Raw genomic sequence first — 60,948 nt, 5'->3', positions numbered from 1 at the left:
AGTGAACCAGCAGATGGAAGGCCTCTCTCTCTCTGTAACTCTGACTTTCAAATACATAAAATAAATCTAGAAAGAAAGAAAGAGAGAGAGAGAGAAAGAGAGAAAGAGAGAGAGAAAGAGAGAGAGAAAGAGAGAGAGAGAGAGAGAGAGAGAGAGAAAGAGAGAAATTATAATACCATCTGGAGTCGACGAAGAGGAGTGAGTGCTTCCACTGGGCCTAGCTTCACCATAAGCTTAAAAAACCGGAAGTGTTTACGTGGTACCCTGTCGCTCCCCGTCTTCGTGGAGGAATGACACAGGACCCTGCGCTGTTCTTTTGTCTGCTCGGCCCTCCCCGGGTTTGCTGCTGGTTCTTCCCCGGTTGGCTACCGACCCTTCCACCTCCGTGGAAGGGCAGTTCCCCCTGCCACCTTCCCCACTTCCGCGGGGGAGCGGCACACCGCCGGCCGGCTCTCTCGGGGGCTGCACAGGTGTTCCTTCAAATAGATGTGCCTGGTGCATGTTGTCTCTCTCCTCCTTTATAGTCCTCTTCCACCAATCCCAACTCTGCTACCCACAGGCCGAGTACGCTGCTCTCCTCCAATCAGGAGCAGGTCCTACAGTTTATTGGTTGAACTGGAGGCAGCTGTGTAGAAGCTGTTTACTCCTCTCCCAGCGCCATATTGTGGGAGAGCAGATGCATAGAATAAGTCTTAATTCCAGTAACTTAGTCTAGTCCGAGTTGCTCCCCACAGTACCCCCCCATGTCCCTGGTAAGAGGAGGTATTTCCTGGAGAGGGGTCCTCTGATTGACAGGTAGATGAACGTGGCAATTCAGAGCGAAGGAGGAGCGGCTTCCAGCTCAGGGACTCAAAATTATCTAAGCTTTCCCACATCACCTTCTACTCAGATTTCTTACATTTGGAAATCTACTGATAAAAATTAAAGCCCAGGTACACAGGGATATGGGTCCATGAGTTTATATCAGCACTGTGCAATGTAGCAGGAAATTGAAAACAAAGTAGGTCATGGTACATCCATACCATAACAGAAGCAGAAAACTGGAGGAATTCTCCTGAGACATCCCCAATTAAAATGAAAAATGTGAAGAAAGAGTATATAATATGATCCTGTTTTTCTTTGAGGATATCTCAAAAAAATTATGCATGGGAACATATAGATATACTTATCTAGGATTTTATGTGGAAGGATTCAAAATATGCAAAGATTATGCTGGTCTGATAAGGTTATAGTGGAGGTGAGGTCTCAGGAAAGGAGATGGGGAGGGAGGAGGCTTACCAAAGGGACAATGAGAAAAAATTAATCTGCATTAAAAAATCCAACACGTGGGGCCGGTGCTGTGGCATAGAAAGTTAAGCCTCCACCTGCGGCAACAGCATCCTATATGGGAACTGGCTTGAGTCTGGCTGCTCCACCTTCAATCCAGCTCTCTGCTGTGGCCTGGAAAAGCAGTGGAAGATGGCCCAAGTGCTTGGGCCCCTGCACTCATGTGGGAGACCAGAAGAAGCTCCTGGTTCCTGGCTTCATCCTGGCCCAGCCCCAGCCTTTATGGCGATTTGGGGAGTGAACTAGCGGGTAGAAGACCTCCATATCTGTCTCTCCCTCTCTCTGTCTGTAACTCTGCCTTTCAAATAAACAAAATAAATCTTAAAATATATATATATATATATATCCAATGGGGCCAGCACTGTGGCACAGTAGGCTAAGCCTCCACCTGGCTAAGTCATGGGCTCAAAAGTCTATGAGTGGGGTTGGTGCTGTGGCATAGCAGGTAAAGCCACTGCCTGCAGTGCCAGCATCCCATATGGGCACCAGTTCATGTCCCAGTTGCTCCTTTTCCAATCCAGCCCTCTGCTGTGGCCTGAGAAAGCAGTGAAAGATGCTTCAAGTGCTTCGGCCCCTGCACCTGCGTGGGAGACCCTGGCTCCTGGTTTTGGATCAGATCAGCGCAGCTCTGGCCATTGCGGCCAGTTGGATAGAGGACCTTTGTCTCTCCTTGTCTCTGTCTATAACTCTACTCTTCAAATAAATAAATAAAATCTTAAAAAGAAAGAAATGTCATTCACAATAACTACAAAAATATTTTTAAATGCAACATGTATGTTATTGTATTTATTCATCAATGCAAAGATTTGTAGATAGAGGCTATGCATAGATGATTCCTAAATATAATAAAAATGCAAATCTGATAATTTAAAACAAAAAACAGAATCTGAATGGGTGCCAGTTGACTTGTGACTTAGGTTTTAGATTAAGGGAGGTCAAACATTTTTCCCACGGAACCCTATGGGGGACTCAGCACTTTCCACTGATGGCAGTTGCTTCCCAAAAACAGAGGACGCCCACGTGGGCAGATGAGGCTTATTCAAGTTCACGGAACACACGCATGTGGCTGTGTGCTTGTTGGCTCTTCTAGGCATGTGGACCTGCAATCAATCAAACCCACTCTACTCCTACTCCTCCGGTTCTTGCAGGAGAAAATAACCTCAAACCCCTTGTTAATGGCATAGCTGAAAGCTATGCCAGCTGGCTCAGTTTGCAAGTGGGAGAACAGCTTCGTTGTAGTTTGTTACCCATTAATTTCAACAACGATGGTTTAACTTGGGTTTTCTTCTAACTGGCAGGCCTGGCAAACTTACCTGGGCAAAAGTTTGTCATAGAAATTATTGTGCAATCTGGGCTGGACCAAAAAACAAAAGCACTTGTTTCACAGCAAAACAGACTTCAGAAAGCTGCTGAGCCTGACTGCACCCTGTGTTTTTTTCCTAATCCATAGTAAGCTTGCTACAGCCACTAAGGTGTTACTTTTCTTTAATCGTGGGCTTTCTTATCCCTGCAAATCATTTCTAACCTCTAGTCAACTGCATTGTAAGCACAAAGCCCCTTATCAAAGAAGACAATTTTCAAAAAATGTAAAGCTTGCTTTCTTAGTGCAAAAATCTGGGTATCTCTCAAGGCTGCTCAACCTTTCAAAGTAATGAAGCCAGGAGAGGGGCTCATAGACTTCTTTTTTTTAAGACGTATTTATTTGAAAGGCAGAGTTACAGAGGGAGTGGCAGAGACTGAGAGAGATCTTGCATCCACTGGTTCACTCCCCAGATGGCTGCAACAGCTGGAGTCTGGGCCAATCTGAAACCAGAAGCCAGAAGCCAGGAGCTTCTTCTGGGTCTCCCACTTGGACCATCCTCTGCTGCTTTCCCAAGCCATAGCAGAGAGCTGAATAGGAAGTGGAGCAGCCGGGACTTGAACCGGCACCCATATGGGATGCTGGCTCTGCAGGCAGTGGCTTTACCTGCTATGCCATAGCACCAAATCCAGTCATAGACTTCTGAGCCCCATGACTTAGCCCTCGCTATTACCCTAAACTTTCACAGCCATACTGGTGAGTTTGAGTAGAAGCAAAAAAGTCTAGTGCCAGCCCCTGCAATGTATGCTATACAACTTGAGGCAAGTTTTTTCACTCTCTGCAGCCCAGCGTCCTCTTGTACTCTCGGGCATACTGTCTCAAAGAACCCTGGTCTGTTGCTTAATAGCATTTACAAAAATTTGTAATTATATGCTACGTGTATGATTATTTATCTAATTGCCTGTCTCTTGCCCTAAAGCATAATCTTTATGTGAATAGAAAAAATACTGTAACTTCAGCCCCCTAAGTACAGTGGTTAGGTGCAAACCCAAATTCAGCAAGAACTTACTGATTTAATGAATCAGTGAATATATAAAAATTATCTCAGCTCTAACAGTATATGAATCTCTAAATGCAAAAGGCTTTGAATTTCAAAATTTCAAAATGAAGCCACAATTCTGACCCTAGATTAAGTGTCTATATGAGTGTGGCTCTGTTCCACATAGTTGTTCTTAAAAGACACCAAAAAATCCAAACACCCGGACCCATTAGTCTGAGTCCCTTGTATCAGAAGCCTCTGCAAGGTGCTGCTTCACCCATAGCCTGACTTCTTAGCAGAACTACAATTCACGCAGCACAGATATTTGCTATGGGTGCTAGAAGATTTCCAATCACCCTTGCCGTTTTTTGAAATGAAATTCTGATAGCAGTCAAAGCATGGAAGGAGGAGAACTTACAATCGTGTAGTCCAATGATTTTCAAATTGTATTTTTGTGGTGAAACCTTGTTTTTCACAAAGAAACTCCTGTAGCGGCTCAGTATTTTTATATTTAAATTTATATCTACATAATTGACACAGACTAAAAGGGAGGGAGGGAGAGAGGGAGGGAGGAAGGGTGGATGCCCCCTGGTCGAAATGAGAAAGGAACAGCAGAGGCTTCGGCCAGGGCTGTGCCTCCATCTCCACACACTGCTGCTGCTCCACCACTCCCTGCCCCTCCACCTGCCTGGCTGCCGACGGCGCCCCTAACCCACCACTAATTTGAATGACTATCTTCTTGTAAAAATAAGGGAACTAGGACTTAGATGACTGAGTCACATCCTTTTAGTGTTCCAAAACCTTCTTACAAAAAGGAAAATGTTCTCATTGTTTCTAGATTACTCTACAAATCATTTTATATAATTCAGACTGTCATTGTCCAATATTCTATTCTTATAATTAAGCCACCATAATTGAATTTTGCTTATGTAATTTTATTTCAAAAATGTATGGAAATAAAATTATAAGTATTGTTTTCCTGTTAGAATAAACAGGTTTATTTTTTGAAAATGAAAATATTAACCTTTATAGTGTCTGAATCTTTTTTTTTTTTTTTTTATTTTATTTTTTTGACAGGCAGAGTGGACAGTGAGAGAGAGAGACAGAGAGAAAGGTCTTCCTTTGCCGTTGGTTCACCCTCCAATGGCCGCCACGGCCGGCGCGCTGCGGCCTGCGCACCGCGCTGATCCGATGGCAGGAGCCAGGAGCCAGGTGCTTTTCCTGGTCTCCCATGGGGTGCAGGGCCCAAGCACCTGGGCCATCCTCCACTGCACTCCCTGGCCACAGCAGAGAGCTGGCCTGGAAGAGGGGCAACCGGGACAGAATCCGGCGCCCCGACCGGGACTAGAACCCGGTGTGCCGGCGCCGCTAGGCGGAGGATTAGCCTAGTGAGCCGCGGCGCCGGCAGAGTGTCTGAATCTTACTTGAGTTTATTATAAAAACACAGAGGTGAATTAAAAGAGGACATTATTAAACATTGTCAAGTGAAACAAAAATCTCCTTATCCAAATGGGGAGGATGTAGAGGTGGTTACTTAATATAAAGCAAATCCTATGTCTGCCAAAGAGCAGACATGCAGTTATTGATCTGAAATTGGCACGATGACAAACTACTCTGCAATTCTTCCTCTTCCCAATTAAGATGTCTCTCTTGAACTGATTGAAAGCTGTTGGGTAAGTATACTTTTTTCAAGAAGGTGTGCTCAGTTGGGGGTCTTTTTATTAAACTGAAATTCCATCATTAGCTTTGACTAGCGCCAGCTGCTGTATAAATTCTGTGCTGATGTAGACCTCCACTGGTATTCCAAATATTGCAGGTGAATCTCTGACTCCCAAATCCTCAATCACGCAGTATGAATAATTAACATCTGATAAATGCCAAATGGAAAGGACTCTCATTCAAAGACGTGGTTCAGGGTCACAAACCTCCCTTAGCTCTTCAGAACACTGAGCCAAACAGGACTCCAGTGGTCAACAACATTTCTAAATCTCTCCACTTCCTAATTTTCCCTGAACTTGATCAGAAGTGGGAAAGTTGAGACACCAAGGAAATGTTTCAGTCCTACAGCATAAAGACAGCAGCCAAGCTCCAGTACATTCTAACCAATGTTTAATCGATTATTAATGTTCCAGGTAATTTTCCAAGTATTTGGAATTTATACCATTATAATTGTTCTCTCCTATAAATACCTCAGAGTCCACCACATTCAACAACAAAAAAGAAACCTCCCTATTCATGTGTCTAATGTTATCTTTATACAATATCTAATAAAAGAGCAAAAATGTTACAGGAAGTTCCTTATAATGTTGAATTTACAAACACATCTACCTTGTGTACAAAGTTTACCAAGTAGGACTTTTTCTAAATGTATTTTTTTGTTTGTTTCAGGAGGCTTATTTTAAACCACAATAAATTTGAATCCATCAAATAAGAAAATACATTAAAATAAAACATGCATGATAGTACAGTGATTGATGACAGAACATTCTGGAATTTAACTCCTGAGCCTCAGTTTCTTTACCTGTAAAATGAGGATGATATTAGCAGCAGGCTTGTGAGCTTATCTCCAGCACTGAGATAATGCATATGTTGTGTTTAGCATAGAGCAGTGTGTTTGTTTTTTATTTCTGCATGATAGATTGCCACATTCTGAGTGGCTTTAAACAACCATTGATTTTGTCAGTTTTCACAGCTCAGGGCTTGACCTAACCTAGGCTTGACTCAGGATCTTGCAAGGCTGCCATGAAGGTGTTGCCTGGGTTGTGTTCTCATGTGGCCGCTCAACTGCCAAAGAATCCCCTTGCAAGCTCACTCAGATCCCTGGCAGGATTCATTCCCTTGTGGCTCGGAGACCAAGGATGCAGGCTTCCTGAAGTTCTACACCATGCGGGTTCTCCCATCATGGTCATTCCTTTCTCAAGCCAGAGAGGGATTTTCCATGGGGAGCCTGCCAGCAAGACCCAGTCTTATATTACATAATACAACCACACAAGGGCAGCCTATCATTTCTGCCACATTCTGTGGGTTATAAGCAAGTCACAGGCCCACCCTGCCTAGGAGGTGAACACAGGGAAGTGGGAATCACTGGAGGCTATGACAGAGTCTCTGTTCCGATTCAGTCAATGAATGAATCAGTGGATGTGTCAGTGAATGAAAAAATGAATGAGTGAACTTGAGCATGAATGGTATAAGCCGCAGACCGTTTGAACAATAAAAAAAAAAAACATGAGAAATGTTTCTAGATACAAGGTAAGCAAGTGCAAAATAAGTCACCCAATGGAAGTCATAACACAGATGTTCCACTTTCGTGAAAATAATATCTGGAAGAGTTCCAGGGCCTGGACTTTGAGGCCCAGAAGACACCAGCGTAAGATCTCCGAGATGGTGGTGAATGGAAACCTAAAGGAAGAATAAGATTATTAGTCCCCCTTTAAAGTGTTGGTCTTCCCACAGAGCGGAAGGAGAAATTAGAGAAGAAATAAAATGATCAAATATACTTGCATATATTTTTCACCACTAAGCCACTGAAATAAAACAAAAAATTCAGTACAAATGGAAAATTATAATCTCCAAGCATATAAAAATGTGTTCCAACGTGCATATAAACCCTACCAAAACCCCCAGTGGATAAATGGGCAGAGGATGTGACGATGGGATTCTTGCCTGGAAAGCAGGAAGAGCAGTATAAATTTTTTAATGGGTAAATCTAATATGAATAGCAAAGAAGCCTTACAAACAAGAAATTGTAAGTACAAGTTCATAATTTTTATTTTACTAGCTGATTACTTTAAGATGAGAGAGTAAACAGAAAAATAAATTGCATTAGTATTATTCACCAAACACCTGGCATAACTTGTAACTCACCCTGGGCGGATGGATATTTGATGGTAATTAACTCTCAGTCAGCAGGAAGAGAGCTGGTATAGATGCCTGAAACCCCCAGATAATCAAAAGAAATTTCTTTTCAGACCATAGGTTCACAATAACATGAAGCTAATGGAGGAAATGCTTTTCAGATTTTTTTTTTTTTTCAAATGTATTTCTCCTATTCTGGTAGCTGGAAAACCAGCATACAGATACAGGTTAGATGCAGGCTGAACAAGGGAACCAGACGAATGGCCTGGATGCACCAGGAGAAGAGAAGCAGCCCAAGAGTGAAGTCTGCTTCCCTGTTTGTTTGTTGTATAAATATTTATTTATTTGAAAGGCAGAGTTACAGAGAGGCAGAGGCAGAGGCGGAGAGAGACATCTTCCATCTGCGGGTTCACTCGCCAAATAGCTGCAACAGCTGGAGATGGACTGATCTGAAGCCAGAAGCCAGGAGCTTCTTTCAGGTCTTCCACATGGGTGCAGGGGCCCAAGCACCTGTGCCATATTCCACTGCTTTCCCAAGCCATAACAGAGAACTGGATCGGAAGAGGAGTAGTTGGGACTCGAACCAGTGCCCATATAGGATGCCGGCACTGCAGATGGCAGCTTTACCTGCCATGCCACAGCACCAGCCCCTGCTTCTCTGTTCTAATGAACATTCTTATGATCACCCCATGGCTTCCGATGCCCTCCTTCTTTGTGAGCGTGTTGTGGGACATGGCGGGGCAAGCACGTGTTCTGGACTTGGCACCAAAGCAGTGACACAAGTGGGTGATGTGCCTTGCCCTTTCCCTTGGATCTGTTCTGATCTAATTAGCGTTGATGCCAGTGATCACATGTCCAATACATTTGTCTACCTGTGTTATCAGATTTCAGGGAGTAGGTGGGGTACAGCAAGTCCATTGCCATGGCCAGGAGGGAAAAACCAACAGTTAAAGGAGTAACAGTGAGCACTCACAAAGCATGTGCTGTTGTTAGCAATGTTACTTTGATCTTTGGTGGGAACGAAGCAAAGATGGGTTTGTCCCCGTGGTCTAGATGGGCTCTCCTCTGGTATCAGGGCGGCCAGACACCTGTGGGAAGCAGCAGCACAGGGTGACAGGAGGACAACGCAGCCAGAGGAGCACAGAACCTGAAGATGGCAATGACAACCAAGCAGCTGACAGCACATCAGAGGTCTGACAGCCACATTCAGGGCCTGCGGTTTCCAGACAACTCCAGGCTGAGTAACAACAGGAGGTCTGGTGAGCTCATCAACCCATTGCCACCCACCACTCCCACTGGGGAAGGGCAGGGTTAGTCTGGGGGACAGGAAAATGACACGGCAAAGGTGAACCAAGAGGGAAGTGGGGGAGGAAGTTACAGAACCAAGCACAGGGTGGTGGGGGGGAGGTACCATACCTTTCTGAGGGCAGCCACGTATTATTAAGCTCTGAAAGAAAGGAGGAAATGGGTTACTACAGAGACTTTCAGACAGAATGAGCAGAACACACATTTGTTCTTTATATCGGGCCCAGGTGAAAGCTGGGTGTCCCCCATTGGTCCCCACTAGTCTCTTTCCCACCACAGTCCACAAAATAAATGGTCTTGATCCTTTCACGGTGTCCAGCCTAACCTCATCCAGAGGTCCATCCATGGCGGAAGTTTCTACAGCTCTTGTCTGCACTTGTTAAATCTTCAGCCTGCACGGCTGCCTCCAAATGTCTTCTTCAGGTGATAAAGTTCTTGCACGCAGTGGTCAGATCTATATCATCCTCTTTGAACACTGTGTGACACTACAAACAATTAGATGATTCATATTTTAAAGATGAAGATGATGCCACTTAAAACATGTAAAATGTGAATGAGACTCATAGGGCCATTCTTTCTTGTCACAATATCAATGAGACTTGAAAAGTTAATACTCTGCTGGTGAGAAAGCAGCATCCCTTGCAGTTCCCAAGGTGAGATGAGTCTTCTCACTCCTGTTAAAACGCTTGTCATTGTAATCCTCCTTCTAATATCATGGTATGGGGGGAAATCAGCAATGTAAGCCAAGATTTCTGTAAACACACAAGCACCTAGGTATCTAATTATAGAAAAACAGCCGAGTGGAACTTGGTGCATCTGTCAGATGCAGTCGCTAGCAGTTATCAACAAGAAAATGCTTGCATTAAAATAGCAAATAAAACAAACCCATGTGATATGGTTTTAGCTATGCTTTTCTAAAGCACAAAAAAAATGGAAAGAAATATACCAAAATGCTAAATAAATAAATAAAATTGGAGGAAGAGTGAGCAGTCCTAACAGATTGCAAAGAAATGGCTTAGAGGCAAACAATGAGAAAATGGCAGAGTCTGATGTGGTGAAGTGAAAGAAAACTCAGTCTTGAATATTGGGTGCAAGCAATGGATCACACATTTACCCCTATTTGTAATTTTTTTTCTTTTTTTTTTCTTTTTTGACAGAGTGGACAGTGAGAGAGAGAGAGAGAGAAAGGTCTTCCTTTGCCGTTGGTTCACCCTCCAATGGCCGCTGCGGCCAGCACATCACGCTGATCCAAAGGCAGGAGCCAGGTACTTATCCTGGTCTCCCATGGGGTGCAGGGCCCAAGCACTTGGGCCATCCTCCACTGCACTCCCTGGCCACAGCAAAGAGTTGGCCTGGAAGAGGGGCAACCGGGACAGAATCCGGCGCCCCGACTGGGACTAGAACCTGGTGTGCCGGCGCCGCAAGGCAGAGGATTAGCCTAGTGAGCCGTGGCGCCAGCCCTGTAATTGTTTTTAATAATGAAAGATAAGGGGCCGGTTTTGTGGCACAGTGGGTAAAGCCACCACCTGCAATACCAGCATCCCATAGGGGTTCTGGTTTGAATCCTGCTGCTCCACTTCCAATCCAGCTCCCTGCTAATGTGTCTGGGAAAGCAATGGAAGTGGCTGAAGTCCTTGGGGCCCTGCACCCATGTGGCAGACCCAAATGAAGCTCGTGGCTCCTGGCTTTGTCCTGGTCCAGCCTTGGTCATTGCAGCCATTTGGGGAGTGAACCAGTGGATGGAAGACCTCTCTCTCTCTCTCTCCCTCTCTGCATCTCTGTTTGTCAAATAAATAAATCTAAAAACAAATAATGAAAGATAACCACAAGGATATGGGGAGAAAGGGGCTGCTTTCCACAATGAACAGAAGCCTCTTCTCTTGGTGTAGTGAAAGAATCTGTCACTTTGAGTGACATCTGAGTGAATGTCGCTCCCTTGCCCGCAAAGGAACGACACTGCTCGCAGCTTATCGGTCTTCAGTAGACTTTTAATAAGAAAATAACAGCGATAGAGAAAGAATGAAGGGAGGAGAGTGGACAGAAAAAGCCCCCTCCTTCCTCAGCACACAGCTTATATACAAAATCCTGCCAATTGCAAGCAGGCTCAAGTCCATGCACGGAACACTCCAATCTGCTGTCTGTTCACGCAGTGTGCACGCGTCCTCGGGCCAATCAGATGAGGTGTCACGCAGCAGGCAGGCTCACCGCGCAGTCCTCGGCACCATCTTTTTGTTTACAACATTCTCAACTCCTCTGGAAAGTCCCGACCATGGGAAAGCATTGCCCTAACCGAAACTAGCAACATCCGCCTTGTGATAAAGACACAGCAACAGCTATCAGACCGACCTTGACGTGGGGGCTCCATGGCTGCGCATCCCATGGAGCCCCACAAGTGAGGACATGTGATGGCTCAGGTTAGGAGTGCATGGCCTCTGCTGAGCTGCAGGATGACCGTGCAGGTGACAGTAAGCATCTGAGAAACAGGACTCAACGCAGGCATCGTGGACATGTCCGGGAGGAGGGAGTAAGCAAGGCATTAGGCCAGTCTCTACTATTTGTAAACCTAGAAGCCTGTCCAGAATTACGGGGGCAACTTTCTAAGACTACAGTTGTTCAGCCAAGGAGGTATAGGGCAAGGTATTCATATCAATGTGTGCAAAAGAGAATAGAAGGAACCAGGAAGCCATACGTATGCTTGGTGCTTTCCGGGAGCTTACTCACCAACCCCTTGCAGGTATGGCTTTCTCCATTTGATCTCCGCCTTGTTCCCTCTCTTGCTTGCATTTGCAAGCTTTACCAGCCCACTGCTGCATCTTAGCAAAACTTCAATTTGTTCTTCATTCCGCACTCTCCTTCCAGCTCCTGCACGCCCTACTCAGTCCTTCCTTTCAAATCCCCAATTCTCTAACTGCCCACTGTCACTTCCTCATGCCCCCACACTTCTCAACCCATTGTGCCCACCGTTTTCTGTGACTGCTTTCACCCATGCTACCCGAGGCCCCTTCGTCCCTAAAACGCTTTCCATTCCTTCCCAAACATGACTTGCTGGCCACTCTAATCTCTTAAGACTCAGCTTTAGGGGTCGACACTGTGGTGTAGCAGGTAAAGCCGCTGCCTGCAGTGCCGGCATCCCATATGGGCACCGGTTCAAGAGCTGGCTGCTCCACTTCCGATCCAGCTCTCTGATATTGCCTGGGAAAGAAGAAGATGGCCCAAATCTTGAGATCCTGTGTCCAGGTGGGAGACCCAGAAGAAGCTCCTGACTTCGGATCAGCGCAGCTCTAGCCATTGCAGCCAACTGGGGAGTGAATCAGTGGATAGAAGACCTCTCTCTGCCTCTCCTTCTTTCTCTGTGTAACTCTGACTTTCAAATAAATAAAAATAAATCTTAAAAAACACTCAGCTTTTGCGTCATGTGTCTAACTCCTTAGTGGACACATCACAGCTGCTTTAAACTCCCCACTTCAGTAATGCACCAAGACATAAACATGAGCTACTAAAAACAGTTGCTCTCGTATTATGTGTGGATGTAAAGCTGTAAATAAAAAAAGTTAAAATCTAAGCAGATTCTAATTTTAGATTTTCAAGTACCTAAGTTCATGCTGCAATTTAAAGAAATTAAAGCTAAAAGTAAAGAAATCTATGTTGTGGATATGATTTCTGCCAGAAACATAACCCAGAACTTGTTATTGGACATATGCCTGAAGACAAGTCATTGGCTCCTTATCAAAAGACTGGCAAAGAGGTCAATGTTGTGGCATAGTGGGTTAAGCTGCCGCCTATGGTGCCGGGATCCCATACAGGTGCTGGTTCAAGTCTCGGCTGCTCCACTTCCGATCCAGCTCTCTGTTTTGGCCTGGGAAAGCAGCGGAGAATGGTCCAAGTCCTTGGGCCCCTGCACCCACGTGGGAGACCTGGAAGAAGCTCCTGATGTCAGACCATCCAATCGGGGAGTGAACCAGCGTATGGAAGACCCCCCTCTCTCTCTCTCTCTCTCTCTCTCTCTCTGCCTCTCCTTCTCTGTATAGCTCTTTCAAATAAATAAATGTTTTTAAAAAGATTGGCAAAGTAATGACATTTGTGTGTTTTTATTGAGGTGAAATGCACATAAGTTGCAACTAACCATTTAATTATTTTTAACATTTTATTTCAGGATAGTGTCAAATTTACAAAACAAAAACTGTGAGTTAGTAATAAAAAGTCCTCATATACCCTCACCCTATTTCTACTATTAACATATTAGTATCTTTGTCACAGTAATAAACCTATTTTCCATCCTATTTTTTTATCCAAAAAGTTTGTATCTTTCTCATCCCTTCCAAACTCTAGTAATCAACATTTTGTGTTTGCATTGAGGTTTTTAAATTTTTGCACCTAACTCTGGCCTCAGAATCAGCCCTTAAGGCATTCGGATCTGGCTGAAGAGCCCATGAGAGTATTTTAGGCATGGAAAGCCAAGACACTCTGGGGGGAAAAAAAAAAAACTAAATGAAAGATCTCTGCGAGTGAGATCCCAGTGGAAAGAACGGGGCCATCAAAGAAGGAGGTACCTTTCTCTGAAGGGAGGAGAGAACTTCCACTTTGACTATGACCCTGTTGGAATAAGATCGAAGTCGGCGAACCCAAAAGGCTTCCATAGCCTTGACAACTCATGATTAGAGCCTAGGGAGATTACTGACGCCATAAACAAGAGTGTCAAATTGTTAAGTCAACAACAGGAGTCACTGTGTACTTACTTCTCATGTGGGATCTGTCCTTAATGTGTTGTCCAATGTGAAGTAATGCTATAACTAGTACTGAAACAGTATTTTACACTTTGTGTTTCTGTGTGGGTGCAAACTGATGAAATCTTTACTTAGTATATACTAAATCGATCTTCTGTATATAAAGATAATTGAAAATGAATCTTGATGTGAATGGAATGGGAGATGGAGCGGGAGATGGGAGGGGTGCGAGTGGGAGGGAAATTATGGGGGGGGGGAGCCATTGTAATCAAACTGTACTTTGAAAATTTATATTTACTGAATAAAAGTTTAAAAAAAATTTCGCACCTAAATATAAGGAAGAACAGATTATATTTGTCTTTCTGTATCTAGCTTATTTCACTCCAAATGAGGTCTTCCAGCTGCACCCATTTTGCTGCAAATGACAGGATTTCATTCTTTTTAATAGCTGAGTAATATTCCATTTTGTATATCACCACATTTTCTCAGTCCATTCATCTGAGGATGGGCACCTTTGTTTATTCCATATTTTGGCTACTGTAAACAGTGCTGCAATCAGTCATTTTTAAGTGTAGAGTTCAATGGCATTTAATGATTCATAGTATTGTTTTTTTTAACTTTTATTTAATGAATATAAATTTCCAAAGTACGGCTTATGGATTACAATGGCTTCCCCCCAATACTGTCCCTCCCACCCACAACCCTCCCCTTTCCCACTCCCTCTCCCCTTCCATTCACATCAAGATTCATTTTCGATTCTCTTTATATACAGAAGATCAGTTTAGCATACATTAAGTAGAGATTTCAACAGTTTGCTCCCACACAGAAACATAAAGTGAAAAATAATAGATGATTTTTTAAATGATGATGAAATCAGATCAGACCTATTGTCATGTTTAATCCCAGTGAGAGTCAAGTTGGGAATTGATACTTTTTTTTTTACAGATCAGTTTAGTATACATTAAGTAAAGATTTCAACAGTTTGCACCCCCATAGAAACACAAAGTGAAATATACTGTTTGAGTACTCATTATAGCATTAAATCTCAATGTACAGCACATTAAGGACAGAGATCCTACATGAGGAGTAAGTGCACAGTGACTCCTGTTGTTGACTTTACAAATTGACACTCCTGTTTATGGCATCAGTAATCTCCCTATGCTCCAGTCATGAGTTTCCAAGGCTATGGAAGCCCCTTGAGTTCTCCGACTCTTATCTTGTTTAGACAAGGTCATAGTCAAAGTGGAGGTTCTCTCCTCCCTTCAGAGAAAGGTACCTCCTTCTTTGAAGACCTGTTCTTTCCACTGGCATCTCACTCGCAGAGATCTTTCATTCAGGTTTTTTTTTTTTTTTTTTTTTGGCCAGAGTGTCTTGGCTTTCCATGCTTGAAATACTCTCATGGGCTTTTCAGCCAGATTGGAATGCCTTTAGGGCTGATTCTGAGGCCAGAGTGCTGTTTAGGACATCTGCCATTCTGAGTCTGCTGAGTATCTCGCTTCCCATGTTGGATCACTCTCCCCTTTATTTATTCTATCGGTTAGTATTAGCAGGTACTAGACTTGTTTATGTGCTCCCTTTGACTCTTAGTCCTTTCATTATGATTCATAGTATTGTACAACAAATATCTCTGATTTCAAAATGTTTTCATCTCAAGAAGAGTATCCTGTGCTCTTGAAATAACCACACTTCAGTCTCCCTCCCCTGTCTCCTGGAAACCTTAGACTCGTTTAAATTGAAAGACAGCATTTCAGGTAGACAGTATTTTTTACAACCCCCATATTACTGATCTTTTGGAGTAGTCTGTGAACTATCAGTGCAGCTCAGATTGGAGAAGTGAGCATCCAGTGCCCTCACAGCTATGGGGTATAGCTGCTCGCTTAGTTGCCTGTCCCCTACCCCCCAGATGCTGGGGCTGCCCTTGCTCTGTTGACCCATGGGCCTGCAGCACCTGGCATGTGGCCTGGCAACATAGTATGCTCCACATATGTGGGACTAAATCAGTTTCCCAAGAAGTTACTAATTTGTCCAAGGACATACAGGTAATGAACGATGAGTCACAACAAAAGCTTCTGTCTCACTCTCAGCACTCTAAGCCGAAAATGAGGCCTGTGTGGGAGGTGAATTTAGGCAGCAGTCACATTAAAGTTAAAACTGAGGAGAGCTTACTATGTTCCCAGCACTGTTCTAAGTTCTTTTTTAAAAAAGATTTATTTTATTTACTTGAAAGGCAGAATTACACAGAGAAGGAGAGACAGAGAAAATCTTCCACCTGCTGGTTCACTTCCCAGATGGCCACAATGACTAGGGCTGGGCTAGGCTGAGCTCCGCCCAGGTCTCCCACACGGATGGCAAGGTTGCAAGCACTTGATCCATCTTTGGCTGGTTTCCCAGGTGCATTAGCAGGGATCTAGATTGGAAACAGAGCAGCCCGGACTTGAGCCCGTGCTCATGTGATGCCAGCATAGCAGGCAGCAGCTTTACCCACTGAGCCACAGGCCATTCCCTCTGAGTTCCTAATAAATGTCACCTTGCTTAATTCTCCTAACAACCCTACAAAAATAAGTATTTTTTTCATTTGACAGAGTTAGACAGTGAGAGAGAGAGACAGAAAGGTCTTCCTTCCGCTAATTCACCCCCTAAATGGCTGCTACAGCCAGCGCGATGCGCTGATCCGAAGCCATGAGCCTGGCTCTTCTTCCTGGTCTCCCATGCAGGTGCAGGGCCCAAGCACTTGGGCCATCCTCCACTGCACTCCCTGGGCCACAGCACAAAGCTGGACTGGAAGAGGAGCAGCCAGGACCAGAACCCGGTGCCCACATGGGATGCCAGTGCTATATAGGCAGAGGATTAACCAAATGAGCCACAGTGCCGGCCCCCTACAAAATAAATATTACTAACCCAGAAATTCTGGAATGAGGGACAGAGATACCTGAATACAATCTAAGAATTGCAGGAAAAGAAAAGAAGAAACTGAATCTAGAAATCACTTAATCAAATAGCTGAAAAGGACCATCATTTTACTCTTTAGTAACTTTTAGGATTTGTTTCAGGAAAGAGGGAATAAGATTCTGCAATGGACCTCTCATTAGAGTTTGCCCTCTTACACACACACACACACACATACACACAATCTTGGGTTGTATCTCACAAATGCTTGGTTATAACTTGTGAAAGATGCCACTTACCTGCTTCTTTGCTCTGGTGAGTATCATTGTGTCCTGCAGGTGCAGTCATTCCTATTGTAGCCTGGAATACTGTGCGGTCCCTGTGCCTTTAGAGCTCCACCAGGCCTTGGCCTCTATGGGAACTGCTGCCTCCTGCACAGACACCAGGCCACCAAAATCCGGGAGCCCAGGGCTCCCAACACTGCTTGCTGGTTTGTGACACAGCAGAGAAGATGCCCCTTTCCACTTTAGCTCTGTGTCAGATGTTGCCAAAGCAAGACTGGCAGGCCCCTCGAAGTCCCCAGAGGCTGGAGTGAAGCTGGGTCTTCAGGTTTTATGCATAGTCTTCTCTCTCCCAGGACTCCAAAAGGAAATCAAGGGCCAGGCAAGCTAACAGGCTTGCCCTGGCTCTCACAGCTGCTTCAGCCAAAAGCCAGGAATTGGTCTCAAATTAACCAATTCTACATTAAAAAAAAAAAAGATTTATTTATTCATTTGAAAGGTAGAGTGACAGAGAGAAAGAGATCTTCCAGCCACTGGTTCACTCCCCAAAATGGTCACAACAGCCAAGGCTGGGCCAGATTGAAGGCAGGAGCTAGGAACTCCATCCTGCTCTCCCATGTGGATGGTAGGAAGCCAAGCACTTGAGTCATCATCAGCTGCATCCCAGGTGCATTAACAGGGAACTGAATGAGAACTGGAGCAGCTGAGACTCCAACAGGCACTCACATATGGGATTCAGGTGCCCCAAGCGGCAGCTGCACTACATCACCCATCCAAACTCAACTTTTTTTATGTTACCATATTGCTGCTCCATTTCTTTAGTAGCTAGATTTTAGTGGTGGCAGCATTTTACTTGACTTAGAAATTCTTAAACATTTGAGTAGCTACCTTTATCACAGCTCCAAGACCAACCCAGGGGTACAAATTTCCTGTGAAAAGGACCCCCCTATCTCAGTTCAAATCTGTCCACAATTCAGAATCCAGGCACCAAACCTTAAGGTCAGGATTTTGAAAAATCAAAATTGTCATTCAAGTTCATGTAGAGAGAGGCAGAGAGTGGGGCAGGGAAGGGGAGAGAGGAGAGAGAACAATGTAGGTCTTAGAAGTTTCTTCGCTGTCACAATTAGTGGCAAGGCAGCTAGTGTCTCTCTGCAACTACTAACATTTGAAAAACTCTTTGAAAATATGAAGAAAACATTCTGTTAGGAGGAAGCAAGCCTAAGTAATAGACAGTGAGGCAGTAACCACTCAGAGGCATAGGGGTTGATGTGTGATGCCACCAGTTAAGCTACTTCTTGTGCCACAGGTATCCCATATCAGAGTGTTCTGCTTCCAATCCAGCTTCCAATCCTGCTAATGCACCTGAGAAAGCAGCGAGGAAGACAGCCCAAGAATTTCAGCACCTGCACTCATGAGGGAGACCCAGATGGAGTTCTTGGCTCCAGACGTTAGCCTGGCCCAGCCCTAAGAGCTGTTGCAGCCATTTAGGGGACTGACCAGCAGATAGAAAACTCCTCTCTCCCTCTTCCTCCTTCTCTCTGTCTCTGTCAGTCTGCCTTTCAACAAGTATATCAGGGAGAGAGCACTAGACTACAGAGCTAGAGTGAAATTCCAGATTTGGGGTTACAAACTAGCAAGGCATCTTATCTTTAAAGATTTATTTATTTATCTGAAGGAGTTGCACAGGAGAGAAGGAGAGGCAGAGAGAGAGAGAGATAGGTCTTCCATCCACTGGTTCACTCCCTAGTTGGCCACAATGGCCAAAGCTGCACCGATCAGAAGCCAGGAGCCAAGAGCTTCTTCTGGTTCTCCCACGAAGGTGCAGGAGCCCCAGGACTTGGGCCATCTTCTACTGCTCTCCCAGGCCATAGCAGAGAGCTGGATCAAAAGTGGAGCAGCTGGGACTTGAACCGGTGCCCATATGGGCTGCTGGCACTGCAGGCAGCGGCTTTACCTGTTATACCACAGCGCCAGCCCCAATGAGGTATCTTTTCGCAGAGAGTAAAGGGCACGTGTGTGCGTGACTGAGCGAGCTGAAGCTGGGCTAACAAGCACAGGGTAAGGAGGCCTGAGTGTGTTCTTCAGTGCACCTGAGTCAGGTTGTCAGCTCGAGAAAAAAATTAAAATACAAGACAACCATTTGAATTTCTAATAAGCAACTAATTTTTTTAAAAGTTTTTTTATTTATTTGACAGGTAAAGTTACAGAGAGGGAGAGACAGAGAGAAAGGTCTTCCTTCCATTGGTTCACTCCCCAAATGGCCGCTATGGCCGGTGCTGTGCCAATCCGAAGCCAGGAGCCAGGTGTTTCCTCCTGGTCTCCCATGCAGGTGCAGGGCCCAAGCACTTGGGCCATCCTCCACTGCCCTCCCAGGCCACAGCAGAGAGCTGGACTGGAAGAGAACAACAAACAACTAATTTTTAGTATATGCTGCATGCACTATTTGGGGCATGTTTATACTACAGTGTTTGTTGTTTGTCTGAAATGAAGCGGAAGTGTGCATTCTGTACTTTATCCAGCCACCTTACCTGGGAACACCCCTGAGCCTGGCTCAGAGAACGGTTATGTGTGCAGACATCACCGGGAGCCCAGAGCTGGGACAGAGTGAACAGCAGCAGTGTGAATGAAGTCCGTGCTTGTACATACACATCTGTTCACATGTTTCCTCATGCGCTTGGGCCTTTTGTCTTTGCCCAAAAGTCTCTGTAAACTGTGGCTGAATAGGACGGCATGAGTCACAAGCCTCCTGAAGTATTCTCATGTGGTGTGTAATAAATGCCCATACACTTGGGATTTAAAGTACAAACTACTCACCGCAATATGTATCAGGATTACAAAGGGAGTGCAAACTAAGCCATCATTTTGTTGAGGTGTATATTAGAAGCCTTCTTTTATTTCCCCAAGTTCTTATATGTATGTTTGTATAACAGCTGTGTCGAGATTGTCATTGATAAAAGTATTTCAGTCACCTGCTGCAAGCAATAGACATGGGGAGTTAACACCTGACGCCCATGTGGGCTAAATACCTATAATCAGGGCTGCTTCTCCCCCAGGGCCCTCCTGCAGGGGTTATGCTGCAAGTGGTCATCATTGTGGGCAATAGCGTTCTCACCACGTTCACATTCGTACGATAATCACATAAAAGAAAATGATGACTCATTAAGACTGGGTGCAGGCTGGATAAGGTCGAAGGTCACTGTACCACATCTGGAAGTCTTGGTGCTGAATCACTAGAAGTTCTCAGACCCTTGTCCACAGGGCTGACTGGAGCCCTGCTTAGCGATGACGTGGCATTGGTGAGGGGCGCAGGGGTCGGGTGGGTCTGGTGCATGGAGGGTGGGGGCTCAGCATCTTCATGCCCACCCACATCCACACTGCCAAACACTTGGTGCCAGCAGCCCAGACAGCCCAGGCTTCTCGCCTGGGTACAGTCACGTGTGCAAAAATGACCAAGACACGTTGACAAGAGAGAGCAGCCACAGCAACAGTGAGGGGACTCCGTGCGGAGACTTACAGCGAAGCAAAGCTCTCCCCCCACCAATCACCAGCGGCCTTTTGTCCTTGTGTGACTTGTGTGATTGTAATATCCCTCCTCAGTAATCTCACACTGGCATTATTATTATGAAATCATCAACTTTTTTTCCCCTCACAAGTCAGTTATTCTCTACCACCTTCTTTCTAAGCCTCCCAATTTCAGTTCATGGAAGGGACCAGAGAATTCTCAAGATCTAATTCTCTGCTACTGCCTTTTCCCAAATCACCCTAATGTGATGTTCTGGGAAAGGCACAGAGCGCATCTTTGTTACGGAATAGTAGCATTTCACAGAACGCATCTTTGTTACAGAATAGTAGCATTTCTGCCACCAGGCGCCTGACTGCTCTTATTTGTAACTCAGCAGAAGGCATTTATTTAAAGCCTAAGTAAGTGAATGTTCACATTGCTCAGCTTTATGACTTCAGAGGATTAACCTAAGGTGTGGGCAAATCATGCCTTTCCTACCAAGTCATCCTGGGAAACCTGAGACGGCCGATCCAAGCAGCCTGATCAATATGAAGTTCAAGGAATGAAACCTACTAACACTGTTCTGCCACCTGCACCTCTGGCATCCCGTACCTGAATGCTGCTTCGAGTCCTGGCTGCTCTGCTTCAGTCCTGCTCTCTGTTAATGCACCTGGGAAGGCAGCAGATGATGGCCCAAAGTGCTTGAGCCCTGTTACCCAAATGAAAGACCAGGAGGGAGCTCCTGACCCCTTGGCTTCTGCCTGGCCCAGACCTTGGCTGTTGCGGCCATTTGGTGAATGAACCAACAGATGGAGATTCTCACTCTCTCTCTCTCTCCTCCCCTCTCTCTCCTCTGTTGCTCTGCCTTTCAAATAAATAAATGTTATTTAAAAAATAAATTGTTCTCATGTTTTCCACATGACCCGTTTATAAGAAATCCCATCTCCAAGGACTCAGCTGAGAACTGTACCCTTTCTCCTAACTCTGCTCAGGATCATCTCCATGATCCAGTGGACTGCAAATGTGGTAACAGGAACCCAGTGTTATGAGATATGTACACTATGGAATACTACACAGCGGAAGAAAAAAAAAAAAGAAATCCGGTCATTTGCAACAAAATGGATGAATCTGGAAAACATACTTAGTGAAATAAGCCAGTCCCAAAGGGACAAGCACCATATGTTCTCCCTGACCTTTGACAACTAATAGAGCACCTAAAAGGAAATCTGTAGAAGTGAAACTGACACTTTGAGAAGCAATGACTTGAATAGTCCTTGTCTTGACTGTTGAGGAACAGGTTTTTTTTTCTTCATACTATCTGTTGAACTCTTAACAAAGTTAATCACATGTGTACAAAGTCAATTGAAAATAGATCTTAATAAAAAATAAGAGTGGGAATAAGAGAGGAAGGAGGAAGTTTGTAACTATAAAGCTGTATAGTTTTGCATATATTCCTATGGACCTACTTCTAAGGGTACAGTTTAAAAACTTGCCATGAGACCCCAAATCCCATTAAGCTGGGTGGTAAAAATGTCATCTTAAGTGTTAAAGTGACCATAGTGTTAAAGCGATCATAGGAAGTGTTAAAGCAAATATATAGATACGATTAAGTGTTAAAGTGATCATATAAAAAGGATGTTCTTTTCTCTGAAGGGAGGAGAGGACTTCCACATTCCTTATGGGCCTGTCTAAATACTGATGGAGTTTGTGGATTCAAAAGGTCCATAGTGGGCCGGCGCCGAGGCTCACTAGGCTAATCCTCCATCTTGCAGCGCCGGCACACCGGGTTCTAGTCCCGGTCGGGGCGCCGGATTCTGTCCCGGCTGCCCCTCTTCCAGGCCAGCTCTCTGCTGTGGCCAGGGAGTGCAGTGGAGGATGGCCCAAGTCCTTGGGCCCTGCACCCCATGGGAGACCAGGAGAAGTACCTGGCTCCTGCCATCGGATCAAGTGCGGTGCGCCGGCCGCAACGCGCGGGCCGCGGTGGCCATTGGAGGGTGAACCAACGGCAAAAGGAAGACCTTTCTCTCACTGTCTCTCTCTCTCACTGTCCACTCTGCCTGTCAAAAAAAAAAAAAAAAAAAAAAAAAAAAAAAAAGTCCATAGCCATGGCAGCTCATGTCAAGATCCTCAGGTGGTCATTGATGTCATGCATAAAAGTGTTAATTGTTAAGTTAACAACACAAGTCACTGTGTACTAACTTCCCATGCAGGACCTCTGTCCTCAAAGAGTTGTACTATGAGAGTTAACTGTAAAACTTGTTCTCAGGAGTTTTTTTAGTGTGTGTGTGTGTGTGTGCCAATTATTGAAATCTTTACTTAGTATAGAGTTGGTCTTCTGTGTATAAAGTTAATTGAAAATGGATCTTAGTGGAGAATGGGACTGGGAATGGGAGAGGAAGGAGGAGGTCAGGTGGGGGTGGGAGAGTAGGTATGGTGGGAAGAATCACTATATTCCTAAAGTTGTACTTATGAAATTTGTGTTCCTGAAATAAAAGTTTTCTTTGGGGGGAAAAAAAAGGAATCAGTGGTTTCGAAGGTTTCCTTCCCCTGTTCAGAGACTCCTGATCCTATTCCATGTAATGTTCTTTATGCAAACAAATATAGCCAACACCTCCAAAACTGTGGCGTTTGGGATGGGGAATTTTTTTATAATTTGAATTTATTTAATATAATGGTTTGGAAGTGACACTACATTCACATGGTTCAAAAATTATGGAGCTGGGGGCCGCGCCATGGCTCACTTGGTTAATCCTCTGCCTGCGGTGCTGGTATCCCATATGGGCACCGGGTTCTAGTCCCAGTTGGGGTGCCGGATTGTGTCCCAGTTGCTCCTCATCCAATCAAGCTCTCTGCTGTGGCCCGGGAGGGCAGTGGAGGATGGCCCAAGTGCTTGGGCCCCCACACCCACATGGGAGACTGGGAGGAAGCACCTGGTTCCTTCAGATTGGTGCAGCACTGGCCATAGCAGCCATTTTGGGAGTGAACCAACAGAAGGAAGACCTTTCTCTCTGTCTCTCTCTCTCACTGTCTATAACTCTACCTGTCAAATAAAAAAAAAATTGTGGAGTTGGCATTGTGGTGTAGTGGGTTAAGCTGTAGCCTGCGGTGCCAATATCCCATATGGATGCTGGTTTGAGACCCAACTCCCTGCTAATGCATCTGGGAGAGCAGCAGCAGATGGTCCAAGTGCTTGGACCACTGCACCCACATGGGAGACCCAGATGAATTTCCTGGCTTCTGCCTGGCCCAGCTGAGGCTGTTGTAGCAATTTGGGGAATGAACCATCAAAAGAAAGATCGATCTCCCTCTTTCTCTGCATCTCTCCCTTTCCCTGTAAACTCTGCCTTTCCAATAAATAAATAAATCTTAAAAAGAAAATACATCCTAGCAATTGCTCCATGTTAACACATGGTATATCCTTGTCGAGGGACAATCTGGATGTTTCTTAACCATTAGCAGCATACACAATGCGGCAGCAAACAACTTGGCCGTGAGTCCCCTACATGCACAAGTATATCTGAGTGGTAGATTTCCAGAACTAAGAGTCCATAAGATGTTGATGAAATTCCTGCTCCAAGCATTTATCCAAGAATGGCCTGCATGTCAGATGGCGCCATCTGACTGTCTCCTGCTGTTTTAGAAGTTTTGGGAAGACTGGAACTATAATGTTACCACAGCCTAGAGAAGCACTGAGCTAACTTCTCAATCAAAAGGCTGAGATGTAGATGTCAATCAATAGGCACTTTTGAGTTTCTGTTTCAAGATGAAAATGGAACTCATAAAGACAAAAGCACTTAATACATGGTAGAAGTCTCAAGAAAGAGCCTATCCCTTCCAATCTAGGGACTGGGGTCCCTGTCCAGTAAATCTTCTGGGTTACCCACATGTGGAGACACTGACTGGTTACACAGATGGAAGCCCAAAGCAGGCCTCCCTGGTGCAGATCAGCCACAGGGCACTGAGAAGAGCACTTGTTAGAGATCAGTTTAAGTTCATAATTGATCATAAAGATAGGATTAAGTGTCAAAGGGATCACATAAATAAGACCAGTGTCTGTTAATAATAACTGATATAATTAAAAAGGAGAGAATGATCCTACATGGGGAGAAGGATACATGGCAGACTCATAGAATGGCAGATGTCCTAAACAGCACTGAGGCCTCAGAATCAGCCCTTAAGGCATTCAGATCTGGCTAAAAAGCCCATGAGAGTATTTCAGGCATGGAAAGCCAAGACACTGTTACAAAAAAAAAAAAAAAAAAAACCTAAATGAAAGATCTCTGTGAGTGATCCCAGCGGGAAGAATGGGCCATCAAGGAAGGGGGTACCTTTTTCTGAAAGGAGGAGAGAACTTCCACTTTGATTATGGCCTTCTCTAAATAAGGTCAGAGTTTGAGAACTCAAGAGGCTTCCATAGCCTTGGCAGCTCATGACAAGAGCCTCGGGTCATTACTGACGTCATAAATAAGAGTGCCAATTGTTAAATCGACAGTGAGAGTCACTGTGCACTTACTCCCCATGTAGGACCTCTGTCCTTAATGGTTTTACTATGCGAATTAACAGTGTAACTAGTACTCAAACGGTACTTTATACTTTGTGTATCTGTGTGGGAGCAAACTGTTGAAATCTTTACTTAGTATATACTAAGTTGATCTTCTGTATATAAAGATAATTGAAAATGAATCTAGGGCCGGTGCCGTGGCTCAGTAGGCTAATCCTCCACCTTGAGGCACCAGCACACCGGGTTCTAGTCCCGGTCCGGGTGCCAGATTCTGTCCCGGTTGCCCCTCTTTCAGGCCAGCTCTCTGCTGTGGCCCGGGAGTGCAGTGGAGGATGGCCCAAGTGCTTGGGCCCTGCACCTGCATGGGAGACCAGGAGAAGCACCTGGCTCCTGCCTTTGGATCAGCACGCGATGCGCCGGCCGCGGCGGCCATTAACCAATGGCAAAAGGAAGACCTTTCTCTCTGTCTCTCTCTCTCTGTCCACTCTGCCTGTCAAAGATAAAATAAAAAAAAAATGAATCTTGATGATGAATGGGATGGGAGAGGGAGTGGGAGATGGGATGGTTGCAGGTGGGAGGGTGGTTGTAGGGGGAAAAGCCACTATAATCCAAAAGTTGTACTTTGGAAATTTATATTTATTAAATAAAAGAGTTTTTTTTTTTTTTTTAAGAAGTGAGGCCCAGCTGGGAGGCAAGGGAAATGCACACTTGGACTGGGATATCTGCAAGAGAGAGACCCACGGACAATGAGAGAGCTCAGTGTTGGCTCCATCAGCTTCTTCTCCACTACCAGGGCAGCCGGCGGGAGGGGCTCCTGGCGTGGCTTGGCAGCTCCCATGCTTGTCAGCAAAGAGGCCGGCCAAGGGCATGGTACAAACTCAGAAGAGTCCTGCACAGGGCAGCAGCTGCACTTCCCCAGCTCTGCTGCTACCCCTGCACACAGGCCATGGGAGGACTCCCTCCCCACCAGGGCATGGCGGCCAATCGCCACTGCCACTGAATCCTTTAGCCACATGTAAAGAACTAGAGTGGCAGGTGGATGTGTCGCACATGCAATGCAACCCAGCCTTTCCCAAATTGCCTGTAAAGTAAGCTGGCACATCTTCTTTGGTTATCTCAATAATGTGGAAATATCATGCAAAAACTGCAAATATGTTTTTAATCTAGCGATTCCATCTCAGGGAATGAATTCTGCCAGGACACTTATAAAGTGGACCAAAGGCAAGCCTATTCTTGCTGAAATATTGTGGAGAGCAACGACATTAAACAAAAACAACCCATGTACTTATCTATCAAAACAGTAATGGTGTTATCCACAATACCATATCATGCAATAGCATTTGCAGCTGCTAGGAAAATGAGGCAAACCCAGGTGTAGGGAATGCAGCAACAGCTAAGATATGTTGGCTAAAGGAATAAAGGGGAGTTGAAAATGGCCAATATATTGTATGGTTTTATTTGTGATTTAAAAGAAGACATGAAAGAAACTTGTCTATGAAAATATATTAGATTATGGTCGCCACTAGGGAATGCAATTGAGGGAACCAGAGGAGAAAAAGGGAATTTTTTTAAATTTCATATGTTTTTGTATTGCTTTTATGATTTGAAAGCTCACTTGCAGCCAATCTGTTATTTCTTAGGTTCCTGTGGTGTGTAGATTATATATGGTTTAGTGGTCATTTTTTACTTAGAATGACCATAACTTTAAAAACCCTGAAAAAGGGTTTTTTGTGACTGAGTGAACAGCTATGGTTGACCTTAATTGAGATTCACAGAACTGACTTCAGCTTTGCAGGCATATACTCATATAGAAAGCTCAGTAAAATTTCCCATGATTACAAAAAATTGTTATGTTGAGCCTTGAGACTGCTGATGAGGTTGTCAATAATGTTAGTAGCGCTCTTGGTGACCTGCAGACTTCCCAACTGTCACTTACCTGGACACAGTTTGCAGGGACTCTTCGCAGTTCTTAGGTTTCCTGCAAGATTTCCCAGGCCACAGACTTAAAAAATATGAAAAATAATTTTGTATCATATTTTGTACAAGGTCAAGGAGAAATGAAGAAGAAAAGATGACCCCATGTTATGCAAGTGCGATGTTGCTAAAGAGCTGCTCAGGGCAGCCTCATATAAGCTGGATTCTGACATCTGGTTTTCAAGTCCTGATAATTGGAGCCATTCAGTCAGTCTCTGTGCCGGATCCTGAAGAAAGAGAACCCGAGACAAGAAGTGAGAAGATGTGAAAATGTCAAGGCAAGGAAAAAAAAAATTGGTGGATGCAATTGAAAATACACTCAACGTACAGCCTTCTGTGTTAAGGTGTAATCACAAAACTGGAATGCAGTAGACTACCACTTGGAAGCCTAATTTCCAGGTCACCTACCTACCTTTTCCAAAACTTCCTGCGGCTAACAGGATGAGGTCTTTGTTTACTAATTTAACAAAGTTTTCTAGTGTTGAAAGGTTTAGCTATTTGCCTTTCTGCAGTGCAGGGAGAAAAAAGTTCAGAACATACAATGTGCATGCAGTTGCCTTGTTGTATTAATTTTCTCCTCTCAGGAATAGTATTTTGTATTTGCAAATGTGCAGAAACCTATATTTTCTTCTCAGTAAGGTAACAAGTCTGTATCATAAGCATTATAAGCTGACAGATACACTAAGCAAGTGCATAACTGATCTTGTTATAGCTATAACCAGGTCTCGTTTAGGCAAGCGATCTCAGTCTGAAATTCATAAATAACTTTAAGAAATTTGCAGGACAGGGGCCAGCACTGTGGCACAGCAGGTTAAACTGCTGCCTGCGGGCACAGGCATCCCACAGGCGCACCAGTTTGAGTCCCAGCTGCTCCACTTTGGATCCAGCTGCCTGCAAATGTACATGGGATAGCAGCGGAAAATGGACCAACTGCTTGGGCCCCTGCACCCAGGAAGCTCCTGGCTCCTGGCTCCTGGCTCCTGGCATCGGATCAGCCCAGCTCTGGCCATTGTGGCCATTTGGGGAGTGAACCAGCAAATGCAAGACTTTCTCTCTCTCCCTCTTTCTCTCTCCTCTCTCTCTTCTGCTCTGTAACTCTGCCTTTCAAGCAAATAAATAAATCTTTTTTAAAAATGAAAAGAAAAGAAATTTGCAGAACCAAAGCACACTTTTGAGGTTAGCTCCCAAACCTTTGAGGGCTTCTGTTTTACAGATAAAGCACACTAATTGTTGGAATAGGAAATGGAGAGGGAAAAAAAGATCAGCAAATGAGTAAGAAGCAACAGAAATCAAGAGAAAAACAAAGACACCATGATCCAGCAATGAGACCGTTACCTAGTTCTCTCATTACCAAACAATTCATCTTCTACAATTAGAAAAATGAATGTAGTCTCCCAAGAAAATTTGCTCCTTCAAAATGAATATTCTATCTAGCATGTTTTAATTTCAAATATATGTGTTGGTGTAATTTGGGATTTTAAGGCACTAGCCTTCAACATTTATATTTTGGTTCCCAGAAACAAATTATCTTAACAACTAACCTGAAGTTCAAAATGCACAATTCCCGTTATTGGAATGCTATGGGCAAAAACATTTGTTTAACTCAGTTCTCAAAATAACCTGTATATAACACAGCAAACCAAAGTCCACACTGTTGAGTTAACTTCCTCAAATTCATTTTAGTATAGAATGTTTTCTCCACTGAACCACTCAACAACTTTGTTATCTACAGTTTCTCCAATACACGGCTGTTTGCCCCAATGTCTTAGCATCATAGCATCCTCTCATCAGAACATTGGTTAGGTTCCCTAGTGTGAATCACTTATCCAGTTGCTTGCCTGATTATTCACATGTTTTTGAGATTTGTGAAATGTGACAGATAAACAGGTTTATGCTGTGTGCGCCTTGGAGGGCAGCCAATGTCTGTCTGCCTATATAGTGTATTTACTCTCCTGCCTCAAATCTCCCTGCCTGACAGAGAATCTGTATTTTAAGACTAAAATCAGTGTAGAATGCAATCCAGTAATGTCACTGCAGAAAACAGCAGGTGCTCATCCACTCCTTGGCAGTGAAGAAAGTGAATCAATGATTCACCCGCTGGACAAAGAAACGTCACAGCGAACGTTTGGGAACAGCAAATGCCAGAAAGGAGCATTCTCGTCCAAAGGTGTGCCTGCTTGTAGAAAGCGAAAAGGACCTCCCTCTAGAAAATGAGGAATTTTGCTGAAGTGCCCTGGCTGTAAGAGCAGAAAGCAATGGCATGTTCCCTCTCTCCCAGCTTCTTCTGTTTCATTGCTTTTGTGTTGTACTTCTAAAATAAATATCAATAAATCATTGCAGTTAGATACTCTAATATAGACAGACATGCACTTGACTCCCTACAGTCATTACAATCGGAGGGGACTCTGATTAGGCTGCTTTACTTAATTAAGTGATATCGTCTAAAGAGAGTTCTTCCCTCCATTTTCTGTTTAACAGTCTTACAAAACACCAACAGAGGAAATTCATTCTGTTGTCTGCTTTCCTCATTGTAAACGGTTTCTTTTCATTCATATTTTACAGAAGATGTCATGGTAATGACATGGCTAATAAGCCAAGCTCTGTGACTCAGCGACACACAGATTCCTGCTGAAATCATCCCCAGCTATACAGAATGGAAGCATTTTCTTCCCCGGTTCCAAAAGTAGATTTTTAAAACTGATTTTCCAAGCATCTGTAATCTAAAATCAAAATAATGTAGACAAAAGATTTTTCCTAAAAACTGAACTCCATCTATTTTATGTAGGTTCAGCCAAGACCTTAAAAATCTGATTCTTTGAGAAAACAGAAAAAGTGTGCAAAGAATCAGCAATCCTTATGCATTAAATGTTATTTGTGAGGCACTTTGATTTTACTGAAAGAAGTCATTAAATTTGGATTGCCAATACAAATATGATTATATATGTTTTCTAAATAAATTGTTATTATGTTGCAACTGAACTCATCCATTTATTGTTTGTTTACCTCACGCTCAAACACATGTTTTATTCATAGACGTCTAGGAGAAAAAAATTTTGCCTGATAATCACACCAAGCATATTTAACAAAAGCGATTCTCCTTTTATTAGTGAATAAGTTTAAGCAGAATGATTTCATTTTTTTTTCCATTTAGTTAATTCAGACTTGCGGGACCCTTAGCTTACAAGCTTTTGTTTCTCCCCTGCTGCCTTTTATGCCCCTAATGTATGCATGCCTCTCCAGCGATGGGAAAATATCATTTCCTGAAACTCTTCCTTTTTTCCCTCTCCACTATTCTCTCAGCTGATTTCTAGTTTTAGCTAGTTTTTACTAGTTAGTTCTGTCAAATCACCTTGTGTCCAAGGCAGACAGACTGCAGCCAAGGAAACGGTACATTAGCCTGTTGAAGATCTTAAATTCTCTCCCATTAGAGTGAACTTGAATTCTAAATGTTATTTACTCATTCCTTTAAAAATGAAGTGCATATTGGTAGTTTTCAAGAAATTAAATGTTGTACAGGCTAGAAAGTAATCCAGAAGGTGATTTATTAATATCTATGAAATTGCTTTCATTAGCAAATAAAACATTTTAACAAAATATTTGCAGATTTAGCAATAGTCTTGTATTTAATTTAGCAATTTTATTTTTATTTAGAAAACAGCAAAAAATGTAAAAGCTCTCTTAAATCAATTCAACCAGTTACAAGATATTTTTACCTTAACACAATATGCAGATAAAAACATTTAAGAATCTGTAAACTGTAAATGCATGTAAGTCTCAAGATAGAAAAAGGATTAGCAATGAATCATATGGAAGGATTTTTTAATTAACTGGGAAACAATTAAAATAACATTGTAAGGAATAGCTAATAAGAACGTGAATTGTTTTAATTCCCAAGCTGTATAACTTGGTCATTCACCAAACAAAATAATGGTGCTGCTGATAATAATACATAATTGCTATGTGAATTAATTAACACCATTGGTAAAGTTTGGTTTGAGTTGGCTTTTTAAACTACAGACCATCCTGTGTGAGATCCCCACCTGAAGACATCCCAAAGTTACATAATTTTTCTTAACTCCCAAACTAAGAAAACCATAGAGAAACAGAAAAAACAGGGTGCTCCCCAGACCTGGTACTCAAAGTGAATCCCAGAAGTTGTTCTTAATTGCTTTAATTTTTAAAAGATTCTCTTTATTCAAAAACTAGCTCTACATTCATTCTACAGTTCATTAACTTTTAGAGTTTTTTTCCCTAATTTTGTAATGTAGATAATTTTTACAAGCAAGAGCTTAGTTAGCCTACTTTCTATTAAGCAAGCTTCTTTGTAGATTTTCTTTAAGCTCTTCATTTTAAAAGGTGCCTTTGTCCTGAAACTAAACATATGACATTCCTGTTCCCTCAGAAAATTTGTGAGGAATTGAAAAACAGCAAGTCAGTCTGATAGAGGTTTTATCCCATCCCCTCCCATTAGTTTCCTTTTTGAAAAATAAAAATAATTTTAAAAAATAAAGAATGTGGCTTTCTTCTTAAGATTTTAAGATGAATAAGAAGTGCGGCTAATGAAGTAGCACCAAAGTTAGAGCAGCTACCGAATCGTTATCTGGCAGAATTGAGAGTCCTATTTTGCCTGAACCAATTATTTTTATCAAATGACTTTTCCACCTAAATTGTTTGCTATAAGAAACACTGATCTGAGAGATACGCAGGGTTACTGTGACAGGCGTTTTTAGACTGTTATTCCAATTCCTGTAAGTCAAACCAGAGGCGCCAGAGCCGATGGTAGGCAGTTATTTACAGAAACTGCTTTTTATCAGGGCAGGGAGCATTTGTAGCTAATGCCCAAACCTGATAGGCAAATATTTTGGATTTGTAAAATCTCAACACAAACATCACTCCATCTTTGGAGTGATGCACAGTCTTTCTCTCTGTGTTTGTGAGTGGAGTGTTCTAAAAATTTGTCATCATAGCTGTTTGTCCCTGCAGAGCGGCAGAAAGAGCAGATTTTTAAAAAAGAACCTAGCTACAATGAAGTAGACCGAATCCTCGCACAGAAGGGCACAAAGAAAAAAGTTTAGTGCTGGAAAAAAGAGAATTCCTCGAAACTAGTATTTTCTTGTCTTTCTACAGAAATGTGATGAGAGCTCAAGAGAGAAAATATTTAGCAATAAACTTTTCGGAGGGCACATCGTGTGTGCTGTGAGAAAAGAAAGTATACAGACCCAAACAAAACCAACGGACAAAAATAAAAACCCAAGCCATCGAAACCGCTCTGTATTTGCTGTTTCCTTCTGAAGCGTTCCCCGTCAGCGAGTTGTACTTTACCAGTTTCAGACAATGGATCATCAGCTCGCTTGGAAGACAGTTCTTACTAACAGCACCAGTTTCTCAGCTAGTTTAGCCTCTGAAAAAGGTATCCACCAGACACTCCAAATAAACTCTCACAAAGGAGCAAAATTTGACAACAAACCATTATCAAGATGTATGTATTTTTGATTCATGTTAAATATACTTTTAACAAGCTGGCTTCTGAGTGTATTTTGAGGCACCTCAGTGGCCCAGAGGGAGCTCTACCTTTAATGTGAGATGAAAAGGTAACAAAGAATCTGTCCCAAGAAAAGTAGGATTCAGAGAAGGAAAAAAAAAAAAAAAAAGAAGACAAACATTATTCACAATGAACAGGATATGGACATCACAGAAATATGACATAAGTCAGTATTTCCCCCTATTACACTCCCTTGAGAACAATAAATGAAACTAAAGTGAAACTTTTCTGGCTAGAACCAGGCATTGGATGAACTGTACAAATGGACTGTATTAAATATTGCCTATTCTTTTAATAAATACATATGATATACAAGTTAATGTAGTTAACTTAGTTCAATATTCTATCAATATGAAAGTAGTTCTAAGGTAGCATGTCATCATTTGTAATGTACTAATTAATCATGCCTAATATAATGGCAATGCAGTCCAGGAAAACCTCAGTCATCTTTCACAAGTGTAATACCCACACATAAAGCATAGCTCTCAAAATTCATACTCCAAATTTTATTTTTAAAAATCAATATTTTGTCTCATGTTCAAATACACAGAGAATAAAACAAAAATGTAATTAAGATTGTTCATTGAAAACACAAATCAAATATCATTTTGGGACTTTTGAGTTCTTATCTTCATCATAACAGTGACTTAAAAATAATTATTAGAAAGAGCAGTTAAAACACATTGTATATTTTAATGAGTGAGATATTTATTTCCAGTTGTTTTCGCATCAAGACTGTGGGAAATTTGCATTATGAAGATCAGATGGTGCGCTGATGCGAACAATGTTGCAAAGCATCCTGTTCATTGGGTCTAATTAACTGCAATGCTCTTGTGTTCTCAGTTTTAGCCTGCACACACTACACAATGCCTTTTCTTTTGCTTTGAATGGATTTTTACTTTAAAACAGCTGATCTCTATATCCACAGGATTTGGGTTTTTTTATTTTTTTTAATTGTCCCGCAATATTATGTTTTCCATTTTAAAAGACAAATTTGAAAATATTTCTAATCAATAAAGTATAATCAGGTAAACTAACAGTACTGGCGTGTCTTTCACATGTGTTCTTGAGGACATGACCACATTCTCAGACCGTATTTCAATTCTTCTTTCAAAGTTAGACTTCTCAACAATGGCATCAGCAGGAAATTCTAAACCACAATTTCGCATATGCTGCTAATTTTCTTTTTACTTTTGTAATCAGACTGCTAAACAGAACAGTTTAAACACAGGACCATGGGCAAGGATGAGAAGGATTCCAGAATTAAAAACATCAAATAAAATTCTTTGCACTCACCTTTCTCTGATGATTTAAGCTCAAGAAGCCCTGTCAGAAAGAAGTCATGAATTTTCATCAACTTCACACATGTCATACATTTAAAAACATTTTGATTTGCCCTGGGACCCCTACATGTCTCTGAAGCAGAGTAACAGTGATGTGATGTTTTGTGGGTACAAACCCTATGAACTCCCAGTGTTCCAGAAGATATATTACTAATGTAAACAGGCCCTGAAGTGGGGGGAAAAAAAAAAAAACATTAAATACGAGGAAGCTTCTGAAGAATTGTAGAATTTAAAACAAGGAGGCTATTATTTGAAGCAGCACATTTTCTATAAATTTAAGTCACAATTTCATCCATATACTTGCTTTCTGAAAACGTGCAATTATCTCACTAGAGTCATTTTACACAGGAAAACGCACAACCTAAAAAACAGAGCTAAATAATTCATTTAGCCTTGTAGACCTTGAAAGTGATTAAAAAGACCTCTTTTTGTTCATGGGAAGATAAAATGTGATTCTGCTTAGCAGAAATTCTGCCATTTCAAAACAGCTACGAAACCCTTACTCTTTTAAGGAGGAAGGTTAAGAATACGAGGATATTTTAAAAAGTTCTTGGAAAATGACATTGAAAGGTAAGTTTATTTGGGTACAAAAAATTTTCAAAATCCATGCATAGTATTTTCACAACATCCATGTCCAGACTTTGTGAAGACCCTTTTCGTGTGTGGGTCTCAAAACTGTTTGCACAAACATGAATTTATCTTTTAACTCAATTTTCCATGAATTTTTTGAAGTACCCTCAGATTAAATGCAGTACAATGAAAACAGAATTTTGGCCTCAATAACACATGTAGGGGTTATTTCTGTCCCTCTGAAAACTGTTAAAAATCATGAAGAAGGGTTAAGAGATAAACATTAGGAGACATCAAGTGTTAATAAAGTTACAACACCCAGAATGATAGAGAGTGGCATTACACAGAGCCCCTCATTGTAGAACCCAGGAAACTAAGGACCAAAGAGAGAAAGTGACTTTCCTAAGATCTCACAAAGCCTCAGATGTGAAGCTAGGGAAACCACAGGCAAGTCTCTTGACTCCCGGTAGCACCCTTTCTACAACAGTCAATACAGCAGCAGAAATACCCACTCAGGAGGATGTCAATCACACAATTAAGTAATACAGTGGATGTATGTTAAAGGCACACAGGTCCTACCGAATGAATCAGCCACCCTTACCCAGTGTGAACTGTTATTTCTGTAAAAAGAGGCTTCTCTGGAAAAGATCTTGACGCCTTCATTCTTGAGGGGCACTGAGCACCGCACTGCAGGTAAGGCAGGCGGTTGGTTCCCTTTAGCACTCGGCAGAAGGAGCAGCCACAGGGACACAGCCCCTGGGTGGTGTCACTGCCACCAGTCTGCCCCCATTTGCAGTCTGCTCTCTACCTGCTGACATGACATGATGGCCTTTCTGAAATGCACACCTGATTGTATCTGGAATTTTTTTTCCCACTGCCTTTCCACCTGCTGCAGACGATACATCTACACTTCCTTGGCTGGGACTCAAGGGTCTTCCAAATGTTCAGCCTGTAGCGCTCCTTCAGTTTCTCCTGTGGCACTCCGCTCACACTTCATGCTCTGCAAAGCCAACAAGGGAGGATGCCCTGCACATGAGTTGCTTTCCCATTGCCTCTGGGCCTTTCGGCATGCTGCTTCCTCCACCTAGAATGCTGCTCCTCCCTCAACAGGGGGCTCCAGCATCACCTTTCCCCTCCTGCCACATACAGATACTTCCTCCCCTGGCATCGCTCTGCCTCTCTTACTCCATTCATTAAGTTGAACTATAATTGTCTGTTTACATGCTGATTTTCCCCCAACATTGTCTTTGAGGTCGGAGACATCCCCTTCTCTCCGTGTCTGGTACTTTCTGTAGGTAAGCACCTAACCAACATTTACTGAGTGAACAAACCAATCAGTCATTAGAACAGATATTTTTTCTTATCACAAAATCTCTAAGTCTTGGAGTTGGTAGCCCTTGACTATGTTGTACAAAGTCTCAACTGGATGCACCTTAACAACAGAATATTTGGACCAACCATTGGCTTTGGTTTCTACGGACCATCTTCTCTTGGCAAAATTTTTAAATCACTCTCTCACCATAGTGAATTGATATTGGCACCAGACTGGTGGTAAAGTATCAATCCCTACCCTCATGTGAATGGTGAGGAGAGTTCTTGAGTAAACAGTAAGCCACCTTCTTCCCAACAGAGGGAAAGGGTCTTGCCTTTCCCAGTTCCATTTCTTCCTAGGAGCACAGGGTGAAGGGCTATCAGCAACCCATTAAGTCTTTTACACAAGCAGGAGCTGGTATCAATATCTTCATGGCAAATGAGTGCTTTAAAAGAGAATTTGTAGTTTTATACAAGTGGAATTTAGATTTAAGACTTGGCTTATTTGGGGTTCTGTTCTCTTTGACTTGTTCTAGTCTTCTCCTCCCATAGAAAACACTGCGTATATTCAAATATCTTCTAAGGAAGGCTGCTCAGCTGAAGCCAGGGCTGCCCTTGGTAGATAAGCACAACTTTCCACTGGAAGTGATAGCCCTCTATTCACTGATTAAAGGATTCACATTCAAAAAAAAAAAAAAAAAAAAAGTAAAGAACTTTCTAGTTCATTCTTCCTTTAGTATATAAATAAGTTTGAGCCAGCCCTCAAATCAATGAAGAGATGCTCCAATAGCTATGCCAGCTAATTAATATAAGGCACAGGGCATCCCAACCCCAAGGACACTTCCAATCCTATGACTATCCCACCACCCCATACCCAACCCCATGCCCTTGGCTCCAATGGGCCCCAAGGCTATGTCCCTACACAGAAGGGAAGAGCGCTCATGGATGGATGGAGGCTACGAGCACAGTGGTAGCAGACATTGCTCCTGAGCCACAAAGTCCTTGTGGTCATGGGGCCACCTTCCACAGAGCAGCCACACTAGCATCATCACTAACAGTCAACGCTAGCTTTACAGTTTCTTTCTGGTGTATTCAGGAGGCCACTCGGGTGTGTTTCCACCTCTACATCCTAAAGAATGATGGGATTTTGACCTGAGGTCCTCACTTCAGATGCTGGCTGCCTTTCAGAATTGTGGTGGATGTGTTGTAGGAAGCTTAAGCTTGGAATGTTGTAAGAGATTAACTCTAAAGGTTTTCCAAGATATTGACTCTGAGAATTCATTTTGTGTTGCATCTGAGATTTTGTTTGTTTTAAACTTGCAACATTACCTGCTTAACTCATTTTAATTAACAGGCAGGGAAATGTAAGGTACTCCTCTCCTGCTAACTAGCAAAAAATGTGCTCATTTCTCTGTCATTTTGAACCATTGACTTTAGCGGTTTTTTTGCCTATGCTAATAATGCTCCCTCATCTTTACATTTATCACATTAGGAAGGATGACAACAAGGGAAATAATTAAAGTGTTCCACAATACATCCATTCAGAAAATATTTATTGAGCAAATATTACATGCCAGGTGCTATATATATAAGGTGCCCCAAACAGCAAAAATACAAGGGCAGTAGGGAGAGGGGGCATAGAATAAGGTTGTTTACCATACGCTGAAGTTTCAGAATGTGAAATGGGAACGCCTACCAAATCACACAAGTTTGGAATCTCCTTCCATCCACCTCCTCTCTGTGCTCTTGAAAGAAAAACAGCTCTGGCAGGAAGAGTTAGCAAAGATGGAAAGTGTTCATCAGTATAAATTTCAACTTTATAATTTAATAAGCAAGAAAAATATATCTGTGTGTCCCCAGTTTGGGTGGATCATTTGAGGATTCTTCATAAACTGATAAAAAGACATGGATGCTGGTTGTCTGAAGGGTCTGAAATGAATCCATTCCATTAAAATGACTCTTGGTAGCAAAAGCAAGTAATGATTTGCATTACAAGCTAATAAAGTCGGGGAAGGGTTAGGCATATTTGTACAATCAAGTCTTTATTCACTTCTCTAGACATTCTTATTCCTGCTCAGATGAACTTGGAAGATTGCTCTCCATTCCGTACTGTTGAAATTATAAGGCACAAATCTGTCATGTGGTTTTTAAATATTTTTCCCTTTTAGTAACATAGATAACTAATGTCCATATCCATTCTTTAAGAATACAATAATGTGATAATATAATTTTGGGGAAAAATTAGTTTTTTTTTACTCTCACATCTAGAGATCTCTTGGAGTCTTAGAAAATATTCCTCCAGAAATGCATCTTACTAGCCTTCCTGAACATTCATACTCCAATAAATTGTACTTTTCCTCTCTATTCAAAAAATGCCACCAGGCCTCTCACACGTGCAAGACTCCTGGAGAAGACTTCATTAATAAAGGCTGGCTACTTTCACTCTATTTTCCAGTGAAAGCCCACACTCACCGCAGTCATGAGAGTTTGTTTTAGTTCCTTCCAGTGGAAGGGTATGGAGAAAAGGCCTAAACCCCCACCAGTGTGAATCCAGCAATTCCAAGAACACCCCTAGAATTCTTTTAGGTTACACTTCTAGACTTTACATCCACAAGAATCGAAGCTTAAAAAAAAAAAAAAAAAAAAAAGAACGCTGGTATTTGAGATTTTGAGATGTATTTTAACAATACCTCTGTATGCCAAATACTTTCTTGTTTCAATTTGAGGTGGGGAAAACTACCTTTATACAATTTCAGTTTCACATTTCTCTGAAACTTGAGTGCTTAAATGTTATCGATTCAGCAATAACTTCTCCATTCAATCTAACTTTAAAAACTAGAAGTTTACTGAGAGGCTGTGACACTCCTCCAAATTTCATTAAAAGCTCTTCATCTGTTCCCTCTCACTATTTGATAACGGACTTTCTTCCTGATTTTGCTCCCAGTGAATAATGAGGACGCTGCTGCTCCTTGGGGCACGTTTCAAAGCTGGGACTATCAAGTTAAGCACCTACAACTCACTATCCAGGCAAACTCCAGGGCGCCTCTACCTAAGCCCCTTGTAATAATTTTCCTTCCTCCCCCCGCCCTAACCATCCAGGAAATGAATTGATGAATTTCCTTAGTGATTTATCCCACATACAGTATAAGAGGAAGGATTCAGAAAGAGCTGGATTGGTGGTCCTGGCTGCTGCCACTGAAGTTTTTCTGGTACCTTCTAGATGCTACTGCAGCGTTACACGAGTGATTCACTCCTCTCCATGTCTCCTGGCAGCTAAATGGGAATATTGGAGAGCTGCCAGAAGGGTAGGTAGCCAACCTGCTTGCCCTTGATTGTGCCTGCCAGCTTTTTAATAAAAGAAGTAGGGTCAAGTAAGTGAAATCGTGAACTGAGAGAGTATTCTGAGAAAGCAAAGGCAGTTAATGTCCTTCCAAGCCTCGGATGGCTGGCAATCCTTGGCAGAGCAATCTATGATTTGTGGCACCTGACCCTTCCACTGTGACTGTTATCTGTGTATTCACTAGAAACATATTTACAGAATCTCTCCATTAGCAAAGATGCCTTGTGTGTGATTACCCAATTGTCATGGTCACACTAGGATTTTGATACAGTTCCTGTTCACAAATGAAAAACTGCCCTAAACCGCACAGAATTTGTTTACAGCAGGGATCTCCAATGAGTAGATCGAGACTTCTGTAGATCTTAGGGAGATCCTTGCACTGCTCCCCCACCTCTGTAGCCTCAAAAGGCGTCCAAACACCCCCTCCCCAGATCCAGGCTCAAGACACCGAATCCCGTGAACCCTTACAAATTCGGCACCTAGAGTAGCTAGCTGTAAGAATTATGCAAAGAGGTGGCCCATTTTAAAACAGAGGCTGGCTCAGAAAACACCGGCAGCAGTGCTGGTCTCCACATCTGTGGTGCTTCCTGAGAAGCAAGTACCTTCTCCTTCCCTAAAACCTTGCAGTGACAAACGCAGAGCACGCTTGTAGGCTGCCTTTTCTCTTCACTCTGTTGAGATCAAATTTGAAAACGTATCTTCCCTGACATAAGCGAGCACGAGAACGCCTGATCTTCAAAAGTTTGTTGGGTACTAAAAAAATAAATAAATACTGTCCCTCTCGCCACCCTCCCCTCAGAAATACCCCTACATCGCACTGACATCCGCCGGGTAGGAAAATTCCTCTTGCTTTCACCTTCTGTTGGCCTGGTCGTTAGTTCCCAAAAGGTGAAGCAGTAATCCAAGGAACCGCAATCAGACTTTCTAGAAGCAAGGGTCACGAATCAGAGAGGAAGAAACAGTAACCCCAAATCGTTTTCATCGCTCCTAAATGAGTAAACGAAACTGACAAAGTCAGACGAGAAAAATAAAACCCCGCAACAAACTCGCCACAGATCGAGAAACACTACTCAGCTGGTGACCCCTGGGGGCTGCATCGGAGCTGGGGCGCTGAGCTCCCCTCGCCCAGGGGAACCGACATTCCTCCGCAGGGCAGCAGGGCGAGGCCGGCTCCGGCCGCTCCGGCCGCTCCAGGCCCGGAGCGCCTCCCTGGCGCACAGAGAAAGAGCGGACAAAGGGCACCCCAACTGTCCGCCCACCTCCGACGCCGGCTCTGTGCATCACGGCCGCGGGGCGGGAGCTAAGCCGGAGCAGCTGAGGCGGCCGAGGATCTTGGAGGACGGCTCCCCACGGAGGGCAGGCCGCCCGCGCCGTCGCCATTGCGCCGGGGCTGGAGCCAGGGGCCTCTCAGAAGCGCGCCCTGAGCCGCAGGCACGCATACACGCGAGCGGCGCCCGCGACCCTGGGCCCACGCAGGGCCGAGGCCGCGGGTGCGCGGCGGAGAAGCTGGGCGCGGGTGCCCCCACGCCGGCGTCCCCAGCCTGGGGACCCGGAGCCGGAGAGGCTCCCAGAACGTGGGCTCCCCTTGCAGCTGGGAGTCAGCTCGTCGCGGTTCCATCCCCGGCAACCCGAATTCAACCCCTGCGAAGATGCTTTGGGCATTAGCCAGCAGCAGAGGAAGAAAGGGCGTCATTGAAATGGGGGAGGGGACGGCGTGAGGAACAGGAGGACACCACACAAGCAAAGAATTCCCCATCACCACCAGAACCATTTCTAGCAAGTCCTGAGGTTGGATGCCTGGAGATTTCGCTTTAAAATTTGGAGGGGGGTGGGGAGGAGAAATGATTCCACTGCTTTTAATTGAAGTAAACAAAGTGCAACGGATGCTAACTCAAATATGATTGCAGTGAGATTAGGGTCTAATTGCTTAGGGTTCAGGTGGAATCTGCGGGCTAAATCCTACAGGGCCAATCTGAATTTCACAATCGCTCTGTCAAAAGGAGAGCGATGAGAGCCCACACGCTTCCTAACAAGTCATTTTTAACAGTTACAAGCTTCGCACAAAGACCACACAGGGCGTCTAAGAGATGCAAATCTAATCCCTGGTCATTCTGCCGGGCTTCAACAAAGATGTACTAAACCCTAATAGAAAAGAAATCAGTTCTCTGTCACCAGCCCCTGGTAAAATCTATTAGAGAATGGACAGAGCCGCATCTACAGCAGTTGCTGGAAAGGTTAAGGACAAGTACAAATAAGAGGGACCCAGTTTTGTTTTCCGTGTGAAATATCGGGAGAAGCTAACCCCAAATGAGGGCCGGGGTTCGATCCGTGGCTTCGCATTCATTTGAATGCCAGCAAAAAATAAACTCGCATATGACGACTTTGCAAGACTCCGTGTTTTTTGTTTTTTGTTTTTTTGGTGGGAGGGGGTGGTTTTTCTTTTTTCTTACTTTTTAATTTAGGAGAGATGAAATAAGTTCGGCCCAAAGATGGAACTCTGCCTCCGAGATTATCCGAGAAAGTGAAGAAGGCGCGCGCTGGCCGCAGAAGAAGGACGCGGGCGCGGCCTCTTGGCTCGGGGTGGCCGGCTCCAGCGATGGGAAGGGGCCCGGGCCGGGTTGGTCCCGCGTCCTTCGCTAGAAAAGCCCCGACGGCGGCGCGGCAGGGCGGGGACGCGGGGTGCGCACGGCCTCCGGCGCGCAGCCCAGGGAGCCATCGGCCGCCGGGTCAGGCGGCCGCGCTCCTGCCCCACAGAGCCGGTGCTGGGCCGCAGTCCCCCTCTGCAACCCCATCAGACGCGCCCCCCGGGCCATCATCCGCCCATCATCCTCTCGGAGCGCCTCCAGCGCCGAGGGAGGCCCTCACTCTCGCAGGGTCACGCTGGGATATTAGAAAGGATTGTGGCTGCAGCTAACTGGTACCCCTTAGAAAAGGAAGGGCTCTGGGGCTTCAGCCCCTCCGGGAAGCCCCCAGGCAGGCCTGAGCCGGGGTGGAGGTGGGAGCTCCCCTCTCGTGGCCGGCCAGAGTCCCGGGAGACCCGGAGCACCGGCGGCGGGAGGGGGCGCCAGACCTCGCGGCCCGGCCCCGGGGCGGGGAAGGGCTCGCTCTCTCGGGACCCGCCGGCCATCCAGGGAGGCCCTCGGGCCCCAGAAGGTGAGCGCGGCGGGTGGGAACGGCTCGGCGCGCCCGCGGAAGCGCGGGGCCGAGCACCCAGGGAGCTGGAGCGCGCTGCGGTCGGCGTCTCCTCGGAGGCCGCGCTCGCAGGGACCAAAGGGGGCGCTGTCCGACCGCCAGGGTCGAGGAAACCCGGAGGCTCCAGCGAGGCGGGGCACGCGAGCGAAAAGAAAGTTTCGTTTCCACGAATCACTGTTCCCTCCCCGCGGTGGCGGCGCCCTGTGCTCAGGCTCCCGCGTACTTGTTCCTTGCCAGGAGTGTAGAGCCCGGAGCTGTCCAGGCTCGGGAGCCTGTTGGAGCTTGGGGACAAACTACGGCTCCTGACCCCCTTTAATTTGCTCTGGAGGACCGGGCGCGTTCCTAGGGCCTGGCTGGACGGAAGGCAGAGTTGGCCAGGATTTGCCCCTCAGCTCAGAGACAGACGCCCACGCACACCTTCTGGTTCCTCGCCCAGGCAGGTGCGCACCTTTGGGATCCGGCCTGGATTCCTTCCTTCCCACCCGACATGAATTCAGTGTCTCCCGGCCGCGGCTTCGCTTCCATCAGTGTTCTTGCTAGTACTCTGATAAGACTGACCTTGGCCATCCTCTGGTCTCCCATACGCACCCAGCTTTTTGCCTCTTAGCCTGTCTGCTTTATATATGTATTTCCTTTTAGTACTGGTAGGAAGATAACCGAATGGCCTACAAAGTTAAGACTGCAGCTTTAAGATTGGAATTGGACAAGACAGCAAGTAAAACGGGCGTTAAATTGAAGAAATGGAAAACAGAGGGACAACGAGGAAGCACATGGAAAGTAGATAATAAGGCCACAGTCAAGCTTTCAATACAAGGATAAGGTCGGGCAGGTGATCTTTGGGTCTTCCAGGGCTGGGTGTGTGTGTGTGTGTGTGTGTGTGTGCAGGGAGAGGACTCAGGAAAGCTGGGCTGAGCTTGCTTGCTGCTCCCTGGCTGGGATTGTGCCTAAACACCAAGAGCTAGCATTCCAGGGTCAGAGGGGTGTGGAGGATGCAACACAGGTCAGGCGCTTCTAGGACTAGTCCTGTGGTCCCCTGCTCTCTGGGGGCTGTCCGGTGACTGCAACTTGCTGCCCTAGGAGCCTGCTCTGGTTCTCAGCTGCCCCTCACTCCTGTGACCACGCTCTGTCCGGCAGCCAATCCTAGTCTGGGGTTCTGTCCTCACGCACCACAGCGCCTTTCCCTAACAGACTGGGACCTCCTGCCCCCCCCCCCTGCGCCCCTCTCACTTCCTGCCACAGTCTTAGTTCTGGCTAGGGAGCTTGCTGTGGATGAATGAGTGCCTCTACCTCCACCCTCACTCCTCCATTCTGAAGAATGGGTTCTTTATAGAGGAAAAAATATTTTGAAAGAAGGGGCGCCTCTGGACCCAGCCGCGTGGCACCTGTTAGGAGTCCTGAGGTTTTCAGGATAGTTTTTACAGGAAATTCGGCATGCAGGGCGAAGAGCCGTACAGAATTCCACGGCCCCTCCCTCATCTCTCGGTTCTGAGATCTTCCCGGGGGCGTAAATGCTTTTGCAATGTCTTCTACAAACCCAACGCCTGCCTAGGAAGCAGAGACTTGAGGTTAATAAATTATCCTCATTTGAAATAAAAATGGAATCATCATTAGGCACACGCTATAATTAGGAGTTCCGGGCTACTAGAAAGTTCGTTAGAGGCTGGTATCTGGGCAGAGGCGGAAGCTTTCTTTTCCTTGAGAGAACTCATCAGGGAAACAACAGCTGGCCGGCTGGCTTGGATTTTATTTGTGCCCAGAAAAAGTGTGCTTTCCGAGCCTTCTCTTACAATCCTCGCATCATCGTCGCGACCCAGTAGACTAGCATCTGCCTATCGATTCTGAGGTCAAAATTCCGGGGAAGCTTCCGCTCCTCGCACAGCCGCCTGGGTTGCGCGGGCTGCAGGAGGGGCTGGGCCGCGGGCGGCAGGCGGCGCGCCCCGAGGTGGTTCCCAGCGCGGGAACCGGATGAGAGTCAGCGGCTGGGGCGGGGCGCGAGGCTGAGCCGGGCGAGAGCGAGGCTGCGGGTGGGCGGGGTGAGGCCTTGAGCAGGGGTTGGAGCGGAAGGCAGAGGGTGAGTGGGAGGGGGCGCCGAGGGGAGGCAGCGGCCAGGAGTGGGAGGCGGCGGACGGCTGCTTCTCCCGCTCCTGGAAACCCAAAGTTTCCAGGACGAGAGACCATAAAATAGTTGGAGATTTCAAGTGCCCACACTTGTGAGACCCCTGGCAAACAATTTGGAGGTCTGGCGGTGCGGCCGCGGAGTCGTTGACTGGACCTCCGTCGAGGCTCCGCTTCCCAGCCCCGCGGCCTCCCTGCGGATCCGTGCCGCAGCCGGTCTCGGGGTCGAGGCTCCGGCCCGGGGGTAGGAGGTGGGGATGGCGGGGGGCCGGCTAGCCCTGGGTCTCACACCGTCGGGAGGCCGTTCCTTTAAAAACAAATCGGAATTTTTCATCAAATCTTGACCCAGTGTACTCTCCATTAAATAAATGACTGTTAACCAAGACCAAGGAGAAACAACACGGTTTCTCGTGTCACCTTTCCCGCAGGTTCTTGCCCCCTGAGTCCATGGAATCTCCATTTTCTAAGCAATTAAGTGATATATTCAGCAGGAAAATTCTATTTAAAATACATCGGGAGTGCAGCCTGATGCACAGGGTCTGAGGCTGGAGGAAAATATTTAGTGCTTGCCACAGCTTCTGTCACCCATCATCTGCTCGGAATGCGCTCGGTATCTTTCAGCGTGTCCGGCTCTTATGATTGCAAATGGCCCTGTTTTCAAATGGAAATAAGACTTGCAAACTGATTATGTGTATTGAATCAGAATCACTCGCTAGATCCTCTTGTTTAAAATGTATTGAAAAAAGGATGATGGCTGCAGACCTCTGCAAACAGCTCCCTCTCTGCTCCCGGAGGTCGATCTTTTTTTGCAACTTTTTGCCATGTGAGCATGTTTCAGCCAGATAATTACATGCCATTGTGTTCCTGGCCTAAAGCTCAGACGTGGTGCACACACTGCCTCTCAGCCGTCTCCCAGGCCCTCTCTGCCCACATCACGCCCTGAGCAGCACCCCACCCCAACACCAGGACCCGACTATAACCAGTAGCTCTCCGCTGTCTCAACCGCTGGAAGAACCCCCACAACTTTTCACCTGGTCCGGCTGTTCCTCTCCCCTTCCCTTCCTTCTTCCTTGTCCCATCTCTCTTTCCCAAGAACAGAACCACATTTAAGCAAATCTCCAGCTTTCATGCATAACAGATAGCATCGGAAGTATTTAGCCAGTTGGATAATTTTCAACAGCTGATTTTGCCTTGTGATTGTTAGGACACGGTTTATATATGAAGGTTGACGTCTAGCTTGTGTGCTAACATCTCAAAGGCTTTTCTCTCATCTAGTGTTAGATTATGGCTTTGGGTGGGTTGGTCAACTGTTTTGTTGTTGTTAAATATTTCCCAAAGGTTCTCTCATTTGGTTTCAGTAAGGAGCCCATGGACTACAGATGTGCAGAGAGGATTCTGAGTTGCACCTGTTGTGCAAGTTGATACAATGCAGCAAGTTTAAGATTTCCTGCACCTAGACCTCAGCCTAAACAATCCTGCTGCCAGGGAGTGGTAATAAACAGTTTGGTTGAGGCTGCAAGTTGGTGGGCAGTGAGGAATTGCCAGAAACTTCTGTCTGCACTGAGCTCTGTGCCCACCTGTGGGGCACGAGTTGCAAGACTTTCTCCAGGCGAGTTAGAAGAAGAAACTCGGGTCGCCACCCAACCCCCTATCCCCTTAGTCCCCAGCCAGGCCTTGCAGATCTCCAGGCACTGTGGAGTGGCCAGGCCTGGAGAGAAGTCTAAGCCTCTGCGACTTCTTCTCTGGAAAAAGCCTGTCGCTCCAAGTCTGCTTAGAGACCTGGTGCACAGAAGCCGTCTACAGGCACTTTCCTGGGAGGGGCTTGCTTTACCCACAGACACAGCCAGTTCCTTAAACACGGGCCAGATCTCTGGGGTTAGGTCAGAGCGAGCAGCCTGCTCAAAGGAACCAACACAGTCCTCTTCATGTCATTACGGTAATTCCCAAGTTCACATCTGCGCGCACACACTCTGCGGTGTCTGTGCCAGGGTGATCAGGTAAATCAGCACAGCCAGTCAAGGAAACCCTTGTTTTCCTAGAGCTTCGGACACCTTCGAGGAGCAGCAACACTTGGGGGGGGGGGGGGTGAGAAAGCAAGGCAAAGCGGAGCCCCCCCCCCCTTTCTGGGTGATTTTCCACAAACAGCTCCAGGACATAGCGACAGGGGAAGGGTGTCCAAACACCCTCTCCACAGCCTGACATCTCTGATTTTGTAGAAACGAAAGTCTCAACAGTCACCCAAAGCCCTAGAAATGCAATGTTGGACATTCTGCCCACATCCTGCTGTTGCAGACAACGTGGACCCAGCCATCAAGACAGGCTCCCTCGCAGTGTGTGAAATGGGAGGGGGACAGCAGGAAAAGTTTCTTTTTTCTAGTCAGACAACTCAGACTTGTCTTCTTACTTCCACTAGCATGTGAAGGCCGAGATAGGGCATTTGCTACACAGGAGGAACAAAAACATTTGCATATGCTCTTCTGTTATCTTTGCAGGCTCCTACTGACGCCCATCAGTGAATAATATAAGTTCAGCAAGGGACAACAATTTCTGTTCTAGATTGAGAGAAAAAGCTCACCCATGGCTGTGTCTTAAGCACCAGGTTCAATTTCTTTGAGAACAAATTTTAATATTCCCCAAAACACAATTAGTTCCACAGTTTCACATGACAATAAACAATCCAATTCAAAGTTGGGAAAACTAAAAGTTTCTGTTTATTTGATTTTTTTAAAAGAGAAACTCAATTTCATGTGACATCTTGGTCACACTGGAGTAAGGAACGTATTCTACTTCAAGCAGTTTCCATAAAATCCCTTTCTAAGAGAATTCTACATAAAGACGGTTCTTTATGAATGCCTTATAAGATAGGTAAGAGATATATAAGTGTATAAGATAAATACTTTGGATATACTTTTATACATAAATGCAGATATATACGGATGCCCGGATGAAAGAGTTCATACTGACATACATGCAGAATGGAGAGAATCAAATGTGAACACAGTGATGGAGAAAAAAGAATTCTCTTTAAGAAGACCTATTGCATGCAATATTGACGTTTGTGTTTTATTTACATTTCAGGCAAAGCACTAAGAGTGTTCAATTTATTCTGCACTGGCCTGCAAATAAAAATAGGAAAACAGAGTTGAATCTCAGCCCTTCCAGAAAATTTGCAACTACTCGTAAGAACAAAAGTGATCACCGTTTAGGGAGCAGAGATCAAATGGGAAATGTAATCAAATGGGAGGGAGAGAAGCCCCGGATGATACCTGGATGCCCTGTGAGTTGAGTATTAGGTCACTAACAGGGAGAAATACAGCTGGCCACTTCAGCTATGGCTAGACGATGCAGAAAGTGCGCTGCCAAGTTGGTGAGCCTGCTCTTCCCCCATTCCTTTGAGACTCACCAAAGAAAGTTCAGGAAGCACTACACGAGGTGGTGCTGAGGCTGCACGCAGACCCCGGTCCTCCCCTTCCATCAAATGCACACTTTACTCCCATTCGCATCCAATTCCTCCAGGCACTTGGGCGGACAAATTTGCCAGGGAGAGTGACTCAAGCTAGGACATTCCTTCCAGAAGTCACTGGCCAAGGGAGCACCAGAAAACTTTCTGCGCCCCAAGTTGAGGAAAGGTTCCAAAGGGGGGCCCCCCGCAGAGGGTGGCCTGAAGCCTCAGGAACCCAACTGCAGAGGCACAGCAGCCAGGGAGCCAGGGAGGGCCAGAGAAATGCAGTGCCCAGCTCTCCTAAGGGGGATGCGGCGGAGGCAGGGACTCGGTCAGCCTCATCCCTTCTTACCATACCCCGTCTTTCACTTTCCTTCCCTTCGAAGGGAACACGATGTTTGAAGCAAACAAGCTAGCAAGCCATGCCTAAGCATACTGTCTTCCCACATTCGTGCGTCCCATCGGATTTCCTAGTTCACAAATAAAATCGCCTGCTGAGTCGGCTTCTTCGCTCTAGTAATTGGGGGTGGTGGTGATGGAGGCAGGGAGGGGGAGCGGCGTCTCCAGCCTGGAGACTTGCGATCAGAATTCAAGGCAACTCCTCACAGCTCTCTTGTTTATAGAAAATGAATGTCTGCCCGGCTTGCTTTTAGTTCAGGAAAGGGGTCAGTCTTTATCAGCACGGTTCACACAGATCCTGGATTTTTTTTCCCTTATCTTAAATTGACCCGCTTTTAAGATAAAGACATAATAGAGAAAGCATTGACCTTACCTGGTCCCTAATGAGTTGGAAGTCAGAAAACCCCGCTCTCATTTCCTCTTATCTCCGATCGCCTGGGAAGAGACTTGCGCTACCTTCTGTGAGCTCGCGCCTCGAGGTAGCCCCCTCGCCGACGCCCAGACGCGGCAAGCGCGCTCCAAGTCGGAGAATTCTTCCCCGGGCTCTCCAAATCCAAGGCTGCGATGCCAGGCCCAGACGGGGTCAACAGAGCTCCCCAGCCCTGACCCAGGAGGATTCAAGAGCCCCAGTGAGGTTCCCGGGCAACTCATTCCCTCGGAAAGGCCAAACCTGAAGCGCTGAGCGGAAGGGCTGCCTCCTGCCGGGAGGCGCTCCCGACCCGAGCGCGCCGGGCCGCCCTCGCCTGCAGGAGCGGTACCCAGAGCGCGTCTCGCCCAGTCGGCCCCGGCCTGGCTCGGATTTCACTCGCGGGCCCTAAGCTGCTGCTGCCCCGGCCAACCCCTCTCCCGTGCAGCTGAAGTCCTCTCGCTGCCCCCACCTGCCTCCTGGCCCGGAGGACCCCAGCTTGCCTCCTTCCCGGCCCGCGGCTCCAGCTTCCCAGGCTGGGGCGGGGGTGGGGAACCGCTTTGGGATGCTAAACATCAAACAAGCCAAGCCTGGGGTTTCAGGCCCCGAAGCCACTAGAGCGGCTCTCCAAAGCTCTCGAGAAAGTCCTCGTGTTTACATGGCGGGGTGGGGGTGGGGGAGAGCAGCCAGCACGGGTGGGGGGATGCTGTCGGCAAAGTCTCCCCCCACTCTCCACAGCCGTCGGGGCGTGGGGATTCGTGGGGTCCTTCAGTGGGGACAAGGTTGCGCGGGGCTGTCTGGGCCATCTGTTCCGCCCCCACACGCGGGGAAGCTTCCGCTCCTGCAGGCGCCTGAGCGCCAGGGGCAGCCCCAGAACGCCCACTTTCCCGCGGGGGAGCCCAGAACCCACCTGGGCCCCCAGAGGCTGGAGGGGCGGGGCGGGGGTTCCGGGTGAGGACGACCACCGTCGGCCTTCTGGGGGCGGACCAGTGGAGGGTCCCCAGGCTGCAGAACCCTCCTGCGCTGAGCTCGGCGCGCGCCTCGCTCGCCTAGGAAACGTGGTAGCCTGCGTCCCGGGACCGCTTCCTGCGCCCCGCGGCCAGGAGCGGGAGCCGGGGTTTCCTGCCTGACTGAGGGCAGCGAGGAGTCACCGAGGCCCTTGTGTCTCGTGTCCAGTCGCAGACCCCAGCTGAATTCACCTTTCCCCGAGACAAGTAAACAGACTTCAAACTAACCGGCGGGGAGAAGCAGCTCCATTAGTATAAAGGTGATAAGGCCCAGGCGGGTCCGACAGCCTCTGGAGGCGCGGGTGGGGGGCGGCCACAGGGACCTCAGCTGGGCACTGCCCGCCTTGCCCCTGCCCGTACTTGTGCTGGGCAGTGGGCGGCTTGAGCAGAGCGCCCATCGCCCACCGCGTGGAAACCGGACCTCAGAGGCAAACAGCAGCTGCAGCACCCACCTCCCCTGTCCAGCCCTGGCCTGAGCTGTGCGCCTTGGCCACTCACACTCCCTGTCCATGCCAGCGCAAGTGTCCAAACGTTCCGGTTTCTTGTTTCCCAAAATTTGAAGCCTGTTCGGGGTTATTTGAGATCCCCCCCCCCCCCCCCCCCGCCAACTAGCAATCTCACTAGTGCCAACCAAGCAGTGCCTCCTGCTACCTCCTTTCTGCAGGTTAGAAACCCCACCTCCCCACCCAGGTCTGGTCTCTGAGAGGCAAAGCCCACCCTCCCTGGCCCGCAATCCTGAGCCCCACCACCACCACCACCACCAAGTCATCAGAGAGAACTGTTGGGTGCAAGCCATCTGTTTTCCTTACAAACTTCCAGGGTTGGGAGAGAGATGGAGACTGGAATGAACTAAAAAGAGACAAAGTTGGGGGCGGGGGAGAAGAAGGGAAAAGTTGAAAATCTAGGCAAGAAGTGCGTCGTGCATGCCTGACATGAACTAGTCCCCCACAATCAAGCAGGTGGCAGGTCTTGAGGAAAGGGCTGGAAGACGCATCTGCCACTGCCCTTCCTAGGTGGGTTCCTCAGGGATGACAGAGGGGGCAGCAGCCCATCCACAGACGAAGTGTTTTCTCTGGCCACAGTCATCTCTGACACCCATGCCTCTATCACATCCCTAGTGGTCCTACACACATCCATCTGAGTGCGAACAGACAAGGCAATTAGATTGGAAGAAAGGAGTCAAAATGATCTTTTGGCTGGGGTTGGGGGGACAAGAAGGTGAGAGTTGGAAAAAGGGCAGCTTCATTGCTGGGAAGATTTCGGAGCCCAGAGATGGACACCCACGCAACTGAATGAAACCTCAGTTCTCCAAGTCCTGCACTGGTGTCCTCCTGCTGGTTACCTGGTCCCTTGCTTGCCGGGGGCCAGAGCAGCCACTAGAAGCAAGGCTGGGGGTGGGGTGGGGTGTGTGGCTACTGCTGACCCCTGAGCTGGGATCCCTGCTTTCAAGCAGAAATAAAACCCTGGATCCCCCGTCACCACTTTCAAAAGCAGCCTCCCACCGAATTCGGCCTCTGGAGGGGCTCTGTCGTAGACTGGAAAGAAAGGCTTGATGTTCCAATCTGCAAGGGCAGTGCCTTTCCTAAGCATGAAGGTTCATCCTGAGTTACTGAAAGCGGGTGTCAGGGCTGGCTGAAGATCAGAGGGGACAGTTCCGAGGTCTCTAAGCATCGGAAGCCAGGTTCTGAAAACAAGTCCTCTGGTCTCTCTTCCCCGCTCATCTCCCTCCTGGTGGAAGCAGTTGGGAGTCCCAGGACTGCTCAAGATTAGATTACACTCAATTCCGAGGCAGAACAAAACTCCCTCTTCTCACGGGCCACAGGGCTGTGCGTCCGGCCTCCACAGCAGGTTCAGGCTAACGATGTGCCCTTCCCAGCCCCACAACAGCCATTGAAAGCCAAATCAAAACCAAACAAAAAGGAGGATTTTTAATCAGAAAAAGAATCTTTTTAATTTGTATAATTTATTAGAAGCTTCTTAGGAACTATATTTTAAGCCAAATATCTACATAAGTTACAACAGAAAAAGACCGACGCCGCAAATACCAAACTGCCAAATAATATCCACAGATTTGTCAATGTCCATAAAAAATGGGAGGGGCTGGGGACCCGGACTGGGTTTCTTTCTTTCTTTCTTTTTACAACAAAATGTACAGATTACTAAAAACTAGGCATTTAGTCCAACTTTTGACAGCATTTTACAGCTACAAGTTCACATCAAACATAAAACAGTTTTCGCTTGCAGAGGCGGTCCTGGCTGAACCTAGACCAGCCAGGGCGTTGGGGGAGGTGGCACTTCCTTTGTGTCTTTGACAAGTGGGTTATGTCCAAGAGTCTTTCCTCTCCCCACTCCCGTCCTCCCTTCGGAAAAAGAATCCTGGTATTTACAAGCGAGTCCACATGGCTGGCAGAGTGTACCCAGAGTGAAGTTTTCCTTCCTTATAGAGTCCAGGGCCATGTCAACCTAGAGTCCTCTCCAATCTGCATCCCTCCCCAGCGTGGGAAACCCATTGGCATCACCGTAAAGACCCCAACCCACCCCAAGCTGTTCAGACTCCTTAAGGAATTGGATTTGCTTGGTTGTTTTTATTTTCTTTAAAAAAAAAAAAAAAACTCACAAATTAAAAAAAAAAAAAACAGACGTCCAGCAGTTTGGCCTTTGTGGTCTCCTCCCCCGCTCCTTGGTCTAAACGGGGATAGGTTCTTAAGTCGAAGCGCGTGGAGCAGCGAGAGAACGGTGGTCCGTGTGGCGGGCGAGGGAAGCGGTGAGGCGGCGCGCTGGGCTGGGGCCGGCCCGGCGAACTTTCACCAGGTCCGACCGTATAGCAAGGTGGAGCAGGACATGGTGCTGTAGTCCGAACCCGAGGAGTTCAGGTGGGAAAGGCTGGAGACCTGGCCCTGCAGTGCCGCGGGACTGGCGGCGTGGTGCGCCAGGTCCGGAGACTGGCCCGCGCTGCCGGGCTGGTGGCCCGGGTGTGCGCCCAAGCCGGCGCCCCCGCTGCCCACCGAAATCGCCGCGGCTGCCGCTTGCGCGGCCTGCGCCTGCTGCTGCGCCTGCTGCTGCGCGTGGCCTTGGAGGCTGGCGGCGCCCGGCGCGGGGGCGCCTGCCTGGCAAGGTTTGCCGTCTTTCACCAGGACCGGCACTGCCACACGGCGCGGCGACTGTTGCTGAGCCTGCTGCTGCTGCTGGGGACACGCGGCGCCGCCTCCGCCGCCGCCGCCGCCGCTGTCCTGCTGTAGTTGCTGCTGCGCCGCCTTGTCCTTGGCCTGGCGCTTCATCTTGTAGCGGTGATTCTGGAACCAGATCTTGACCTGCGTGGGCGTCAGGTGGATCATGCTGGCAAGGTGCTCGCGCTCCGGCGCCGACAGGTACTTCTGCTGCTTGAAGCGTCGCTCCAGCTCGTACACCTGTGCCTGGGAGAAGAGCACCCGGCGCTTCCGGCGCGGCGCGCTTGGCAGCGGGGCCATGTTCTTGCTCACGTCCCCCAGCGAGCCCAGGCCTCCCATGCCGCTCATGTTCATGCCGCTCGCCGGGCCCATGAAGCGGGAGACTGTAAGCGACAAACGCACAGCGTCGGCCGGGGCCGGGGCCGGGGCCGGGGCCAGGGCCAGGGCCGGGGCCCGGGCCGGGCCGGGCCAGGCCACCACCGCCTTCAGCGCGCCTTGGCCTGCCCGGCCCGCCCCCGACGGCTTTCTCTTCATCCAGGCCGCCCGGCGCCCGGCCCAAGAGGCCCATCCACGGGGACTCTTAGGCACCTGCCCCGGGCCGAGCCGTCGAAGAGCTTCCTGGCGAGCTCCTGGCTACCCTCTCAGTCTGAGTACGCTCTTTGGACCCAAAAAGGCGCAGCGAGGGGAGAGGCAGCTCCTGCTTCCCTCGCGCCCAGTGCCAGTCCGAGGCACCGGACAGGGTTCGCCGGCCGCAGGCGGTGACCTGAGCTCCGGTCGGGAGCTGGGGTCTGACCGTAGACTTTGGGCGGTTAGAAGAGGGGTATTCACTTTGTAAAGCTCGAGTTCCCAGACGCTTTGCCTCTTGGCTTTCTCTAGGAGGCCCCAAAGAGTGCACTTGCTCGGCCCATTTAGGGCCCCCTCCGGAGCCGGTCACCCTCCCACCTGCCCAGACCCCGACGGCCGGGCTCCTGAGTGCGTCCCAGCGGGACGGCCTCCCTTCCCAGCCAGGCCTAGCCCCTCGGCGCTCTGCTCGCTCCCGCTCCCTCGGCTCGGAGGTCGCCTCCCTGGGCTCTCCCAGGGCTTCCGCGAGGGGCAGAGCTAAGCCGGTTGGCCAAGAACCGGAGATGCCCGGGTGCCAGCACCTGTCCCCCCGAACCCCAGCGCTAACCAAGTGCCCTCTACCTGGACCCCAAGCCTAACAGGGGGAGGACCCCCACTCCCCCCCACCCCACCCCCAGCTCCCGCACCCAACTCCCTGGCGCCGCTGCCCGGCCGCACGCCCTGCTGGCCAGCGCCTAGCCGGCCGGTGCGGCGCCTCCTGTGCTTAGCCCGCGGCCCCGCACTGGGGCGGCCTCACTTACTGGCGGGGAAGCGCGGGTCTGGGTTGGCGCCGTACCATCCGGGGCCGGAGGCGCTGTTCCGCATGGTGTCCTGGTACGGCGGCAGCTCGCTCATGTTGCCCAGGTTGCCGTTGCAGTAGCCCCCCACGGCGGAATGCGAGAGCTGGGGCACCCCCGCCGCCGTCATGTGGTAGGCGGCGGTGACGGCGCCGTGGTGCCCCACGGCGTGCTGCTGCATGGCCGCGGCCGGCGGTGCCGCCTGGCCTTGCCTGTACGCCGCCAGCGGAGCCCCGAGGCCGCCGCCCTCCATGCCCACTTTCTTGTAGCTTTCCTCCAGGGGACTCAAGATGTCAGACACTGAGAACGGAGTCGTGTGCTTTGGACTCATCGACATGATTCGGCGGCGGCTGGAGGAGGAAGGAAGAGGAGGAAAAAAAAGGGAGAGGGGGAAGGCGAAGCCTCGCTACTTTTTTTTTTCCTCCCTTTGCCAAATATTCTGGTGTTACCTTAACGCCGATCTTGTTGGATGTACACGTAACGGAGTGGCCCGAGTCCGCCTTAATTGGCTTGAGTGGAGGCTCGGGGGCTGCCTCGCGTTTGTTTTAGCCCGGCGCCAGGTTTTAGGCAGCCACCAGAGGCGGGGCGTAAGCGCTAAAGCGACAAGACAATAGAAGCCTACATCTTGCCCGAGATAATTAGCTTACATGCTGATGACAAGGTAAACACCTTTAAGTTTCACTTGTCAGGATTTTTAGGTCTCAGGGAGAGAGAGGGGAGACAGAGAGAGAGAGAGAGAGAGGAGAGAGGAGAGAGAGGCTGAGACGAGACCCAAAGCGTTGCCTTCCCCCTCCCCTGGACACCCCCACCCCCATATTTTGTGGGGTGCCGGCGCCGCGCGGGGAGGAGGGGGTGGGGAAGGAGGAGGGAGCCGAGAGCAGGGAGGGCAGGGGGTGGGGTGGGGTGGGGTGGGGAGTAGTCGAGGAGGAGGGACGGCGGGGAGGAAGGAAGGTGACTGCTGCTTTGCAACCAACTCGCGGAGTTACAAAGTGGAACCGCTTTACGATTCGGTCGGGGTTCCCCGGGCGGGGACGGATCTCGGGGAGGAGGGGGCCGAGGGACGGGGTGCGGGGTTTCACCTGAGCCTGCCGGGGCTGCTCCTCCCTCCCGCCGCGGCCTCCCAGCCCCGCGCCTTCCCACTGCCTCGGGACCACATCGGGCTTCGCTGCGCCGAGCCCCGGTCGCCACCGAATGAGCGAGCGAGTCTGGGGACGAACCCTGGGGCCGCACTGTTGGTCTACGTGTCTGTCAGTCTGTCTGCCTCCTCTGCCGCCGTCAGAGGGACACCTCTGCTCCCCGCCCCCTTCCCCCCTACCCCCCTTGCCCGAGAGAATCGCGCCGGGCGGAGGGGGCGTTGAGTAGGGGATCGACTGCCTCCGGGAGGCTGTCCGGATCCCCGCGCCACCCCACCCCCAGCCCGGGGTCTTCTCGGCGGGCCAGCCCTCCCCGCCTCCCCCCACCAGGACCCCCTCCCCACCGCACCCCACACCCACCCCCCGCCGAGCAGGCGCGACGCTGGCCTCCGGCGCGGGGCCCACTGGGGTCCCTCACTGGGGTTGCCCCACCGCAAACAAACCTGGCGTCCCTGGCCCTTGCCCATAGCCCTGACACGCGGGGTTCTGGGGCCGGAGTAGGCTTGCCCAGGCCATCGCAGCCCCGGCACCACCGGAGCCCACGGCCACGCTGTTTCCCCCTCCTCTGCTTCTGGGAGGGCTCGGGCCGGGGATGGCGAGAGAGCCCGCCCGTCTATAGCTGGGATGTAGCAGAGCCTGCCCCAAGGCGGGACCCGCGGGGCCGGGAGGGGGCCGGTACCCAGGCGCAGGCAGCCCCGCGGGCTGCAGGCTGGGCTGAGGCTCGCCTCCGCCCGGAGCTCAGCCATGCAAAAGTGCACTTGCTTCCCCGGGAATAACCAAATATCTTTGTTTAAAGTGGCGGCGTAAATGGCCAGTCGCTTTGTGACCACGCTGGATATTAGTAGATGAGGATCATTCTGCTTCAATTGGGCGCCTCTCATCCAGCGAGCAAGAAACTGCTTAGGAGGAAGTGGGTTTCCTGTCTGCGCGTTCCCAGGCTTCAAGTGTGAGCCCCGCGCCTTGAGGGTCCTTGGGCGCCTGGCGAGGGGGAGCTGTGGGCTGCACTCCCCGGCGGGCCCGTGGGCGGCAGCTGGGTTATTCCGGCCAGGCCGGAGCCTACAGCCGAGTGGACTACCGGACGGAGCCCTGCGTGCTGCAGATTGTGAGACCCATGCCGACTTGTCCCCCTTGGATTGCAACCGTTTTTGTTGTTTGTTTTTGTTTTGCTTTCCTTTGGCTGTCGGAGCCTCCTCCCCGCGCCGGGGGCTGAGGGGCGGAGCGCTCCTCGGCCCAGCAGGTGCCTCCAAGACCCTTCCGCGGTCGGTCAAGCAGGCTTCTCGAATTCGGTTTTTTTGTTTTGTTTTCACGGTTCTCCGCCAACCCCACCCCCACCTCCAACACACACACACTTTCCTGAACCGCTGATGAAGAACAGGCAGTTTTGAACCTTTTAATTCAGCAGGTCAGGCTCTTTTTTAAATTATTATTATTAAAAGCATTTACAGTAGGGAAAGTTTGCTTATCAGAGTGCTCTGTCCTTCCTCAATACGAAGCTAACTTCTATGTTAACATTCTCTTTCCTCACCTGCCACCTCCCTTAGGGGGAGACACAGAAAGTTCGGGAGTCCCTGGGTCGCCTGGGCCTGCACTGCCTGGAGGTCCCAGCGGCGGTGGCCTTGGAGCGGGAGACAGTGCACCTTGCGCGTGGGGACGCGCTTGTTGCTGCTACTGCTGCTCCTTCGAAAACCAGGAGCGAAGCTTGGCTCCTGCCCTCCCCCCTTTCCAGGGGCTTCCCTGGGGGGGGGCGCCTTTAGGAAGGACTCAGACCCTATCCACCGCGCTTCGGTCTCTGTGGTGTCTTTTATAAGCCCTGGAAACAAGGAGGGGAGGAGACGCCAGCGGACGACAGAGAGCAGGCAAAACTGAGTTGCAGACCCGATCTGCAGGGGAGCCCTGGGCGGGTCTGTGGCCCCCGGAGGGGTCTTACTGCGAAGGCAGAGTGGGTTTCCAAGCCTCTCTCTTTCCATTATTTCATGCTTGTTGGTAAATGTAAGACGCACCGACTGTGGGACGTCGTACATCTCTCCTAGTCTCAAGGCCGTTAGGAATGGAAAATCTTCTCAAGGAGTGTGTGTGTGTGTGTGTGTGTGTGTGTGTGTGTGTGTGAAAGAGATCAGGCACATCAAAGATGTGAAATCGGTTCAGGTAGCTGTCGTGACGTTTCCCCTCCCCCACTTTAGGGTTCAGGACTGGAGGGAAGGGCAGAGGTGGATGAACCCTCCACGGCCTCCCCGGAGTCGTGCCGCCTCGGGCGGGCTTTCGTTCCGCAGCAGGCTCTGAGCGCACGTGGCTAGCAGCTCGGACATTCCCGGGAGTGCGTGAACAACCCAGGCCGCAGCTTTCGACGAGACCGCAGGCCGGCACTTGGCACCACGGAGCAGGCGGCGAGTGGGGGCGCTGAGCGGGCGCCCGCGCTCCACGCGGGTGGGGCCCTCCCTGCCACCGCTTCGACCTCTTGGCGCAACAGGGTCTGTGCTTGAGTCCCCGCGGGCAGGCGCGCACCAGCAACGGCTCTCTCTTGTCTGGACCTCGCCTGGGCCTTTGCGGCTCCCTGCGGCCCAGGCCCCGCGCCAGCCCCACCACTGTCCCTTCGAGTGCAGCCACCGCTCCGCGTTCTTCCCAGGCGCGCTGCCTTGCTAAGAATAAGCCCAACGCGAAGGCGCCTGGAGGCCACAAGGCACACGTGTGTATCTCCTGGTGTGTCCAAGCCACGGCCTCGGGGGCCTCACCTGTGGCCCCGACACCTGCCTCTGACCCAAGAGAGATTTTTCCTTCGGCTGCCTCGGTTCTCATCTTAAATAGGGCAGACTCCGCTTAAGCCAGGGCTTTATGCGTGGCTCAGTCCACGGGGAGCCCTGTCTTCCGCATCCCTCGGCTAACTGGCTCCAGGGTGGGGTGGGCACTGTGCGGAGCCAGCGGGCGGGACACAGCGCTGGCCCGCTGTGGAGCTGTCCCTGGTGCGGTCGCACACGGCCTCGGCCATCCCAACCACTGAGTTTCGCTGGCTGCGGCTCCGGGCCAGGACGCGCCCTGGGGGCGCCGAACTGTCATCAGCCTCCGCTCATACCCGCAGAAGAAGGGCAATGCTTCTCCTCCTGCCCTTCGCCCTGGGTCACTTGGGGAGAACAGAGGTCGCACACAGACGGCTGATTCGGGGTCTGTGATTCGACCGCGTGGCACGTGGGCGCAACACCTGTCCCGCTGTCCCTCGTGTCCCCGGCCTGCTTTTCCTGACGTCCTGCGTGGCCCCTCACACCTCCGCGGGCACTGACTCGGCTCCAGGATTTACTGGAATTCTAGTTTCTTTGGGCAAATACTGATTGAGCAACGGCTCCGTGCCAGGCACGGTGCTTGGCGGGCAGATCCAGCTATAGACCGTCTAGATGTGGCTCCACGCACACAGGACTCTCAAATGAATCACAAAAAGCACCCAGGTATGACGTCGTTACTGTATGACAGGTGTTACTGCGGAATTTCAACGAGATGGGTCGTAAAGAATTTCGGCACCATTTCCCGGTGCTCCCACGCTCCGGGGTTGTGGGAAGTACACATGAAGTCAGGGTGCGAGGCCTGGCTTTGCGGGTTTTCTGGTTGTGCAGCTTTGCTTTCCTGGCTCTCGCCACACCCTGCAACAAAACTAATGTGTTCAGGCTTCCCTCTTTGAGGGCGAGATTCCCCTTGATCTATCCCTGCGTGCCTGGAGAAATCTTAAGGAAGTCTCTTAGCACCTGTGCCTGGGGCTGCAGCAATGGTTGGAACCTACCCTGTGTACGTACCCTCCCGGATTTGTTGAGCTGGGGATTCGGGTAACGCAGGAGGAAACCTGATGTCCGAGTTTGTAAACTATGTCTGGCAAAGAGGAGTTCTTTACGCTCTGCTTTTTGGGGGTTATAGAAGCGGGGTGGGAGGGGGAGGCAGGGCAGGAATGGCCTTGGCAAGAGTCCCAGGGCGGAGGAGGAGTTGGAGGGAAAAGCTGCCCAGAGATGCAGGGCCCCAGTGTACCTAGTCTCAGCGGTCTCCTTGCTCAAATATTCTCTAGAGGCTGTGTCCACACTCCCGCCGTCAGGTGCAGGCTCCCGGGCTGGGCTAGCAGGCCTGCGAGCGCCCTCGAGGCCACCTACCCCGGGGCAGAAGGCAGGGACGCAGCCGGGCGTTGGGGGGCGCTGCTCCCCAACTCTGAGATCCAGCGGCTGCCGCCTCTCCTTGATGGGGTCTCACGGGGCCCTCTCCGGGCTGCTTTCCCAGGCGCCAGAACCGGAAGCTCCCAGGGAGTACCCGCGAGGTGTGCAGCCGCGCGGCGTTCGCAGGCGCCCTCTCTCCTCAGTGGGATCCTTGATGGTCCTTTTGGGGGATGCCTTTTTCCCAAGGCGTGGCCTCCGGGCAGTGGGGATGGGGTACGCGAAGCGGCCCCGGGACTTGGAGGCATGGTTCCTGCGCCTTCCTGTCGAGCGCTGGCGTGCTCTGGGGTCGGGATGGCGGTCAGGGGGCGTCCACGAAGGCCAGGCCCTCGGGGAGGACCACATCTGCCATCTCGAAACCTACCTATTTCCATGCCACGCAGCTCAAGCCCTCGAGTTGTATTTAGGGACCACACCCGCGCCACCAGCTCCAGGTGCGCCCCCTGGTGGGGAGAGACCTGAGGGGTAGGAGCTAAGGTGGAGAGCCATTCACAAAGCAGAGAGGAGAGGGATCGGCAGGAGGTGGCCAACGCGGACGGGAGGCCTCCCGCAGACTCAGCGGGGCCAGCGCCGCTGCGTCGGGCCCCAACAGGACGGAGAACTTGGGGCTCGGTTTTCCCCCTCGTTCTCCAGTACTGTTTAGGTTGACTGCCTGTAGGCGGCAAAAGTGTGGGCGGGAGCCTCTAGCCTAAGGGGCGGGGACACCGGCAGGGGCGCCGGGGCGCCCGCCGCCCTTCCACGGACCCAAAGGACTGGTTTCGGAAGGCTGCTTGTGCCCCAGGACCTGCGCAGGCTCATTCAGTGTAGACGACCGAAACCCGCAGCTCTCTGTGCCCTGCATCCCCCACCAAACCGCAGCCGCAACAGCTTGCGCCCTAGCGTTCTCTGTGCAGTCGCCAGCAGCGCTGGGATTCCCTCCTGCGCCCCTTCCCGCCTCTGCAACCTTCCACACTTGTCCTCTCCTTCACTCCTAGCAAGCTTCAGGTGGCCCCGGCTTCTACCCCAGGCCCGCTCCGAGGATCTCCGTGGCCCATCGGGTTTTCTGGGACCTGGCGGAGGCTGCAATCCCCCTGGCTCTGCGCGGCTCCACGTCTGGCAGTTGCAGACCGAGGCGCTCCGCAGCGCCCTCTTCCGGCCATCTGGAGACCTGTCTCATGTGTGCGGTCCCAGGGAAGCTTCGCTAGAGGTCCTGGCAAGAAGCTTCGTAGAGGTGAGACCCTCAGTGAGGGAGTGGATCGTCCGCCACGCACTCGCTCGTCCGACCTGTTCACTGTGAGATCCAGCTGTCCGTTATGACTGATTTCGGACCAACCAGCCTTCTGTGCCTGCCATTTGAAAGAGCCCTGTGTGCAGATCAGAAGCTGCTGTGATACCCAAAGTCCACACCTTTGTCTTGGGATTTCGTTAACAGAGTGTCCTCTCCATGTCTTGAGGGCAATTGGATCTGCTGGCGTTTGGAGGCCACTGCAGCAGCTTGCACCTTCTTACGCTTGTTCCAAACGTGCAGAAAGCAGCAGGCCTACTGCCCGACAGCCTGAAGCAGGGAGCTCTGCCTTTGCCGAGGCAGTGTGGACACAGCCCCTAGAGGAAATCAGAGCAAGGAGACCGCTGAGACTAGGTGCACTGGGGCCCTGCATCTCTGAGCAGCCTTTCCCTCCAACTCCTCCTCCCTCCTGGACTCTTGCCAAGACCCGTCCTTTCCATCCGCCCCAG

General features: G+C 48.5%; 1 protein-coding gene and 1 long non-coding RNA gene across 11 annotated transcripts; both read right to left on the bottom strand.

Moving 5' to 3' along the window:
* Window positions 1-5,757: 5,757 nt before the first annotated feature.
* Window positions 5,758-49,031, bottom strand: LOC108178306 (uncharacterized). 7 transcript variants are annotated; one of them, XR_016217402.1, is made up of 7 exons: window positions 48,321-48,983; window positions 26,656-26,920; window positions 18,671-19,108; window positions 16,735-17,174; window positions 8,937-8,967; window positions 8,494-8,608; window positions 5,758-7,064 (listed from the first exon to the last, which is right to left on the bottom strand). It is a non-coding gene; the product is annotated as an uncharacterized LOC108178306 (long non-coding RNA). The 7 variants fall into 7 exon arrangements; XR_007910534.3 differs by lacking the exons at window positions 5,758-7,064; window positions 16,735-17,174; window positions 18,671-19,108 and adding an exon at window positions 9,151-9,310 and having other exon boundaries at window positions 7,888-8,608; window positions 48,321-49,031; XR_016217406.1 differs by lacking the exons at window positions 5,758-7,064; window positions 16,735-17,174; window positions 18,671-19,108 and adding an exon at window positions 9,151-9,310 and having other exon boundaries at window positions 7,888-8,608; window positions 26,656-26,721; window positions 48,321-49,020.
* Window positions 49,032-51,960: 2,929 nt separating this feature from the next.
* On the bottom strand, window positions 51,961-55,903 carry NKX2-1 (NK2 homeobox 1). 4 transcript variants are annotated; one of them, XM_089309353.1, is made up of 5 exons: window positions 55,501-55,903; window positions 55,004-55,142; window positions 54,374-54,518; window positions 53,889-54,274; window positions 51,961-52,910 (listed from the first exon to the last, which is right to left on the bottom strand). In XM_089309353.1, exons 1-5 carry the CDS (start codon window positions 55,801-55,803, stop codon window positions 52,165-52,167), a joined length of 1,719 nt encoding a protein of 572 aa, XP_089165479.1. In that variant the 5' UTR covers window positions 55,804-55,903; the 3' UTR covers window positions 51,961-52,164. The 4 variants fall into 4 exon arrangements, with proteins under 4 accessions (XP_089165479.1, XP_089165481.1, XP_089165480.1 ...); XM_089309355.1 differs by lacking the exon at window positions 54,374-54,518 and having other exon boundaries at window positions 55,501-55,712; XM_089309354.1 differs by lacking the exon at window positions 55,004-55,142 and having other exon boundaries at window positions 55,501-55,711.
* Window positions 55,904-60,948: the final 5,045 nt, after the last annotated feature.

The sequence above is a fragment of the Oryctolagus cuniculus genome, chromosome 12 (genome assembly GCF_051225735.1).
Source record: "Oryctolagus cuniculus isolate XC-2025 breed Fujian yellow rabbit chromosome 12, ASM5122573v1, whole genome shotgun sequence".
Taxonomy (NCBI): domain Eukaryota; kingdom Metazoa; phylum Chordata; class Mammalia; order Lagomorpha; family Leporidae; genus Oryctolagus; species Oryctolagus cuniculus.
The sequence above is the reverse complement of the archived record's forward strand: the minus strand, read 5'-3'. Positions and strand labels throughout refer to the sequence as shown.

Coding starts and splice junctions, on each gene's coding strand:
- NKX2-1 (XM_089309353.1), bottom strand. CDS start 55,803: ATGGCTGAGCTCCGGGCGGAGGCGAGCCTCAGCCCAGCCTGCAGCCCG. Junction 55,143..55,500: donor GCAAGGGCCAGGGACGCCAG/GTTTGTTTGCGG, acceptor GTGCGGCCCCAG/GGTTCGTCCCCAGACTCGCT. Junction 54,275..54,373: donor CCAACAAGATCGGCGTTAAG/GTAACACCAGAA, acceptor TTCCTCCTCCAG/CCGCCGCCGAATCATGTCGA.